The sequence below is a fragment of the Antechinus flavipes genome, chromosome 5 (genome assembly GCF_016432865.1).
Source record: "Antechinus flavipes isolate AdamAnt ecotype Samford, QLD, Australia chromosome 5, AdamAnt_v2, whole genome shotgun sequence".
Classification (NCBI taxonomy): domain Eukaryota; kingdom Metazoa; phylum Chordata; class Mammalia; order Dasyuromorphia; family Dasyuridae; genus Antechinus; species Antechinus flavipes.
The window spans coordinates 253,834,753-253,906,841 of record NC_067402.1 but is presented as its reverse complement, the minus strand read 5'-3'; the positions used below and the strand labels follow the sequence as shown (position 1 = coordinate 253,906,841).

At 33.1% G+C, this 72,089-nt stretch overlaps 1 long non-coding RNA gene across 2 annotated transcripts; it reads left to right on the top strand.

Moving 5' to 3' along the window:
- The first annotated feature begins 16,229 nt into the window (after window positions 1–16,229).
- LOC127539492 (uncharacterized) lies at window positions 16,230–71,605 on the top strand. 2 transcript variants are annotated; one of them, XR_007947927.1, is made up of 3 exons: window positions 16,230–16,391; window positions 41,384–41,555; window positions 70,999–71,605. It is a non-coding gene; the product is annotated as an uncharacterized LOC127539492 (long non-coding RNA). The 2 variants fall into 2 exon arrangements; XR_007947928.1 differs by lacking the exon at window positions 70,999–71,605 and having other exon boundaries at window positions 41,384–41,653.
- Window positions 71,606–72,089: the final 484 nt, after the last annotated feature.

Here is a 72,089-nt window from a genome sequence, read left to right as displayed (position 1 = left end):
ATAAGCATAAGAAGGATAAAGTCATGTTGGCTTTTTAAAATACCAGAGATAAAAAATACGAGGTATTTTGGTAAAAATTTACATTCAGACTTTGCCCTACCCTTTTCTTCTGCAGAAGCAACCTGTGATTTTATCATATTAGGACGTCTTCATTAGTAGAGAAGCTATTTCATCAGAAACTTGCTCAAAGTCATACTGTCAATATACAAGTTTTGGGAGACTAAACAAAGTTTTGTAACTCTTCAGCCAGCTTTCTGTCAACTATGCCAGGCTGCTTCTCAATTCAAACATAAATAACAACAAAGTGGTTTAAAAAACTGGGCTTACAGCCAGGAAAATTTGGGTTCAAATATTGCTTGACACATACTGGCTATGTGATCACTGACAAGTCATATCAACTCTTTTTTTCCAGATAAATCTCCAAGACTACAATTTCTGGAGAAGATGTTGATATGAATTCTATCAATATACATAATGCTCTTTCTTTTATGAAATCTTTGCACCATATTTTGTTTGATTCATTGCTATTCATATTTCTTGAGAATGTTGCTACACTTCTAATGGGGATAAGAAGAGATAATAGAACTGTAATTTAATGGATTTAGGAAACTCCCAATAGGATACTTCCTCTATCGATCATGGGAGACAAATTTTCTACAATTTAAAGTTTCAGAGACTTGGCTAAGATACAGAGAATTTCATTGATTTTTTCAGTAGTACACAACCAATATTTATCAGAGGCAGGACAATTTATTATTAAAAAAAACAAAAGAATATTCTAAAAAATGAATGATGAAGAAAGTGACCAGTAGGAAGCCAAATTCAAAAATGTTTATGGCACTGAAAGAGGAATGAGAATAGCAGTTAGTGGAAGTTTTCCAAGTTTGTGATCTATTGCTTTCCACATAAAATGTGAATAAGAGAGCATTAGAAAGGTGAATATTAAGAGTAATTATTTTTTTTTAGTGTTGTTTTCACCTTTTGTCCAATGAATCCAATTCTAATGACTTTTAAAAAAACTGGCAAACTGAAGAAGAACAAAACCAAATAATAACTGTTGTAAACCAACTACCTGTGATATTTTCATATGTGCCCAAAGGTCTTTCAGAAATATTTCCCACCAGTCTTCCTAGTACTGAGGGACTAAACTGGGAGACTTAATTTATAAATTAAAGATGTAAAACTGGTCCACAAAATTGCTGCATGTTCCTGAACAAGCCAGTGGGAAGAGTTAGATCTCCTGACTCAGTACATTCTCTCTGTCTCCAATGTCTCCAGGGTCTTCTGGCTTCAACAGTTAAAACTCCTCTGGAGAGTCAGTCATGGAAAGAACTTTGAAAGAGAAAGGGATTATTATTTTCATCAGGGCATGCAATGTAAATGGATTGTATTAATAGCATTCCTATTTTCAAGGGGATTGCCATCATTAGCTACCCACATTACAGTTTAAGGAATGTTAATGACTTGCTTGAAGAAACTGAGGCATTAAACGTGTTCAGACAGAAAGCAAGCCACAAAGCAGAAACTCAAAAGTAACATGTTAGTTTCTGATACTCTCTATAATCCTTGGGGATCTGATTCTACTGTAGGGTCATTCATAAAGGGCATTTTTCTTTCATCATTACTTTTATTTTTTACTAAAATTTATGAATTTTAGAAGACCTCCCTTCTAAAAAAATATAGCTATTTGAAATAAATAAGATTATTCCCAGTGACTGTCATAGGATCATAAGTAGTCCAGGATCATCCTTTAATTTTTTTCTTTCTTTGATTTTCTAACCCTAAAATGTATCTCCCAACTCTAACCCTAAATGCCTCTTGATTCGAATTTTAACTTTAATCTTCCCAATTCCAACTCTAATACTAAACAACAACAAACTTGAATATTTTCCATATAAGAAGAATAACAAATGAAAAAATATTGCATCTGAAACTTTGAATATCAAAAAATACAACTTTTAAAAATACAAACTAAATTTAGTCTTGTTTTCTCTCTTTAAAAAATGCTTCACTGCCACATTTTTCTTCCTTTTTTCTTTTCTTTTCTTTTCTTTTTTTTTTGTATTGATAACCCTAACCCACATTCACCTTTTATTTCTTTCTTCTTACCCTGTAACAACAAAAAGTTCTCTCCTTTAATACATTAGCCTAGACACACAAACATCTGCAGATTGGTTGTCTGAATACATGTTTAATTTTTTGTATCTCAAGTTTGTCTTCTCTCAAGAGGTAGGAAGCATATTTCACACTTGATTCTCTGTAGTGCTATTTATGCACTGCATTGATCAGAATTCTTAAATTTTTCCATTACTTTTCCTTCACAGTGTTGTTGTTATTGTCTAAAGTGTTTTTTTACTTCTTCTATATAACAATTTACACAACTTTTCTTCTCTCTCAGAAGTCATTCTTTCAAATTTTATAGCATAATTATATTTATGGATCATAATATGATTGTATATATGCATGCATATGTATGTATATTATGCATGTGTGTATATATATATATATATATGTATATAATTACATATATCATAATTAGACTTGGTAATAATTGGATTTTCCAGACTTCATTTCTCTTCATTGTTCCACTCTTCTCTTCTCCCAGTGCATCAAATTCCTTGAAGCTTCTTTCTCTTCTCAGTAACTAAATGTATCACAATATATTTATTCCATAAAATTTTCAGATATTCCCTTGTTGGTGGGCGCTTCCTTTGTTTCCAATTCTTTGTTTTTTGACAAAAACCAAATAATATTTTCATACATATATATATATTTTCCCTCTTTCTTTTGTCTTTTTAGGGTACATGCCTTGTAATGGTTTTGTTGTTCATCTTTCATTCTTGAAAAGGACCAATGATATCACAAGGGTGATGTCTTGACTTGCAAGTAAATTGGATTTAAGTATGGCATAGCTGTGCAAAGTCATCAGGCTCCCTTTTTTCTCCAGAGTCAGCAGAATCCAGTGACAAGTTCTAAGTCAAAATGAATGGCCATGTTCCCCTTGTAATGGTACTGCTGGTTCATATAGTTTAGTTATTTTGAAATATAGTTCAAATTGTATTCTAGAGTAGCTACAACAATTCACAGCCCCATTAGACAATGCCTTCTTGGGTTTGTTTTCCACAGATTTCCCAAGAATTATCATTTTTATTTTGTTTTGTTGTTCTTCATTTTGACAGTCTGAAGGGCATGAGATAGAACATTAAGCTTTTGATGTTTGCCTTTTGGAGTCATGATTTCTCCCCAATCTGTGGAGCAACTCATGTTCTTACCTTGTCTCTTCTCTCAAAATCTTTCAGATTCTTGATGTAATAATGGAAAAGTATATTTCTCCAATGCTTCCCTATAGTATTGGGTGACAGTGGGTTTTTGAAAGTTTCATCTGCTTCTGGCAAGTACTACCAAGTTAGAGAAATTTTGATTTTGGACTTGTTGAAACATCCATCATTCAAGAGCCACCTTAGCCAAGTTCAGGAAGGATCATCTATAGCTTGGCCATGAGGTAATAAATTTCTGAGTCTCAGCAACTTTCAAACACCATCAATCAACCATTCAATCAAGAAGCATTTATTCAACGCTTACTTATGTCAGGCACATGCTCCAGGGTTGGAGATACAAAAACAGGGAAAAAACAATCCCTGCCCTCAAGGAACAGGGTGGAGGAGACAATATATAAATAATTAGGTACATGCAAGATGAAAACATGTTAGATAGAAAATAACTTTAGTCAGAAAGGCACTAATAATGGTATGTATCAAAAAAAAAAAACTGAAGAAGGTGGCATTTGAATTATTTCTTGAAGGAAGCCAGAATTCTAAGAGATGGAGGCAGTGGTATGCTATTTAAATTCTTAGCAAACATCTTTCCAAAGCACATGACACAATTTTCAGTTTAAACTTCATTTTCCCAATATAACAATAATAATCCCGACCTCTTATTAGCAGGTCTTATTGTCTAAATTTGTAAAATTTTCCCATTTTGGAGATTAAACTTAAAATTTTATGATTAACTCTAGTGAGCAGTGTTAAGAAAGCTCCAGCATTTCCTGAGTGGAAGTAACAGATTCTAGACATAAAAAACATTCATTGCATAAATATGGAGTCAAGAATATAGTATTATGGCAAAGGAATCATAAGGAGGCCAGTATGATTAGATAGCAAAAGGTGGAAAAGGAAATAAAGTATTGCAAGACTAGAAAATGTATGAAAGGATCAAATTGCAAACAAGTTTCATATTCCAAATAAAGTATTTTATATTTGACCCTTCATGTAACAGAGAACCATACTTTGATGGATCTATGATCTTATTTACATAAACACCTATCAATCAAATAAGATAATATTTATAAACGGATTAGAACAGTACCTGGTATATAATAAGTACTTAATAAATGCTATTCCCTTCCCTTCACTCCAAAAATGCAGACCAAATTCATTTATACATTCTCATTGAATCTCTCTGACAAAGTAACTCACACATTTTCCATAGGGATGCATTCATATGGTAGAAAATTTTTGTCTAAAATTACATTTATGTAGATGCCAAAGGGAACAAAAGTTGTCTCTTGCATTTATGACATAACTAAACTGTATTCTTTTTCCCAATCAAATGTTACATTTTTTATTAGTCATTCTTCTCTCTGATGATATTTATTTTGTGTAATTCCTATTATTAATTCATTCTATCTTTTTCACATTCACCATGGACCTCTCCATCTTTTTTTCTCTTTTTGAGAGTAATCCATGACTTTTATTCTTTGGTATTCCATAACTCCTAGTCATATAACATAACATGAAGAACACTATTTAAAAATAACTTTTTGTCTAGAGCTTTTGTGCAATGAAGAATTGATTTTTAGAGTCTCAACTCTAGTTTTGGATTCTGGCTTTGTCACTTCATCTATGGAGAAATCACAAACTTTCTGAGACTCAATTTTTTCATCTATAAAATGAGGTGTTGGATTTTAAAAGTCTCTTAGGTCCCTTCCAGTTCTAAATCTATTATCCTAAATCCACATAATCCTATACTCATTAAATCACCATGTAGTCTCCCTAAAGCAATCCAGCCTATTACTTTCTGGGGCCAGTATAATGTCATTTTGCTGTCAACAACTTGTTAAAACAAGACATTTTGGAGTTGCCTCAATGACACATCATATCTTTCTGTTTTTAGCCTTTCTTCCAATTTGGTGTTGAATTTGATTTTTGCTCCAAGAAATCAAGGACTGACTATATACACTCAACTGGGTCAAAAATGAATGTATAAATTGTATAAGAATGCAATTGATTACATTTTTGGAGGTGTTAATTGTTCACAATGCTTAAAACAAGACTTGCTAATAAGAGGTTGGGATTATTATGCTATTTCTATTATTAGAATATTATTATTCTATTATATAATATTTAAAGAAGTAATATCCTATCATCTCTATTGAAAGGGATGATTTTTCAACTTTCTCACTAACTACAATGTTTTTGAACTTTTATAGAACTCTTCAACATTCCCTTGGGCAAAGTACCTTCTTCCAACTTCCTTTGCTTTTCAGCTTCTTTTTGTAAGTGGTTATCCTGATGTAAATTGTAAACTTCTAAAAGGTATTCTTTGTTTTGATTTAAATTTTTTTGCCCAGCTTGTAATTTAGTGATCGGGACATAATAGGTGTTTTACTTATTGATTGATTTTTTAAGAACTAGGAGATTGGAATTCATGCTGATGGATCACCCGCACTGATAAATCCATAAAACCTTAAAATATAAAAGTGAGAAAAGAGTATAAAGCAGAAGTACCAAACTTATATCTAGGAAGTAGCAAAACTTCTAAGGTAGGGATGAGGGTTGGGAAAGGAAAGTATTCTATTAAAATAAATTAAAAAATACATTATTATTGTACAATCAGGTCCCTGTGAACCACATCACACCAATACTGTCATGAGGTTTTCTTCTTAAAGATAGTGGGATATGGGCCAGCTAGATGACACAATGGATACAGTACTGGCCTTGAAGTCAGGAGGACCCAAGTTCAAATCTAGCCTCAGATACTTAACAGTTACTAGCTATGTGACCCTGGGCAAGTCACTTAACTCCAATTGCCTAGGAAAAAGCAAAAAACAAGCAAATGTTTTATTTTGGGTTTGCCATTTGCTTCTCCAGTAGATTAGAGCAGATAAAAGTTAAGTGATGAGTCCAACCAGCCAGTGTCTTGAGTGCAGATTTGAATTCAGGTTTTCCTGGATTTATTCACTGAGTTACCTAACTGCTTAATATTAATGTTAATTGGTGGTATCTAAGTTAATATACATCCCTTTGGGAGGGAACCATTTTCATTTGAATTTAATGTCTCTGTGAGAGAGCACCAAACTGTAATTTAGGTGCCCTGGGTTCAAATACCATCTTTCCCCACTTTCTCCTGAGCCTCAATTTCTTCATTTATCATTTAGTAGAGGGAGAGAGGGGTATGCCATTTCAATAAATTATTCTAATTTCCTTTTCAATTTTAAATTTTTGGTTCTATTCCAATATCTTCTTAATTCTAACAAATGAACAGAAAAGAACAGAAATAAACCTTAGCAACAAAGTTCTAAGAAGAGATACTTAATCATTTCCTTAACGGATGATTTTGAATGTACTTTTATCTAAAGATGTGATCTGTTCAACAACTTATTCTACCCTAGAGCGCCTTTGCTTGGTCTTAACCACCCATGAAAACAGAGAAAAAAAGGCTTTGAAGTGATTGATGATTTCAGAGGATTACATTCAAGTAGGCTTTTTCTTCTTTTTTTTTTTTTAATACATGGGGAAAATAAATATGAGTTCATACATCATTGAAGTAAAGTGTGAAAAACAAAACAGGATAAATCCCAGACTATTGAAATATTTGTATAATGTGGAGGTAAATGACAGTACTGCTAATCTGATACAAAAATCTAACATTCAGTAAACAGCAATACAACTTCACAGTGAATAATTACTTTAAGATAAGTTCAAAAAAGATGCTTACTTGTTATATTTTCTTGCTTTGCAATAATCTTAGAAATGTCAAAGCAAGAAAAAGACAAAAGGGAAAAGAGAGAGATAAAGAGAGACAGAAAGAAAGACAGAATAGGGAAGGAAGGAGGGAGAGGAAGGAAGGAAGGAAAGGAATAAGATAAGGTTGAGCAGGAAAAAAGGAAGGAAAATGAGAGGTAATACATGACAAATTTCTAGTGTTACTTTACAAATTGCTTCCACCTAAATATTCAGTAGGCATCTTTAACTAAATATACTCCAAACAAAACTCATTATCTTTCTTCTTGCCAACTTCACCATGTCTATTGAGGGCCTCACTAGACTTCCAGTTATCCAGGTGTGCAAACTCATTCTTGACTTTTTTCCTTTCCCTCCACTGCACAAAGCAAATCATATGCTAACTCTTGGTGGTTTGACATCCCCAGCAATGTCATTGGTTCTCTTCAAGAATGAAGCATAAACAACATCTGTCATATCTATCCCCTTTTTTTTCCTTCTCATATAACTGCCACCTTAACTATATAAGTCACTTCTCAGACTATTGTCTCCTAGTTGTCCTCCTTGTTTCAAGACTCTCTTCAATATATCCTCCACACAGCTCACAAAGTGATAGTCTCAAAATATATTTCTGACCTTGTCATTCCCCTTCAACAAAAGTCCAAAGGGTCAAATATAAACTTCTCTATTTAGTATTTAAACCTTTCACAACAAAGCTCCAGCCTAACTTTCCAAGGTTTATTATGCATTTTGGGTGTTGTTTCAGTCATGTCCATCTTTTTGTGATGCCATTTTCTTTGAAAAGATACTAGAATGGTTTGGTATTTTCTTCTCCAGTTCATTTTACAGATGAGAAAACTGAGACAGAAAGTGTTAAGTTATTTGCCCAGAGCAAGACAACTAGAAGTGACCAAAACCAGATTTATAATAATGAAGATAACTCTCTCTGACTCCAGGCCTGGCATTCTATCCACTATACCTCCTCGCTGCTCTTATACATTATCCTGTTTTAAGTCCTATATTCTAGTTGAATTGGAATACCTGCAGTTCCTTAGGAATGGCCTCCCAACTCCTTTCTCCATGACTTTATACAGATTATATTTCATGTCTGAAATTTGCTCCATTCTTCATTCATAATTTGAGAATCTCTTTCTTCAGAGATTCATGCAACTGCTACTTTCCACATGAGACCTCTCCTCTTCCCTTCCACCTCCATACATGGTTTATATCTCAAATATACTCACATCATAATGTTATTAGTTACAATATCCTGTTATCCTTTATGAGATGTGAACACCCACATTAGAATGCTTTTGCTTCATCTTAGTCATAGAAAAACAGAAAGAAAATTGTCTGAGCAAACAAATTACCCATGCCCTTAGGTGTTTTATGTAAGCCTAGAGAAAACCAGCAGGGGAGAGGAAAACATTTCTATTGTCCTTGCCTCCAGTCATATAGTTTTTTAAGACTATCATTTCAACAGAAAACACTGCAACTAGCAGAAAAGAGGGATACACAATCTAAATAAGCATAGGTACAGAAAAAAAATCAGCAGAAGAAAGAAACATGCTTAAGGAATGAGAACTCTGGCAGTAGAGAAGAGAGCCAGCTAAGAAGAATAGAACCTAGAAACCATATAACCTTCCTACACAGCAGAGAAACTACAGTAGGGAAGCCTTTGAGGTATTTCAAAAAAGGGATTAAAAGCCCTATACAAGTACCTAGATTTATGACTTGGCTATATGGGTGCCTTTCATTTTACTTGAAGTTGGAGCCAACATCCCTAATGGCTGCTATCTGTATTTATAGAAAAGTACACCCCAGGTTTATGGAAGAAATGTTTTGTAGCTACTGGTTTTACTATGTTAGCACAGTAAAAACCTTTGCTAAGATCTCATTGTGTTTACTGGCTAATTTTTAATGGAAAGCTCTCAGATGAGAGTTCATGAGCTACATATTATGTTAGGAGAGCAAATGCAGAGGATTAATCCTAGAATGTGATAGTTAACTAAACCATGAAGACCTTCTCTATGAGTTGGACTGAAAGCTGAAGAGAGTAAATCAGAAAAAGATGCCATATACATCTATCTGTCTATCTATACACACACACACACACACACACACACACACACACACACGTAGATATATATGTGTGTATATATATCTATATCTCTATCTCTATCTATCTATAGCTAGACATATATAAATATACACAAACACATATTTATCTCTCTAACTATAGTCATAGTTTTTTTTTTCCTCTCTTTATCTATAGCATTTATTTGTACTGTGTATGAACAAACTGTTCCTTGATTCTTAGAATGAAAACTCCTTAAATGCAGAGCTGTTTCTTTTTAGCTTTGTGTCTTTTGCATCTAGAACAATATCTGGCACAGACAGGTGCTTAATAAGGAAATAAGAATAAAGCCCAATTATAATAATAAAGCTGTGCCAAGCATTGTGCTTAGTGATTTTTACAAATATTTTCTTATTTATCCTCCTGTGAGTAGGTCCAATTATTTTCCTCATTTTACAGTTGAGAAAATTAAGAAAAACAGAAGTTAAGTGACTTGGCCAGTATCACACAGCTAGTAAGAATCTGAGATTAGATTTTAACTCAGGTGTTCTTGACTCTAGGTTCAGTGTACCATTGTCTATCTCATAAACAGTTGTCGATTGATTAATATATACAGACATAGATCCATTTTAATTCTGATATTTATGTCCAAGTTTACACTTTTGGGTCCCCTTTAACTCTTCCTCAAACTCATCCATCCACCAAGTCCTCCTTACCTATCTTTTTGATATCAGTATATAGCTTCTTTCTAACTTATTCTCCACACAGTTGCCAAAAAGATGTCCTTAAAGCAAAGATCTGTTCTTCCTCTTCCTATCAGTAACTCTCTAGAAACCCTAGAATAATTATTAGTTCTTCTGTTTGGCATTGAAAATTCTTCCTAATCTATTCAAACCTATTTTCAAGATGGCTTGCAAATTGTAACTATTCATGAACCCTACATTCAGGGAAAATCAGCCTCCTTGCTTTTCACCGTATATGACTTTTATTTATTATCTCTGGATATTTGTACAGTCTATACTTCCATGTAGCATACATTTTTTCTCACACTCTATTCAAAATTCTTCTCAATTGCTCTCTTCTAAATGAAGAATTTTCTGATTCTCTCCACCCCGATATTACTTTATTTTGTAATTAATTATCTATATTTTAATTACCTACCTCCCAAAGAATCTAAGCTCCCAGATAGCTATTTGTATTCTGATATCTAAAAAGGTTCCTGGCATGAGGTAGTTGCTTAATAAAATACTCAATGAACTGAATTGGCTTAAATCGAATTGAACTAGATTATAAGCTCCCTAAGGGAAGGGACTATTACTCATAACTATATTATATTCCTGGCACAGCACTCAGTTCAATGCTGTTCATGTCAAGAGTACTCAAAAAATGCCATTGTTGATTAATTTACTGGCAGCCAATCTCTGAATGCAAATATTGTTTATACAGTTGGTTTACAGAGGTAACACAAATATCACAGTGAATATTCTCACATAACAATGCTTTTGAGATGTGTGAACATGTTAAATTTGGCATGGGTTGAAAACATTCCTTTGATTTTTCTCCAAAGAAAATACCTCCAATGGCCTGTTCTAGATCTGTGTATAATTAATGAGTAACTGCTAAGGTGGCAGGTTTGCCATACTAACTTTGAATCTAGAGTTCATATTTGGAAAGCAAGCAGATAAACTTCTAATTTTTTATTCTAGCTTCCTTTGGTTTGGAAAAAATGAAAAAATAGCAAACATGGAAATAAATTGACTACTAATAAAGATTTATTTTTTTAACAGTCAAGGTCTAAATTAAAATATTAACTTCCAAACAAAATTAATTTTCCTTGATGTTTAAATGAATTTTAAAATTTTATCTCTTTTGTGATAAGTTTTTATTTATTTTTCCTTCTATGCATAAAGGTTTATAAAATCCTATTCATGTAATAGAATTTATTTTGATCAGTGATACTGAATTTCACTTGGCTTATTTGAATTATAAACCCTTATCAAGAGTTAGTAAGGAATAGTGGAAAGAACACTAGAATGGGAACCAGAATATGTTGATTCAAATCTCATCCTCGATGCTCCTTAGCTGTTTGATATTGGGTCTGCATCTGTAAAGAAGCAGGACCAGATGACTGAAGTGCTAGTACTAAAGCCAGAAAGGGACTTAAGACATTCAATACCTGTTTAATCCTTGGAAATCCCTTTAACTTCTATCTCTCTCAATTTCCTCAATGGCCAAATGAGGATAATAATAGCCCCTACCTCCCAGGGTTGTGGTGAGGATAAAAGGAGATGATATTTGTAGTGTTTAGCAATGTGTGACACTTAGCATTAATAAATGCTTGCTCCCTCCTAACTTTCCTTTCCCCTTATAACTCTATACTCTAATCATACTGATCTCTGTACTTCTAGTGACAAGATTGGATATGACTCTGGTGGAATAAAAGAGAAACTTGTCTGAGTTAAGAGGTTGCAATTTTCATTACTGCTTTGTCACTAACTAGCTGACTGTTCTTTGGCAAATTCTTAAGTCCAAATAATCTAGTTGTCCAGTTTGTTAATCAGCGAAATTTAGAGTTAAGACAAGATCAGGGGTTCTTCATCTTTCTTGTGTCACAGAACCCTAGGGATGACTAGGGTGATGACAACATCAAGAATACTCCTCTTCTTCAGTTCAGATCTGGCCTTGGACACTTAAGTTGTTGAAGAGTACTAGACATTTTGAAACCTTCATGTGAAAACCTTCAATTTAACTATGTGATCCTGGACAAATAACTTAATCTTGCTTGCATCATTCATATAAGAAATTGGAGAAGAAAATGGAAAACTACTTCAGTATCTTTGCCAAACAAAACCCAAATGGAGTCACAAAGAGTCAGACATGAATGAACAATAATAAAATAACCCTCTTTGGCACTCTTCAGGCAAAGTCTATGGATTTTTTTCCAGAATCGTATTTTACATTCATAAAATAAAATTCACAGGACTACAAAGAAAACCAAGCAACAAGTGTGTATAATTTAACATATGTATGTATGTATGTATGTATGTATATATACATATATATATATATATAATGGATAAAAGAGCAAGTTTAATTTAAATATATATATGTGTGTATATATATATATATGTATGTATGTATATATATATATATGTATATATATATATATATATATATATATATATATATATATATATATATACCCTCTTGTAATTAAAAGCAAATTAGAATTTCTTAGAAAGTTAGAGAATACCTTAAAGATCATTTAGACCATGAGTTCTTATCCTGGGGCCAATGAATTTAAGATGTATATTGATACTTACAGACACATATATCCACGTGTGGACATAGACAATAAGGTACAGGTGCACATGTATACATATATGCATTGCAATATAGATACAGGGAGATGTATACATACATATATATATATATATATATATATATATGTATATGTATGCATGTTGATATAATTGTATATGGATATATTTTAAAATTCATTGACCTCAGCATAAGAATCTGTTGAATACATGATCTTTAAAGTATCTTCTTGTTTTCTCAGAAATCTTGATGTACTCATTATCATAACAAGAGGATGTATTTTTTAAATTAAATTTGCTCATTTTATCATAATTTTTCTCACTCAAGTCACAGATGTCAGAGCAACTTCAAAGGCTAAGTACTAGTAACAAGGGGGAGCTTGACTATGTAGCGTATTTTGATTACTCATTCTATTTGTGAATTCTACACATCCTTGATATCTTTTCTCCTTTTGCCTATAATTTTAAGCATTCCACTCTTCCACAACACACCCTGAACTATCTATCTATTGCCTATCTGTGCCAGCATAAATTACTTAGCTCAGTGTGTTCTAGATCCTCCCTTGACTGTCATAAACCCCCATGTTATTTGGGTAATCTGCTGTCACCTGAATTCAACTTGCTCATTCCTGCCTTTGAATGATTGCACATCTCCCTACACATAATCATAACCCAGGCTTATTACTACTGTTGACTTGTGTATTTATGTGGGGAATCCATAAGAAAATCAAAGATACTCTTGCAAACTGATTTATATATGTGTCTTTGGGATATAAAAGGACATTTGAAAAAATAAATTGTATATAATTCTTAAATCCTATAAATATATGAATTTGAACACTCTTAGAGGAAGTGATGTTCTTTCTCTCAAACACTGGGATGGTATCTTTAGGGAGTTTTTTTCCCTTTTTTTTTTGCTGAATCAATTGGGATTAAGTGACTTGCCCAGAGTCACACATCTAGGAAGTATTAAGTGTCCGAGATAAGATTTGAACTGAGGTCCTCCTGACTTTAAGACTGTTGCTCTATCCATTATACCACCTAACTGCTCCAGGAATTTTTTAAAAGGCTCACTATGATGGAAGAATGTTATTATGAGGTGTTCTAGCATGCTTCCTTGCAATGGGGCCAAAAAATCCTCAGTAGTTCCTTGTGAAAAGAACTGTTCTCAGAAAAAGCAATGAATCATGATAACTGCTATTAAAAGAATTCTGAATTTTTATAAGCAGTCATCTAGACATTTTTTGATTGACCACCTCTATCAGTAAAAAGAAAAAAAACCATAAATATATATTCATAATATAGGTATATTAGCCCATCTATGAGTTTTATAAAATATATAATATTGTGCTAATAATTATATGCAGTTTATTGTTATCCTACTTGTGTGAGGCTTTTCATGACCCCATTTGGTATTTTCTTGACAAAGATACTAGAGTAGTTTGCCATTTTCTTCTTCAAATAATTTCTTCCCCTCCCCCCCCCCCCTTACAGATAAGGAATAGTGACAAACCTGGTTTAGTGACTTGTACAATGTCACACATCTGGTAAGTTTCTGAGTCTACATTTGAGTCTTCCTATTCCAAGACCCAGCGTTCTGTCAATTAATTGCACCACCTAGCTTCTCCAATTACATGCAACATAAAATTATTTTAAAAATAAATATTGTAAGAGAAACCAAAATTATATGGGGACAGGATAAGGTACATACTATCGCAGTCATCCTCTCTTCTCCAGGAATTGTCCTAAAATGCTTTCAGTGACTGCAGAGAATAAATATTGCTCTTAATACTTTAATTCTACTGAAGAAAATCTTCTATTTTGTCCACATGTGGAATAATGTGGAACACAAGTATGAACTAAATCCCCAGTCCTCACAGTAATTAACCATTCTAGAACCATAAGCAACATAGCCATGTCTTTGTCTTAGGAACAAGAAGATGTTCCTTGCTGAGCTTAATTTCTTTGTTGAACAGATGCTTCCACTGCTAAGTTGAGTTGATTTATAATATATCTCATTAATACGTTATAAGATTGCACATCTCCTCTAAACTAATGTATTTGCTGGATGTCTTTTCTGATTTTTTTTTTTTGTTGTTGTTGTTGTTATTGTTTGTTTCCAAACTGGATTTCTTCACAGGTAGGCTTACTAATCAAGAAAAACTGATGTATACATAATTGTCAAATTCAAAAGCTTACCTGACATAACTATAAAATCTACCCTTTCACTTCTTTCTTCTATTATGTTTCTGAGTACAGACCTAGAATATTCTCTGAAAATGATCCTATGTGACCTTATGATTAGAAATCAAATTCTCAACTTCTGTCTATAACCTGATAAATTAAAATGATCTCCATGTCATGGAACAGCTCTGCTATTCACAAACCTATAGCATATTACAGATTGTCACATTTAAAACTAATCATCCACTGCCAGAGAAATCATTTCAGTTAATGTTTCCCATAGAATTCCATTAAAAAAAAAAACTGGAAAAGTCCCAGTATAATACTGAAAAAGGTAGAGTCTAGACTCAATTAGGTCAGAAAAGTAAAACAAATGGTAGTCCTATAGTAGAATTCATTAGATTTAGCACATCAGGAAAAAGTAACATAATTTATCCATGGAGGGAAAAGGCAACCAAGAAAACTCAATGTCATAATAACATAGAATAATGGAAAGAGTATCCAGGAGGAAAGAGTTTTAACAGAGTCAAGAAGGTAAGTATGGAAAGATGATTAGAGAATGATTTAAGTTGATTAATGAGCCAAATATTAAGATTGCTTAGGAAAAGGTTAAAGAGTGAATGAGAAGAGAAGAAATTGAAGCAACAAAGAAATTGCAGAGATATGGGATGTTAGCTAGAATTTTAAGAGGAGAGGGAAAAAAAAGATTATATAGGGAGCAATTGAACAATAGACAGGGAATAAATGATAGTGGGATAATTGTTGTTGTTTGTCCTTCATAATCAAAGAGGAACATGACTTCAGGGAGGTGATCCCTTGACATGCAATTGATGTGGATTTAAGTGAGGAAGGATTGGGTAAGGTCACTTGCCTCACTTTCCTCTTCCCTGCCATCCAGGACAACTGGAGATAGACCTGGATGAAACGGGAAATCTTGGCCTTTTTAAGGTGAGGTCTTTAACCACCTCTCAGTTTGACTGAGGCTATAGTCATTCATTGATTGAAGTTAGTTAGCAATTGAGGCAAAGAATCTCCTCTTAAATCTAAGTGTTAAAAACAAACAACAAACAAAAACTAAAACTAAAACTAAATAAACAAATAAACTAATCTAGAAGGGGAAGACCCCCTCAGGGTTTATAGTCAAAGCAGAAATGACTTCTATTTATATTCAATCTGAGTCAATCAGGACTCCAAAAATGACCAAATGGATCTTGGACTGAGACCTATTATGGCGAATCAATGAAAATAAGATTAAACCAAAAAAATAAGTTTTGGTTTAAGATGCCTTAAGAACTCCAGCCAGTAAACCCCAAGATATCTTGAGAAGGTTCAGAGATACAAAAGCAAAGAAAAATGCTTTTAAGAGTGAGTGGGACTGATTGGATAAAGTATTTCTCAGTATTGTCACATGATCCCTGTTCCCAGAACTTTGGACCTTGGGGGAGGTCATTTACTCTCTGGAGGAATGAATTTTGAACCTGAGATACAGGAAGTTGCAGGAAGGGACCTGTGAGGGGCAGCCAGCATTGGTGATTATTGGTCAAGGATAGTTACATAGTTTTAGTCTATCCAATGAGAAGGCTGAAATCTTTTGCCTTTTAAACCCTGGACAAGCCAGAAGCTGGTCAGGTTCCAGGAGTACATGGTGGGGGTTGGAATGTCTCCCAGGTGTGTGTCTGGGCCTCTCCCTGCAGGGATTAAAAAAATGTTTTCTCTGTGTCAGGACAGACCTGATGATGTCTCTGATTAGTTAATTGTATTGGGAAGGGGGTCTTGCACCTGACCTGTCCCACACAAGAGCATTTGTAGGTAAGTATATGATGCCCTATGTGGATAGAGGGATGAAAAGGAAGGGAGGGAGGGAAGGAGAGAGGGAGGGAGGGAAGGAAAGAAAAAAGGAAGGAAGGAAGGAGGGAGGGAGGAAAGAAAGAAGGGAGTGAGGGAAGGAGGAAGTTGTCCAACTGACCAAATTCAGTTTGTGGGCCAAGTTTTATTCAGAGGTTATTATTTGTCCTATGTTCTCGAAGAGAACCATGACATTAGGAAGGTGATGCTATGACATTTAAGTCAATTGGGTTTAAGTGAAGGAGGGACAGAATGGGCTGAAATCGATGAAACATATAGAGGGTAAGAAAAGGGGATTGTAGTATATTAAAAGACATTGACAAGCATTGTTGAGAGGAGTTCTGATATGGAAAAGAAAATAAAGTTCAAGATAAATAATGACTTATTTTTTCAGGAAAATATGAGGTAAAGTTCTCAGCCTAGATCAAAGAATGAGGGGATTTTGTGGAAAACTTGAGGATGAAAAAGGAAGTTTGGAATGCTCTCTGTGGGGAATGGGGTAAAGAATTAATTAGGGATAAATAAAGGATTATCATTCTGTGTTGAGGGATCAGTTGAGATTAGATAATATGCATTTGTAGTGGGTACGTTCCAATTGGCTCAATTGAATAAATTCTTCTAACTTTATTCAGGAATGGAGGAGGCTGATGATAGGAGTGATCCAAGATTGGGGGTTTGGCAAAGTGTGAGAACCACAGAGATGTGGGGGAGGAAGGATTGAATGGAGTAGGCAAGAGATTTAAGAGCAGAGAACAGTGTATCTTTGAAATGGTTAATTGTAGGGTCAAGATTAAAAATAAAGGAAGATATTGAGGTTAAAGCTTGTGTAATGAACCAAGAGCATATACGATAATAATATTCAGAATCCCAAGGAGGATGAACAGATTTAAGAGAGTAAGGCTAAGAGACACATGGGATGACATAAGGTTATAATTTGATAAAGGAATTTCAGAGATTTTAACCATTATATTAGAATATTTATGGTGATAACAATATCACAAGTTTGATTATCCTTGTATGTAGTTGGGATGGAATGGTTCATGAGAACTGAGAAAAATTGAGGGACTGAAAGGTTAGGGTGTTTAAAGGAGACACCAGCATGAATCTTGATGTTCCATAGTATAAAAGCAAAGAATAAATTCAAGTTTCAGAAAGGTGTTTTGTTAAAATTTGGTTTTTTTCTTGTTTTGGAATGGGGAAGGCATGATATCTTGGACCACAAAAACATCAACACATAGAACAAGGTGGAAGCTTGGTTAGTATGAGGCTATCATTAAAGAATGCTTTTGAATTAGAAAGTAATATGAGATCTATACACCTTGGCAACTGCTTCTTCTCTTCGTAGTGTGGTCTCCTTAACCTATTTCATGATGGTTTCCTTTAAAGCTTTGAGCTACTACTAGTAGTATAAATTGTTGTTCCTAGCTCCTGCCTAACATGAATCTGCAAAACAACGGGACTAAGTTCTTTGAAGGATATTTAGACTAAATTTCTTTTCTCTATCAGTGTTCTCCACTCCATTTTCATTTTTGACCCTCTTGCTATAATCACTTTATTGGGGTATTAGCCCCATCACTCATAGAAGAAACCTAACCTCCAGCTGAACTCTTCACTTATAAGAAACCAAAGGACGATTCCATGTATTATTCTCTTTATTAAAAGGTGAATTTCCATAACAGATTACTTCCTAATCCTTCAGATGCCAGTAACATTTCCTCTGAAGTATACAGGATGTTGAGGGAGGAGAAGTATCTCTGGTGTGAAGGCTTATGGAGCTCTTTTCAGGAGTGTTCATCCACCTTTGATGTCCACTTGCCACTCAGCTCTTACCTGTGGTTCCAAGAAGCTGGAGCATATACAGGAGTTACACCCTGTTAAAATATCTTGGCAAACAGGCTAAACTAGGTTAAAAGTAATCGACAGGTCTCAAACTTGTCAGTGAATTAGGGGATGTCTACTTTGAGCATGTGAAGACTTTCCCCAGTAGAATGGGTGGATGAGAATAACTTATTCTAGCAACCATGAAAATGACTAAAGCAGGCACTATTAAGGTCTTATAGCTTGGTCAGATATTGAATCTGCCAAGGTCATCTACTGCATTCCATGACTATTGCCAATCATTCTGATTTCTATCTTGCCACTGGACTTCAATAATTGGGAAGACACAGGCTAATGACTGTGTCCAACTTTGCCTCACTCAAATCCAATTCACAAGCAAGTCAAAACATCACAGTGATTTCATTGGTCCTTTTTGAAAATGAAGGACAAAAAACATTTCCTTTAACTTTAACTCCTATCTACTTCATATTTATCTCATATGTTTATATATGTTGTCTTCTTCATGCAGAATGTTAGCTCCTTGAGGACAGGAGCCTTTTCTGTTTTTTTTTTTTTGTTGTTTTTTTTTTTTTTTTTTTTTTTTTGTGAATTCCTTGCTCTTAAAACAGTACCTATTACATACACATGTTTAACAAATGCTTTTTGATTGAATGAGTGAAGGTCCACATTTAGATTCAGTCAGAAAAAAAAAATTGAGGCAGTTAATTAAGATAATAGTGGGGATATTTCCTCTGTCTGTTTAAATTCAGAATTTTAAAAAGATGAAAGAAAAATATTATGCTGCATTTTTATGTCACTGAGTTGCTCTTTATTTTTAAAATTACAGAATCATTGTTCTGTAAATAGTAAAGCAATGAAAAAGATGACCTGCCCTTCAGAAGTTAGTGCCAAATGATACATCCTAGTAATCTGTCAATAAGGTTGAAAAAGAAACAGATGTTTCCTCTCATATGTTTCCTTACAATTAACATTAGTTATTATTTTTCAGTGTGCAATAGACTATATTTTGCAGTGTGCTTATCATTATATATTTTTTGTGAATTTAACACATAAAATAACAACATAAAATAACACATAAGACACCATATTATATATGATGAATTTTAAATATTAACATATCACAGAGGTACAATGTAATATTTTTATGTGGTATTTGCCTTCTTTCTAACCAAGCTGATTTTTTTACTCCTCTCATAAGCTATTCTATTTCGTATTTCCATGACTTCACATATTCACTCTTTTCTTACCTTAATCTCTTAGTATTCCTCTTTTCTCAAAGCTCACCTCAAATGTTCCCTCCTCAACGCGACTTTTACTAGTCTTTCTAATTTCTGGTATCCCCTCTACTAAATTGGTTAAGTCATTTCAGTCATGTCCAACTCTTTGTGGTCCATTTGGCAGGGTTTTCTTGGCAGAGATACTATGGTGGTTTGGCATTTCCTTCTCCATTTTACAGATGAGGAAAGTGAGGCAAACAGAGTTAAGTGGCTTGTCCAGAGTCACACAGCTAGTAAGTCTCTGAGGTCATATTTGAACTCATGAAGATGAATCTTCATGACTCCAGGTCTGGTACTCTATTCACCATAACATGTATCTCTCCCCTTCTCTAAATTACTTTGTAACTATTGTGTATATTCTCAGGCTCATCTAGTCATATGTCCTAAAGCTGATAAAAGAATCGGGGTCCAGCTAGTCCAACTCCTACATTTTTCCAATGAAAAAACTAAGGTCCTGAGAGATTAAGTGATTTTTTACAATGTTGCAATGAGAGGGAAAAACTTTGCTTTGTCAATGATGTCAGTGTCTATTGGATGTAAGCAAATTGAAAGCAAGACTTGTTAATTTGTGTCTTTGTACAGCATAATGCCTGCTACATTATAGATACTCAATAAATCTTTGTGGATTGATTGATTGATGATAGGTCCACTCCAGGAATGTGTATATCTTCTCTCACATATTGGAACATATTTCAAGGAACAACAGCCATACACTTTCCTTGTTATCACTTATAGATCATGTTCCTGACATCATTACTTGGTAATCTCTCTTGATGTTCTATCCAGTCATATATTTACCACTCCATTTATATCACTGTGACTAATAAAGCATTTTACCTCCTTTCTTTATGAGTTTAATACCAACCTCCTATTCTCTCTTCATCCCAACCCTTGACATTGTATTTGAAAACTTCAATATATGTAGTGATTTTCCCTTAAATTCTAGACTCCTGGTTGATTAATTTTTTATTTTCTCAAGACCTACAACCTTTGTTATACCTCAACTACAGAGAAATGGCCATACCTCTGACCTCAGCATCACCCACAATTAACTACTACTTTTACAATCCAGGAATCTTAAATTATCTTCTTTTAATCTAGCCTTTGTATTAGAACTCATTGCTTAATATAGTAGTAAACAGAAAATAGCTCTCTTGTGCTCCAGTAAATTGCACAAAAGTTTCATGTCCACAATAAAATGTCAGTTCTTCAGGGGTTGGTAGGGACTGTCTTGTTTAATTTGGTATTCCCAGTAATACAGAGGCAACATGAAAAGGTTAATAGAAAGCAGGCCTTGGAGCTGGGAAGGCCTAAGTTCAATGGACACATTCTGTCTAAGTGTGACCCAGGTCAAGATAGTTAATCTCTTAGTATGTAAAGCAACTATTTAAAATTACAAATTGCAGGAAAGATGTTGGCCTGAATTGGCAAAGTTTCTTCCCTTTGGAATTTCCATATACCAATGAAATCACTGGTTTTATTTCCAGAGCCTTACACATTTCAGTCATTTTGCAGTCATGTCCAAATCTTTGTGATCCCATTTGGAGTTTGCCATTTCCCTTTTCAGCTCATTTTACTTATGTAGAAAGTGAGGCATAATTAGTAAGTTTTCCTGTGTCTGTAGGGTAGACACAATTAATGAGTCTGAGGCCATATTTGAGCTCAGAAAGATAAGTTTTCCTGGTTCCAGGCCTGGCACTGTATATGTTCCACAACCTAGTGACAATATAGTAGGTGCTTAATAGTTAATGAATTAAAGTGTTACTTTGATGATTCATTATATGACCTTGAGTACTAAACCAAGCCTATAAATAGCAAACTGGCAGGTTTCCTCTTGAGCTAGAAATACTTTAAAAAGACCCTAAGCTGAAAATGCATGCCTGATGTCTGTTGACCAGTATATCTACATTCAGATGGCTTCATCAGCAAATTGACAACCAAATAATAATATTTCTTTTGCCATAGCAAATCAAGAAATCATCTATGAAGTGAAAGGAATTGAGTCTATATGAGTAGAGGGTTCCTTGCAATATTAAAGGTTTTATTTTTATTCTCAAAACATGAGAACTTTTCTATTAAGAATCCTACAGAATTTTACATATTGCCTTAAATTTAAATAGGTAGATTTTCAAAAACTGTCAAGTCAACAATTGTTTATTAAACACTTACTATGTGCATTGTTTCTTAGCAAATGTTTGATGAGGGAATGAACAAATAATGAGTAAATGGATACTTTGATGGATAATTCCCCATCACTAGCCCTATAGTTTTAAGCATCTCTGTCCTATTTCAGCTTACCAAGTGTTCTTTCTGATGGCTTAGGCAAGATCAAATCAAACATAGTAAAAATCCAATTACTACATTTACTATTTATTCATGTTGAAAACAAAGTATTCAGGTGTGCTCTTGATATCTTATCTATGGCACATAAAATTCAGACCTTCTACTCACTACCTGGATAAACAGCCAGGAAGGAATATAAACTCAATTGCTTATAAATATCCCATAGAAATCCTTGTGACTCTCACTTAAAATGTTTTCTTAATGAGGTTTTGGACAAAAGTGTGAGTTCACAGAAAACACACATGAATGACAACTACAGAGGTACTCTCCCATTGAGCTGCATGAAATGCCAATAACAGCTCTAAGGAAAAGGAGAAAAATATTAAAACAACTTTTCATAATTTACATCAAAGCCATGATATTCATTACACTAATACAAATTCCTAATTTTCATCTGCAACCTCTTGGGAAAATTATCAGACATAAATGGAACACTGACAAAAATTACACTTAAATTTTTATTTAATTAAAAAAATATAGATTCTCTCCATCATACTTTTATGAAGTCATGAGAACCAGGATGGAAATTAGCATTTTAAAGCTAACTTACTATACTAAAATAATGATTGTAAGATGAAAAAAAAAGTTGATTTAAAAATAAGAATACACCAGGTTATCATTATTTGCTGACATTTCAAACTACTCCATTGGAAAGGAAATCCCAAAGTTTCAGAATTGAAAGGGATCTGCAAAAACATTTTGTGAAACACTCTGAGATTTGCCTGTTTTCTTTATATTACAGTCATGTTATGCAGGCCATGATTCTTTTATTCATCAGGACATAAAATTGGAATAATAAGTCTTTATGACACAAATATTTAGATAATCATCACACAAATTAAGGACAGTAAGACAGTATAATATGTAATAGCACTCTGACTCCTATAGGAGTCAGAAAGACTAGTGTTTAAATCTTATCTTAGACACATTCTGATTGTATCACCAGGCAAATCACAATCCCTAGCTGCATAAAACTGGAAAAAGAAATGGCAAACTACTCCAATATCCTTGCCAAGAAAACAATTGGACCATGGAGTCATGAAGAGGTAAACATGACTGAATGAATAAACAACACAACATACAAATTAATATTGTAAAATTAAAATAAACATAAAATTTAATTTGATAGCCTTAATCTAGTCTATTCACCCATTCAACTGAGACTCAGAAAAGTTATGGAACTGACTTACCATCACTGAGCAGATTTCAGAGCTTGAGGAATTATATACTAAATCTGAAGAACCTGGTGCTCTTGTCTCCCCCTGTCCCTCATGTAGGCACAAGTCATTGATCTCCATCACTGAGGAAAGATTCCCACACCTATGGGCTTTGGAAGCAGGTTTATATGATAAATTCCTCATTAATTTTAAAGTAATTGTTGCCATCATCCTTTTATGAAGTCATGAGAACCAGGATGAAAATTAGCATTTTAAAGCTAGCTTACTGTCCTAAAATAATGGTTGTAAGATGAAAAAAAAAGTTCATTTAAAAATTAGAATTATACAAGGCTATTATTATTTGCTGACATTTTAAAATACTTCATTGTTTAAAATTATTTGTATAATTGAATATTAGTGATTTGGTGAATCTATGCACTCAAAATTGAATACAACTCCAAAAGCAACTGGAAAATTGATCCAATTATCTTTATAACTTTGGCCAATATTTAGAAAAATGGTTCCAATAATTGTACTAATGGCAGGGATATTCATCCTGAAATATCAGAATATATAAACCACATACTATAGTATATGGTTATACAGGAAACTTTTTGCAATATGCAAATCATTTCCTTTTCCAGAAACCATAGTCTTTTTTGGGGAATAGGGGCAATTAAATTACCTTGATAACAAGCAAGTTATAGAGTTGCCTAGAATACTGATAAGCTAAGTGATTTGGATATGATCACACAGTCTTTATGAGTCCAGTCTATTATCATTACTAAAAGTAAATATGTAATATGGAAAATAATTTGAGAGAAATATATTTTTTATCATTGTCATCCTTAAAATATTTTTGAGCAAGTGCAAAGAGATCAAGTGATATTCATTAATTCATCTGTTCATTCACCAATCATTTTTTCAGAGCCTCCTATGGGTGGTAGGCAGTGTTAGCTGGAAAAGAGATCAAAGTAAAGAACACAAAGTCCTATTTTCAAGTTTGCCTACAATCTAGTAAGAGTATAAGATTTATTGCTAAAGCACCTAAGATGTGAGCATATTAATCTGTTAAGAGGACAAAGTGTCATGAAATTCACTCAGGAAACTGTCACTTTCAGAGAACAGTGGCTAGCTTTCTTTAAATTTAAAAGTTATATTTAACAAGAACTTATTAATCACCTTCTTATATGCAGAAGATACCTTGCTAGCTGCTAAAAATATGAATGTGAGAGTAAAACAAGACTTGTCTGAAAAAGTTTACTATAGAGTTTAGGAGAAAGAAGATCTATCTATTATATATCTATCTAACTATCCTTGATAGATAGATATAGGTGTATAGATAGATAGATAGATAGATAGATATAAATAATGTATATGAGTATCATAGATGGCACTGTGGATAGAACATTGTGCTTGGAGTCAAGAAGACCTGAATTCAAACATGTCCTCAGATATTAATTGTATCTGGCCAAGTCACTTAATTTGTTTGTCTCAGTTCTTCATTTGTAAAATGAAATGGAGAAGGAAAAGGAAAACCACTTCAGTATCTTTGTCAAGAAAACTCTGAATGGATTGCAAAAGTCAGACATGACTGAAATGATTTGAATCACAACAATATTTTAAAGCAAAAAAAATGAGACTAATGATATTTTTTCCAAAGTATGATGAAACTGGATGCACACTTTCCATACATGGAATGAATATATATATAGAATATGTATGTTTGTGTTTCTTTATAAATATATACATTCAAAAAAAGGAGAGACAGAGACAGGAGACAGATTTATACTTTCAAGAAAGAAAGAGTTCATTTAACTGTGATCTTTAGTGTTTAATTCCAAAACCTAGGCTTTTAGGTGACATTCTAAACTTTGAATGCAAAATTTTAAAACTATGATAACTTTTTTTAAAGTTGCTTATGATAGAAAGTTTTTATTCTGGAGGAAGCTTTTACAGAAGTCTCTCAACTATCTGATTCTCAGAGAGTTCAATGATGTCATTAATTCTGCACTCAAGAAAAGTGTGGGATTGATTTAATCAAAGGATAATTATAGTACTTGTCATAGCAATATAATTTTATTCTTTCATTAAAAGGATGTGATCACATAGTGAAAATTTGAAACCCTATTTCATGGTGCCCTGTAAACTTTTTTCTTTTCTCTCTCCTGTATTGTTCTCTCTTTGTCAACTCATCTCTGTCTCATTTCCCTCTTTTCTTTCCCTTTCATTCCTCTTTAACTTCCCTCCCTTTTTTCTTTCATTTCCTTTCTTTCTTATTTTTTTTACTTCTGCAAATATTTTTTTTTTAATTCTTGTGGACATATCCATCAATTTTGGCCTTTTTTTTGTTTCAGGGAAAGTTTCTTTCTTCCAGGAATCTAGACTTGTATGCTATATTTTGCAAATTCTTCTTCCTGATTAATTTTTTTTTAAAGTAATTCCTTTTAGGTCATTAAATTAGAGAGATCTGGGAATCTCTGTTGGAGTCACTGGCAGCTCTGTGTTGCCTAGTTTCTCAGTCTTATCAGTTTTGAGACAGCTGTTTACCTGAGGTTGATATCTCTTTTTTTCAGAAGATGACTCTCAGGAAATAGAACCAAACCATGGCAACCAGAATGCACAAACAGACACAGAATTCTCTTATAGGAACACTCAAAAAGCTCTGAATGGGGATTTGTTGACAATATTAACAGCATATGGCTTAGGGTAGAATTCAGACATGTTACTACTTAGCCAGTTTGTGAAGGATTAGGGAAAATAGAGACGCACCTGACTGAGAGACAACATTCAGGAGGTCTGAGGAGTCTGAATTAGACTGCCTCCAAATGAAAACTGAAGGTATGCTTTTAAGTCAACTTTCTCTCATCATCATATGATCTTCATTGTTTCTTGTTTGTTCAGTTCATCACTTCTCTATTTCCTCATAAAAGTGATCATTAAAATTCAAACATAGAGCACAGATTTAGAGCTGCAAGGGATTTGCAAAATCATCTTGTCTAACTCCATTTTACAGATCAGGAAACTGATTTGCCTAAGTGACTTGCTTAAGATCACACAGGTCATAAATATGAGTGGATCTGAATCCAAATCCTTTGTCTCTAACATCATACCCCTCCCATTAATCATTTTCATTTGACCAGTATTTGTGGAACACACACAAATTATGTGTCAAGCATATATATTTTAGTATAAAAACCATAAAAGCCATCATCCTTAAGGAATTTAGACACTAGTTAATACCAGTAAGAACAATAAATAAAATTCTAAGGGATCACAATTTCATTTGAACCAGAGACTATTTTTTACCTTTCTTTGCATTTCTTAATACTTAGCACAAGTCCAATCACATAATAGGTACATAATTTTTTTTTTAAGTTGATTGCTCACCTATCATTTCACTGACATAGAAAACCTTACATACTCAATCAAAATAGCATCTCTTCTGCAACAGATAACTTTGGTGAGTGTGACCACTGGACCAAACAGACAATATCCTTGAACTCAAGACCTCTAAGGTCAACACAACATTTTATTTATATGATATCACTTCTCAAGTCATTACTGTAATATTAATTTTATCTCATTAACTAATCAAGCATAATAATATCTTTTCCTGGATATTTTTTCTCTCCCTTTATTATTTCCATTTCTGATCATCTTTGAAAATGTGGATTCTCTCTTTATGCCCACATCTTATTTTCCAATCTTGTGTATCTTCTGATAGGATTTATTACTCTTAAATGCAGATGGAACACATGTGTTAGTGAATGATGGTACTGACATTGCTCTGTTCTTCTATCTTTATTCAGCTCGTTGAGGACTACAACACTTCCAAGTGAGGCAAAAGAAAATAAAAGTATATTTTGAGAAATATTTCACCTATTTTCAAATCCTGAATGCTGCTTCCTGTCATATAATAAGATATCAGTGTGTTATATTGAATCCAGCATTATACCTAGAATCAGGAAGATTGGTTTAAATCTTTTCTTAGGCACTTAGTAGCTATGTGATTCTGAGTAAGTCATTTAATGTCTGACAACCTCATTTTACTCATCTATATGTGTTATTATGAAGAGAAAATGAGATGATTTGTTTAAAATGCTTTGGAAATCTATATATTTTGTTTGTTTGTTTGTTTCAGGGAAAGTTTCTTCCTTCCAAGAATCTAGACTTGTATACTATATTTTGCAAATTCTTCTTCCTGATTATTTTTTTTTAAAGTAATTCCTTTTGGATCATTAAATTAGAGAGTTCTGGGAATCTCTGTTGGAGTCACTGGCAACTCTGTGTTGCCTAGTTTCTCAGTCTTATCAGTTTTGAGACAGATGTTTACCTGTATATTATTCAAAACCTGATAACCTTAGGGGCAGCTAGGTGGTGCAGTGGATAGAGTACCAGCCCTGAAGTCCTGAAGACCTGAGTTCAAATTTGACCTCAGACACTTAGCACTTACTGTGTGACCCTGGGCAAGGTCAGTTAGCCCTAAATCCCTCAGCAAAGAAAAAAAATTGGTAACCTTGATTATTTCATCAGTAAAATGAGAGTTGACAAAATGGTCTGTAAGGCCCTTTCTAGTTCTCAAATGATATTAGGGAATGTTTTGCTTTATTTTAATTTTTAATATCATTTTTTCATTACCTTCATGTCTATATACTTATTTCCCTCCTTAGCTATCAAACTATCCTTTTTAAATAAAGGATGTAAAAAGAAAAAGGAAAAAGGAGAAATGTAGGTCAGTAAAAGCTAGGCAAACCACCAACTGAGTGGGATAGTATTATATACAACACTTTACAATCATAGTCTGCTTCCTCTACAAAGTATTGAAGTACCTTTTCTTTTTTGTCCTTCAGTGACAAGCATGGATACTTTAATAACCTAGCATTTAATTTGGTAATTAAAAATTAGGAATCATAAACTCTTTGTTATTTAAAAAAATTTTCAACTTCTTTACCTATTTATTTTAAAAATATGTATATATTTGTTTAAATGATATCTCCATCATAGGACTGTTAGTTCCTTGAGGGCAGTAGCCTTTCTTTCTATCTATAGTGCTTAGCATAGTTCCTGGCACATAGTAAGTGTATAATCAATGTTTGTTGAATGAGTGACTGAGTGCTTTGCTTTTACTTCCTTTTGATTTCAGCTCTTTCATTCTTATATTATTGTAATCATTGTTCTTATGACCATTTTCTCCTCACTTTCTCCTCACTGATAACAATCAGTGCACAGGTCTGTATGAGGGTAGGTCAGAGTTGGTGAGAGTGGGATGGAGTAACATATATAGATGTAGCAAATTGGGAATAGGAAATGCATGAAGACTAGTACCTCCTCTCATATTTCCTTCTTCCTAGAGTTATATTCTCTCTTTAACAACCCATGATAAAATTGGCATTATCCAATGAAGCCAGAAGCATCCAAAGATCTCAAAGCAATTCAAGAAATATGAAGAACCTGAAACTCTTCTCTCCCCCTTTCATGTTGGCACAAATAACTGATCTCCACCACTGAAGAAAGATTTCCATACTTTATGGGGTTGGGACTAGGCTTTTATTATAAATTCCTTGTGAATTTTAAAGGAATTGTTGCCATCTTACTTTGATGGAGTCATGAGAATCAGGATAAAAATTGACATTTAAAGCTAGCTTACTATCCTAAAATAAATAGTTGTAATATGAAAAAATTGATTAAAAAAATACCAGCCTCTTAAAACCTAATACGATTATTGGTGGTTAGGTATCTTGGTTAAGGAAATAATATCAGAGATGAGTTTGGCACTTCTTATGGCAAAATCCATTTCCCTAGTTTAAGTAGTGTAGTTTAATAATGTAAAAATACTCTGCATGAGGAAAAATAAAAGAGTTTAAAATTTGGAGAATTCAAAATTAGTATACTCTTTGGGCTTTTCCACTACTTTTGACTTTTCTCTTATTGAATCACCCAGCATATTTTTGCAATGTGTATTTATTTGTTTTGGTTATTCTCCACCCCTTATATACCAAGGTGAATATATAGAGGTAAAATTTAAATAACATTTCTTTTCAAGAATAACTTCTAGTTGCACTGGTATAGTTACTCGTCATCACAAATTTGATGTGGAAGGAGGGAAAGATTTTATACATTATATTGCAGATTATGATCAGAGAAGCTAGATAAACAGAAAACAGATAACCTTGAACATGTACCATGCTGTCATCTAGGTCCTGATGTAATCAAATGACAAAATTTTGAAGGACCACTGTTCTAACAAGTTGATAAATGTGTGTGAAGACATGGGAAAGAAAATAATGCATATAACTAGCATTAGCATATAATTTTAAGTGGCTTGATGATACAGAATCTTAAGTTTAGCAAATAAATACATTTAAATGAACTTCTTCATTATCTTGAATGGTGACTGGGATTTATATTGGACATTTTGTGTTATGTGGTCCATCAGAGAAAAATTAAAGTCACCTTCTCTTAATTTTTTCTATAGTCATAATTTGACTTGCTTAGAGAGCCAAAGGAATATGTTACTATTATATTACCATTTCTCCTACAAGAAGTGATCAACAATCACATTTGATTATCTTCTAGTGCTCTAATATTCTTTGAATAATGGATATAATTGGACTTTTTCTCCCACCCCCCCTCTTCAAGTACACAAAAGAAATTAACCTTTGATTATTTCAAAGATAAGATAGCAAAGATCTCTCTGTTAGAGTGCCTTTAATACAGTTAGAAAATGCTCAGTCTTTTCTATATTAAATATCTCATTTTTTTATTTTTTCTGTAGCAAGAAACTTAAATACCATTTGAATATTTTTATAAAAGTCTTTAAAACTAATTGATATTCCTATCTGACCTATTTAAGAAAGCAATCTGACCAAGAGCTTAAGATTTCACTTTGAGGACTAAGATTTGTGTCTTCAACAATAAATACACCCTAGGTTCTTATAAATGAGGAAAAAGAAAAGGCAGGTGAAAAATCCTTGTGTAATTAACAAGTACCAACAAATCCCCACTGTTTTAGAATTATTAACAAGATAGACTGTTAAAAGCCAAAAACAACAGATTTTCTTGCCAGAGCATTCTATAAATCACTGCATATTGGAATTGAGTTGTAGTCTCTTTAGAAAAGAGCCACTTGTCATTTAGAGTGAAAGGAAAAATCAAATGTTGGCATCCCTGCCATTCAGCATAGTAGCAGCGCTCTCTCTGTCTCTGTCTCTCTCTCAGTCTATCTGTCTGTCTCTCTCTCTCTCTCTGTCTCTTTGTCTCTGTCTCTCTGTCTCTTTGTCTGTCTCTGTCTCTCTGTCTCTGTCTTTCTGTCTCTGTCTCTGTCTCTGTCTCTCTCTGTCTCTCTCTCTCTCTTTCTTTCTGTCTCTGTCTTTCTCTCTCTCTCTTTCTCTCTCTCTCTCTCTTTTCTCTCTCTCTCTCACACACACACACACACACACACACACACACATATACACACACGCACATGCACATGTACATACTTGATGGGATAAAATTCCAGCAAAATAAAAGGCATCACTAAAGCAACGGGGGGAGGGGGAATACCCTCAGTTCCTAAAACCTGACTTTATTTAAGCATCAGTTATGGGTTATCCAAAAAGTCTGCGGTAATAAAGATAGCATAGAGTTTTTAATGATATTCCCATTTATACTAATGATATCACCATGATATCTTAGAATTATTTCAATCTTTCTTTCATTTCAATCACCACTCTACTTCCATATAGATTTATAAGAGCACAAGGTCTAAAACAGAGAGAGTAACACAGTATACATTTAATAAATGTTTATTGATTGATGATGTTTGAGGTCCTTTATAACTCTTCCAGATTTCAAATTTGAGGAGCAGGGGGAAATACCTTGCTGATTTTTGGTGATTATCCTGGTTTTCTTGAGTCTGATCTGTTCCAAATAAGGTCACATTTATAACAGGATGTATCAGGAAGAAGTCTGGTACAAAAGTTGTTAACAGTGGATTTGTCATTGGAGACATGCCTTTAAATCACTGCTCTGGCACTTCCTGAAGCTGTGACTATGGACAAAGCATTTAATCTGTGTGAACCTTACTTTCCTCACATATGAAAAAGGAATGATGGTATTCTCTCTTCCCGCCTCAGAGAGCTATTGCAGGGATTGTACTGTATAAACCGCAATATCATTAGAATGGGTAATTACTCCACCAGCATGAATTAAAATTATTATATATTTTCTTAAGGGTCTTTCTTCTTTAATTTCTCTGCTAAAATCAATCATTTGAATAATCAACAAGAATTTATTAAATGTTCCAGGATCTCTGTTCCAGGTCCCACATTAAACCCTGGGAATATGAAGGCAAAGGTAACAAGCAACAACAACAAAAAACCTTTTTCCAGAAACAGCTTAAATTGTATTGAGAGACATAAGATATATAAAATATTTATCAAATATATATTCTTTTCTCCCCCCCTGTGGCAATTGGGGTTAAGTGACTTGCCCAGGGTCACATAGCTAGTGAGTGTTAAATGTCAGGTCAATTCAAACTCACATCCTCCTGACTTCAGGGCTGGTGCTCTCACCACTATACTATCTAGCTGCCCCTCAATTATGTATTCTATAGCAGGTACAGTATTAAATGAAAATATAAGCAAACACCATAGTTCATCTCCTCAAATATGTTTTATTTTAATGTTGGAAGAAAAATAAAAGATGCTTTGTGTGAAGATGTGGAGTCAGCTGGGGGAAGTAGCAGGGAACCCAAATTCCCTTCAAGAAAAGAGAAAACATTACCTATCACACCAGGAGGAACCAGAGAGTCCAAGATTGTGACTGAGGATGGAGAATGAAGATAGTGGCCATTGTGCAGCCATGATAGTGTGAAGTTTTCTGAAGTGAGTGTTATACAAAATAAATGCAGAGGAATTTGGAGGGAGGACTAGCCATTGGAAGGTAGGTAGAAGGGATAAAGAAAAACTTCATGTAGCAGGTAACAAACTAAGCTTTGATAGAAAGTTGGAGTTGCTAGAAGTCAAAGCAATGAAAGGATGAAGAAGTTTAATCCAGTAACAAAGGGACTTACAGAGTAAAGTCACGGAGACCAGGGATGGAGTATCATGTATGAGGGAATACAAGACTACCAGTTTGGCCTGACTAGCATCTGTGAAGGCTTAAATAGTATTTTGAAGCTGGATTGTGAAGCATGTACTTTTTAATAAAAATATTTTATTAATAACTTTAATCTATGTTAACATGTAAATTTACATTCCTACTGCAATATAATTTTTAAAATGAGAAGACAAAGAACAGAAAAAGGTGTTTATAAATATGTGTGTAAATAAATATTTTTTATATAGCTATATTTTGTGTGTACATGCATATATATATATTTATGCATATATAATTTTCTGTACCAGTGAAACATTGAGAGCAGTGTTCTCTGTCTCTGTCTTTCTGTATCTATCTGTCTCTATCTCTCTATTTCTATCTCTGTGTCTGTCTTTGTCTCTCTGTTTTTGTTTCTTTGTCTCTATTTTCTCTTTCTCTATCTCTCACACACATACACATACACACACACAAGCACAATTAACTGAGAAAAGAAATTGATTGGGGAGTGTCATCTATATTGGAGATCAATCTTCTTTGTAAAACCACAAAATTCTTTTTTTTAAGTATTTTAAATTTTATTTACATTACTGTAGTTCTATTGTATATTGTTTTCTTCATGCTGGTATATTCACTTTGTAACACTTTATGTGAGTGTTTCATGATTGTGAAAGATAAATGAGAGAACTTTGTATTTGATCCCCAAGGCAGTCATTAGGGTTTCTTAAGTAGGGAATAATAAGGTCAGATCTTAGGCAGACATGTGCATGCTACATCATAAAAGAGAGAGAGTTGAGACAGGGAGACAAAATCAAAGATATTATAATAGTCCAGCTAAGAGATGGTTAAGGACTTGAACTAGAGTGGTGGCTGTGTGAATGGAGAAAAGGTCATTAACCCAAGAGGTATTATAAAAATAGAGACAACAGCATTGGATAACTGATCTGTGATGTAGCCCAAATGATAGTAAGGACTCAAGGATAGCACCAGAGATGCAAATTGGGGTGACTAAACCAACTTAGTGATGTGCTTTACTGAAATTAATCTGTTTGGTTATCATACATAAGACACAAAAAGAACCACTAGGCTGTATTAGGAACTTTAATAGTTAAAGAATTTTGATAAAACTTTATAGAACTTGTCTTTTCATAAAACATAGCCTTTGAGAACTCACACTCACTTCCATATTATGAGGTACAGAATTTTATGCCTGTTGTGTTCCTTTAAAAATATTTAATATTTTTTCCCAATTATAATTGCCAATGTAAAAACAATTTTTAACATTTGTTTTTAAAACTTTAAATTCCAAATTCTCTCATCTCTCTCCCTTTCTTCCTCTCCCTGACCCCTCATTAAGGCAAATAATTATATTATTGTGCTCCTTACATTGTTCCAATTGAAGAATGCACCAAAGAAGATGAGCTTGCCCCTTGAAACTACAGAATTATTGTTTTGTTTCCCATAAATTACAGAGGCAAAATAGAAAAAAAAGACAAATTAGTCAGTCATGGGAAAGATGAAGATAAGGATCATATCAGATAACATACTGGGAAGGATCAGTAATTTCATCATTATGAAGTTCTCTGTATTAAGTAAACCTCAGAGTTTCTTCACCTGTAAAATAAGAAGATTGAAATTTATGACTTTTAATATTACCCTCAGATCTAAATATATTCATGACCTAAGTAGAAAAATCTTAAATTACTAATGCATATAGAGATGAAGGGATATACCCAGGATCTCATAGCTACTGGGCACCAAAGGAACATTTCGAAACTAGGTCTTTTTGACTAGAAGTCCACTAATTTTAGTTACTATGTCATTCATAGGAAGTAGGTGAAACAGTGGATAGAGTGTTATGCATGGAATCAGGAAGAACTGAATTCAAATGTGGCCTCAGATACTTACTAGATGAACTTAAGTAAGTCACTTAATCTGTGTTTTGTTCAGATTCCTCATCTATAAATTGGGGATAATAACAATCCTAGAATTATTGTGAGTTTAAAATATTATGATAGTTTGGGGCTTAATTAAATGCATTAGAAGAGGGGAAAAGAAGAGAATAGAATAGAATTTATTAAACATGTCAGCCAGTATGCTAAGCACTTTACAAATATTGTAAATAGCTATAATACTTGACATATAACAATGAAAATAAGCCTGAAACTTTACGTGGCACAAGATATTGTGATTCTGTGTGAATAAACTGCTTTTTTTCTTTTCAAATTTCTACCTTTCCTAGTCCTTAGGAGAGATTTCTATACACAGAGATGAGATAATATATATTTACTGTTTAAATGGTAATTCCAAAGATTAGAAAAAGAAAAATACGAAAGTACTATTAACAACAATAACCATCAACAAAAAAAAGAGTTGAGAAATCCTGTTCTATTCTATAGAAGATTTTGTGCTCATGTTCAAAGCTACTTGTCTTTGTATTATTATATACAAAATCTATACACATATAGATTGTGCTCAAATCTGGGTACTGCCTTTTAAGGATGATACCTTAGGGATGTGAAGAGAAGGGTTATTGAAATGATGTGGGGATTTGATTATAACATAAAAAAAATGATGGTGGAGACAATAGGCTTTAGCAACTGATTAGATATAGTTGAAGAACTATGAATGTTGAAAAAGAGAAGATGAGGAATAGTAAATGTTGCATTCAAATATTTGAAGACTTATCATGAAAAAAAATAATTGTTCTACTTTGGCAAGAGAAGACAGAACCACAAGCATTAGGTAGAAAAAGTTAATGATGGGAAAATTTTGGTTTTTTATAATTGAAACTTTCTAAGAGACTGGAGAATGCTATGTCAACAATGTGGAATTCTTCAATTAGACAATTATTATCAAAGGATGTAAATTGTAGATCATTTAAGTGACTGCCAAATCAACTGTAAGTTCTAATCATATGTGTGCATATTTTTAAATGAATATCAAGGTAGAAATATTTGTATTAAATTATATGTCAAATATCATTTATGTGCATAGCATACCAGTGAAAAAATAAATAGCCTCAGAGTCAGACAAACCATTTTTGATTTCTAAATCGGGTATTGTCCTACAAAAGTCAGTTAAAGTCCTTGAGTTTCAGTTTCTTCATCTGTAAAACAGAGATATTAATAGTCTCTACCCCTTAGAGGTATTATAAGAATAAAATGACATACATACCTTAAAGCACTACACAGGTGTCAGTTATTATTATAAATTGCTAACATTAAATAAGACCAAGAAATATAAAATTAATAGTAAGTTTATAGGCTTTTGAAAATATTTTTACAAAGAAATACAGACAAAGAGGATGAAATTCATATTAAGAAACTATTCTTATAACTAGGCATGGTACAAAGAAAAAAGATAATAAAGTTTCAACTAAGTTTTCAATAGTTCACTCATCTTACAATATAATGATATGCATGATTAAAACAAAATAAAAAACATAAAACAAAACAAAATTAAAAAAAAAAAACAGAAACACTTCTTATCCATGTTAAAAAAGATAGGCTCAAAAATTCTCTTCTTGCTTGTTTTCTCCTCCTCCAGGCAAATCAACTTTGGAATGGGGTAGGAAAGGTTCTTTTTTACTTTTTCCCTGTTGTGTAATCATCTCTTCATTACAAGGAATGGCCAGTGCAGCTGGGTTCAGGGCAGTTGGTGATTGACCGCTGCTTCCTAAACAAATCAGAACAAAGAATAGTGAAAATACACAGTAGTCAGAATATTAGAGATAACTGAAAAGAAGAAACAATTGCAAAGGGAATTGTATTTGGCAGGAAGTATTTCTTCCCTCAAATTTGATATAAAAATATAATTTTCCATTTCCCCTTAGCATATCATATGTTCCACCCAAAGTGACGTCCAAGCTCATGATTCAGGATGTTGTTTGGGAGTACCCACACATTACTTTGCTATTGACTAAGGTTTTTTGATTTATTATTTTATCATTCTTCTCTCTAAAAACGACATAGGAAATAGAAGAATAGACAAACATTGTCACCGCTACTAAAAAGATGAGTAACTAGGATTTTAGGTATGAGCTCATTAAATAATTACAGTACAGACTGAAAGAAAAAAGTTTACTAGTTAAAAGTGCAGTATAACTTTATTTGGTAGGAAAAGAAAAATTACTGGAGAATAATAGCAAACTAAATTCTTGAAATTCAATTCAATACATAAATTACTAAGTATTTGCTAGGTACACAGCAAGACATCAGGAATTCAGAGAAAAAAAAATCAACCAATTTCTGTCCTTTAAAAAGCTTACAATTCTATTGAGAGGAAATTATTTGTGATTTTTGTATTATGTGATAATATTTATGATTGAAAGAGACCTTTGAAGTTATCTAGAGTAGCTCTCATTTTTGAGGAAACTGAGGCCCAGGGAGGTCAAATAATTCATCAGATGGAGCTTGAAGGCATGTCACTTGGCTTCCTTGAATTAGGCTCTTCTATTCTATGTTTAAATACAAATAAACAAAGCATATGCAAAGTAATTTATTGTTATGATGGGCAATCTATTAAGAACTGAATGGGAGTTTCAAGAGAATATGATAAGATAAAGATACCAGATAAATCAGGCTAATATAGAAGAGTCTGAAAAAATTGGTAGTGATGGTCAGGAAGGGGAATTCATGCTTCATTTGTCTGCAACTAAGATGCTTAGGGAAAATTCTCTCATCTAAAATGAATTCACATCTCAAAGCTTGATTCAACATATTTTAAGGGGATTATACATTCACCTCTTCAGAGTGTAAAATACTGTATAAATGTATATGTAACAGGACCATGTTATAAACACTCAGAATTTGAATAGCTTTGACCCAAAAACCTTCCCCAATAAAATGTAGAATTAAATGGTTTTAATATATGCCCATCAGGGATCCACTAAGAAGCTGCTTTAAGTAGGAAAGATTACATGAAAGCAAAAAAAAAAAAAATAAGGATAATTAATGTAAAAATTATTTCTCATTAGGCAAATTTTCAGATCATTAGACATCTTTCATTACATTTCATTTCCAGGATCAGTCAAACTTTTTAATGGAAGCTTTTGTTAAAGATCTCTGAAACCTTAAGATGATTATTAAAATGATGAGACTCCTAAAAAAAAAAAAAGTTCTGGCCTCCTAGGAAGATAAAGGAAAACATTTGATAAATCTTTCTGATTGTACTTGCTTCTGGGATAGGTAATGAAAAAAGAAAGCACCTTTTTTTGGCTCTCACATACATATATAGATACATCTTGCTGAAAAGAAAGTGCATGGGAGGTAAAGTTTGCTGCCAGGACAGTGAGGTACCATGATAACTATCTTGGGTAAGAATTATAAGAAGGGCTGACACAAAATTGGCTCTGATGAATAATAAATCTTGGCAGATAAAAGAATGTTCTAGACGCAGAGTCCTCTTAACTTAAAATATTGATGTAATGTTGGTAGTTCAGAATAGCAGTTATCCCACCTTTCTTTGCTCTTTGAAAAAAAATCATTGAACCACCCTGTTTTCTATGATTCAAATGACAACACAAGAATTTGGAAACTACAAATACCCATCTAACCTGCACACACACACACACACACACACACACACACACACACACAGTCATCCATTCAAACACACACAGAAATATGCAACAGAAATAAAACATTTTTCTTCTGTGATCTTTCTCTGTCCATATTTCTTATAGTATTTGCTTTAGACTTTCTCCTATGACTTTTATTTTACTCTATATTGTACTTATTTCAGTCCATGACATCATAAGTTTCTTGAGAACAGTGGTCATTTCAGTTATCTATCTTGTATTCCAGTGTTTATATATTTATAAAAGATCCTTCTTTAAGGGTCTTCCAGTGTTGTAAATCTTTTCACTGATACAGAGTGACTATCTGACTTAGTAGAAAAATTATATGGATTTGTCCAAGGCATGTTTAGCACTCTTTACACTTTGCACTTAATGAAATTAATGAATTACGATTGAATTTGAATGAATTATTTGACAAATTCTAAACAATGTTGAGGTCAGGGATTGTTGTTTTTCATCTTTGTATCAACAATGTCAGCATAACATATGACATATGTTAAGTGATTAATAATCTTTGTTAATCAAATGATTGATTGCAACACCCCCCCCAACATATTTATGATTTTTTCTTCTCATTTTCTCGCTCAGACAAATGTTGTTGTTTAGTTGATAAAAATTTAGTTGATGAAAATCTGGTGTGAACAGTTCATCTCCATTCTCATACAAATATACTCATATGCATATACATAAAACATATACATATACATATATATATATATATAAAAATATACTTACATATACAAATGGGCCAGCTATGTGGTTTAGTGGATAGAGCTCCTTATTTGAAATCAAGAAAACATCTTTCTGAATTCAAATCTAGTCCCAGACACTTTATTTTTTTAAATCTTCAAATAATATCTTTTATTTTCAAAATATATGCAAAGATAGTTTTCAATATTTACCCTTGCAAAATCTTGTGTTCCAAAATTTTTTCCCTCCCTTTCTCTCACCCTCTCTCCTAGGCAGCAAGTAATCCAATATATGTTAAACATGTGCAGTTCTTCTATATGTATTTCTACAATTAACATGCTGCACAAGAAAAATCAGATCATAAAAGGAAAAAGATAAAAAAAAAAAAGAAGTAAACAACAATAATAAAGAGAAAATACTATGTTGTGATTCACCTTTAGTCCCCACAATCCTCTCTCTGGATACAGATGGCTCTCTTCCTTTCAAGTCTATTGGAACTGGCCTGAATCACCTCATTGTTGAAGAGGCATGTACATCAGAACCAATCATTACATAATCTTCTTGTTGCCATGTATAATGATCTCTTGGTTCCACTCACTTCATTTAGCATCAGTTCATATGAGTCTCCGAAGACCTCTCTGAAATCATCCTGCTCATCATTTCTTATGAAACAATTACATTCCATTATATTCATATGCCATAATTTATTCAGCCATTCTCCAACTGATGGGCATCCACTCAATTTTTAGTTTTTTGCCACTACAAAAGGGGCTGCTACAAACATTTTTGCACATGTGGGTCCTTTTCCCTTTTTTATGATCTTTTTGGGATATTGGTCACATAGAGACTGCTGCATCAAAAGGTATGCACATTTTGATAGCCCTTTCAGCATAGTTCCAAATTGCTCTCCAGAATTGTTGGATCAGTTTACAACCCCACCAACAATGCATTAGTGTTCCAGTTTTCCTACATCCCCTCCAGCATTTATCATTGTCTTTTCCTTCATCTTAGCCAATCTGAGGGGTGTGTAGTGGTATCTCAGAATTGTCTTAATTTGCATTTCTCTAATCAATAGTGATTTTGAACATTTTTTTACATAACTAGAAATGATTTTAATTTCTATGTCTGAAAATTTTTTGTTCATATCCTTTGACCATTTATCAATTGGAAATGACTTGTATTCTTGTGAATGTGAGTCAATTCTCTATATATTTTAGAAATGAAGACTTTATTTGAATCCTTGGATATAAAAAGATTTTCACAGTTTTCTGCTTCCCTTCTAATCTTGGCTGCATTGATTTTGTTTGTACAAAATCTTTTTTTAATTTAATATAATCAAAATTACCCATTTTGCATTCCAAAATGAACTCTAATTCTTCTTTGGTCATAAATTCCTTCATTTTCCATAAACCTGAGAAGCAAATTATCCTTTGTTCTCCTATTTTACTTATAATATCACTCTTTGTATCTAAATCATGAACCCATTTACTCCTTATCTTGTTATAAGATATTAGGTGTTAGCCAATGCCTAGTTTCTGCTATACTATTTTCCAATTTTTCCAGCAATTATTGTTAAATAGGCCTGAGACACTTTAGCTGTGTGACCCTGAGCAAGTTATTTAAATCTATTTGCCTCAGTTTTCTTATCTGTAAAATGAGTTGGAGAAGGAAATGGCAAACCACAAACTATCTTTCCCAAGAAATCCCAAAATAGAGTCACAGAAAGCTGGACATGACTACACAAGCAAATACCTATTATGTGTCAGGTACCTTATTTAATTTTCACAACCACCTTGGAAAATAAGTGCTACTATTCTTCCCACTTTTCACAGAAGAAACTAATGCAAATTAAGAGTTTAAATGGTTTGCACATAAAAGTTAGTGTGTGAGGCTATAATTGAACTCAGTTTTGATTTCAGGCCAGTACTCTATCCATTATATCACTCTGAGGTCAGGTATCTTTACAATTCATTGCCTTTCATAAGTCAATAATACTTATTTTAAATGAATAAGCAAACTCTTATTCAATATATCATCTTACTGAAAGTAAAAGAACAACTTCTTGCTTGAAACAAAAGATGAGAGAAAGAAGGAAATAAAGAATAAAAGAAACAAAGAATGAAAAAGAAATAAAGAAAAAGAAGAAAAAAGGAAAGGAAGAAGGAAAGAAAGAATATTCAGGGAAATAAATACAAAATCTAAAAAATTACATTGAGGTGACAAAAAAAGAGAAATAATAGGTGAAATACTGCAGTCTATCCCTACAGAATTCACTGCATAGCTCTTTAAAAAAGAATTATTTTAAAAATCCACCAAGTTAGTAAAGATCTAAAAATGGGAAACAAAAAACAAAATAAACAAACCAAAATGCGTCATCAACTGCATTCTAAAGCATTTGTATTTACTTTGGCAATCAGCTTAGTTAAAGTAATACAAATCTTTAAGAATGCCTTTTAAACTCCAAGCTAAAAAGGAATTTAGGAATCTATCCAACTGGTGCATTTTTTATAAGAGGAAATACAGTCCAGAGAGGTCAAGTTACTCTCAAAATCACAAAGGCCAACTAATGCCATTTGGAAGAATGGGGCAGGTCTCCCGATTCTCTGTGCATTGATACTTTTAAAATATATATATATATGTATATTTATTTTGAACTTAAGTAAAAAAAAAAAAACCACTTCCATATACAGCATAACCTAAAAAAAGCCATGGCTTTCCATTTCACTGTTTACTTTTTTTGAAAAACATGTGATAAATCCTATACATTATTTTCAAAGCTACCCTGCTTTTCTGTGTTTCCTTCTAGGTTTTCTTTTGCAGTGCCTTGACATTTAACAGTCATGTGACATAATTCATTTGCCTCAGTTTCCTCATCTGATAATAGGTATAGTAATAGACAGAACATCAGATTTTGGATTCCAAAGGTAAGCTGCTGTTATTGTTGTTACTGTTGCTGCTACAGCTGTTGTTTTTATGTTCCATCCACAGATACCTGTGCTGTCTGACCAAGCTCTAAGCTCTCTACAATGCCTGCTTCAGCCACCTTCAAGTCCAAAAAAGAAAAAAAAGCCACCAATATTCTTTCCATTACACCAGGGTCCTTTACTTGAGATCTGTGGACTTTTGAAAAAAATTTGATAACTACATTTTTATACAATTGGTATGCTTCGTCTTATATGTTTTATTTTTTTACTCTAATTCATTTTTTCTGAGAAGTCCAGTAATAAATTATTAAATCTATTAATTTATTAATAATAACTTAAAGTTATTTAATAACAATTTTCTTAATATTTAGGCACTGTGTTAAGTCTTGGAGATACAAAAAAGGCAAAAAACAAACTGTTCTTGCTCTCAAAAAGTTCACAGTCTTATGGGGGAAAAACATCAAAACATCTTTGCACAAACAAAATCCATGTGGCAGATGGAAGGTAATCAATATGAAGGAAGGAATCTTGGATAAAGTGGATTTTAGCTGAGACTTGAAGGAAATCAAAAGAGTTGTGAGCTGGAAATGAGGAGAGAAAGATTGCAGGGTTGAGGGACAGGAGTCAAAAGGACCAGGGTAAGGAGTTGGGATATTTGGTATAAAGGATCACTGTATTCTTGAAATTAGAAAAAAAGATTTTTAAAAAGTAAGAAAAGTAGGAAAGGAGAAGGAAATAAAGGGCTTTAAAAGACAGATGATTTCATATTTGACCCTTCAACTATCAGTGAACCTCACGACTTATTGAAAAGAATGCCTCAGTCAAATCTGTACTTAGGAAGATTGATTTGATATTTGGGCAGTGGCAGATGATCTGGAGTAGGAAGAAACTTAAAGCACAAAACAAGTGGAAGATTACATGATGGACATGGACAAGGAGAACGAGAATACTGAGAGATATTGCAAATACAGTCTCAGTAGAATACAGAAGATAAAGTGCTAAATCTGAAGTCATGAAAACTTGAGTTCAAATCTAGTTTCAGACACTTAGTAGACACTTAACATCTGTTTCAGTTATCTCGGCTTCCTCCCTTGGTCATTACAAGGATCAAATAAGGTAATATTTGTAAAACATTTAAAAAAATCTCAGAGTATATATGTGTGTTTATATCTTTAATGTACATAAGTTTACATATATACACACACTTTTATATGTATGTATATATATATATAGTGTATACATAGACATATAAATGTCTATACACAATGCACATACACATATATATGAATATATGTATTAGTTATCATTAGGGCTTATATTATTAATAATAGACTGGATATAGGGATATGAAAGAATGAGATATAGATGATAAAACTTGAGTTGAGAGTCTGGGTGATTGAGAAGATTGTGGCAACCTGGACAGAACTTAGGAAATGACGTAGTTGGGGAAGGGGATAAGAGTTAGGTTTGTATATATTGAATTTAAGATGTTTATAGACATTGTGCTCAAAATGTCCAATTTGTTCCATCATCTTTCATGTCCAATTCTTCCTACATCATTTGGGGTTTTCTTGTCAAAGAAAAGTGGTTTGGCATTTCCTTCTCCAGTTCATTTTACATTTAAGGAGCTGAAGCAAACAGGGTTAAATTACTTGCCCAGGGTCACACAGCTTATAAGTACCTGAGACCAGATTTGAACTCAGGAAGATAAATCTTTCTTACTCTAGACAAGCAAGCACTCTATTCACTGTGTCATCTAGGCACTTAAAATGTCTAAAAGGCAATTGGAAATGTGAGATTGCAAATCTTAAGAGAAGTTAGTCCTCATTCAATATAATAATCATGTGAATATAAACGAAAAATCAATATATGGGACCTGATAAGTGCACAAAGCAAAGCAGTATGGACAGAGGAGAAAAGTGAGCTCAATATAGATCATTAATAGTATACTTAATGAAGAGTTAGGAAAAAACATGAGAAGGAGAATTCTCTAAATAATGGGGGAAGCCAGACAGGAAAAAAAAAACCCAGTGAGATGATCAAAGACTCCAGAGAGCTATTTGATCCTAGACAAATCAGTTAACTTTGCTGGACTCAGTTTTCTCTTCTGCAAAATGAGCTGAAGAATGAAATAGCAAACCACTGCAGTATTTTTTTTTACAAGAAAACACCAAATGGAGTCACAAAGACTTAGACACAATTGAAACATGACTAAATAAATTCAGTGAGAAGAAAGGATAAAGAAAAAAATAGGGTGATTAAAAAGATCAAATGTTCCAGAGAGAAAGAGAAACAAGGATCATTAAGAAAATGTATTTAAGAGATTATTAATATATTTGGAGGCAGTGCTTTCAGTTAAATTAAAAAGCCAGAAGCTAGGCTATGGAAAGGAATGAAAAAAAAAAATGGAGGTATTGATTAAAGACAGTTTTCTTGAGGAATTTAACCAGAAAAGGGAGGAGAGATATAAGATAATAGATAATAAAGATGGGAAGATCAAGTGATAATTTTTATTAAAGCTTTTTTAATTTTCAAAATACATGCATGGATAATTTTTCAACATTAACCCTTTTAAAACATTCTGTTTCAATTTTCTGCCCCTTGTGCCCCACTCTCCCCCCTAGATAGCAATATATGTTAAACATGTAAAAATATATGTTAAATCCAATATAGGCATACATATTTACACAATTATCTTGCTGCACAAGAAAAACCAAATCAAAAAGAAAAAATGAGAAAGAAAATAAAATGCAAGCAAACAACAAAAAGAGTGAAAATGCAACACTGATACATTGTTGGTGGAATTGGGAACACATCCAGCCATTCTGGAGAGCAATTTGGAACTATGCTCAGAAAGTTATCAAACTGTGCATACCCTTTGATCCAGCAGTGTTTCTACTGGGCTTATACCCCAAAGAGATACTAAAGAAGGGAAAGGGACCTGTATGTGCCAAAATGTTTATGGCAGCCCTGTTTGTAGTGGCTAGAAGCTGGAAAATGAATGGATGTCCATCAATTGGAGAATGGTTGAGTAAATTGTAGCATATGAATGTTATGGAATATTATTGTTCTGTAAGAAATAACAAGCAGGTTGAATACAGAGAGGATTGGTGAGATTTACATGAACTGATGCTAAGTGAAATGAGCAGAACCAGGAGATCATTATATGCCTAATCAATGATACTGTTTGAGGATGTATTCTGATGGAAGTGGATCTCTTCGATAAAGAGAGCTAATTCAGTTTCAGTTGATCAAGGATGGACAGAAGCAGCTACACCCAAAGAAAGAACACTGGGAAATGAATATAAACTGCTTGCATTTTTGTTTTTCTTCCCGGGTTATTTATATCTTCTGAATCCAATTCTCCCTGTGCAAGAAGAGAACTGTTCGGTTCTGCACACATATATTGTATCTAGGATATACTGTAACCTATTTAACATGTAAAGGACTGCTTGCCATCTGAGGGAGGGAGTGGAGGAAGGGAGGGGAAAAATCGAAACAGAAATGAATGCAAGGGATAATGCTGTAAAAATTACCCTGGCATGGGTTCTGTCAATAAAAAGCTATTTAATAAAAAAATAAATAAATAAAATAAAAAGAAAATGCAATGTTGTGATCCACACTCAGTTCTCACAGTCCTCTCTCTGAGATGGCCATGAACTGAGGCTTGTTAAGAGACAGATGTAGCTGGTTCTGTTCATCACTGGTCATTTGGAGCTGATTTGGATCCTCTCATTGCTGAAGATAGCCACTTCTATCAGAATTGATTCTCATATAGTATTATTGTTGAAGTATATAATGATCTCCTGGTTCTGCTCATTTCACTTAGCTTCAGTTCACAGAAGTCTCTCCAGGACGCTCTGAAATGATCCTTTTGGCATTTCTTCCAGAACAATAATATTCCATAGCATTCATATACCATAACTTATTTAGCCATTCTCCAACTGATGGGCATCCACTCAGTTTCTTGTTTCTTGCCACTACAAAAAAGAGCTACCTTTTTTTTTTTTTTTTGCACTTGTGGGTGCCTTTCTCTTTTCTTTGCTATACAAACACTGATGGATCAAAAGTTTTGCATATTTTGATAGCCCGTTGGATATAGTTCTAAATTGCTCTCCGAAAGGGTTGGATCATGTCACAACTCCACCAACAATGTATTAGTGTCCCAGTTTTTCCATATTTCCTCCAACATTAGTCATTATCTTTTCCTGTCATCTCAGCCAATCTGAGAGCTGGATAATGGTACCTCAGTGTTGTCTTAATTTGTATTTCTTTTATCAATAGTGATTTAGAGCTTCTTTTCATATGACTAGAAATGGTTTTAATTTCTTCATCTGAAAAGTGTCTGTTCATATCCTTTGACCATTTATCAATTGGAAAATGGCTTGAATTCTTATAAAATTGAGTCAATTCTCTATATATTTTATAAATAAGGCCTTTTATCAGAAACTTTGAATGTAAAAATGTTTTCCCAATTTATTGCTTTCCTTCTGATCTTCTCTGGATTAATTTTGTTTGTACAAAACCTTTTAAACTGAATATAATCAAAATTATTTTTTGTTCAATAATGAAATCTAGTCCTTCTTTGGCCACAAATTCCTTCTTTCTCCACAGGAGAGTTAAACTATCCTTTGTTCTTCTAATTTGCTTATAATATCATTCTTTACATCTAAATAATGAAGGTGACAGGTGTAGATCAATGCCTAGTTTTTGCCATACTAGTTTCCAATTTTCCCAGCAATTTTTGTCAACAGTGAGTTTTTATCCCAAAAGCTGGGTTCTTTAAGCTTGTCAAACATTAGATTACTAGTTATTGACAGTATTGTCCTGTGATCCTAACCTATTCCTCTGATCAATTACTCTATTTCTTAGCCAGTACCAAGTTGCTTTTGATGACCACCACTTTGTAATATTATTTTAGATCTGACACAGATAGGCCACCTTCATTTGCAGTTTTTTCATTAATTCCCTTGAAATTATTGACTTTTTATTTTCATTATTTTTCTATCTGTAAAATAGTTTCTTAGAAGTTTTATTGGTATGGCACTGAATAAGTAGATTAATTTAGGAAGTATTGTCATTTTTTGTTATATTAGCTCAGCCTACTCATGAGAATTTGATATTTTTCCAATTGATTAGATCTGACTTTATTTGTATGAAAGTGTTTTGTAGTTGTGTTCACATAGTTCCTGGCTTTGCCTTAGCAGGTAGACTTCCAAATATTTTATATTATCAACAGTTATTTTGAATGGGATTTCGTTTTGTATCTCTTGCTGTTGGACTTTGTTGATAATATATAAAAATGCTGGTGATTTCTGTGGATTTATTTTGTATCTTGCAATTTTGCTAATGGTGTGAATTATTTCTTGTAGTTGATTTTCTAGGATTCTCTAAGTATGCCATCATATCATCTGCAAAGAATGATAATTTGGTTTCCTCATTACCTACTCTAATTCTTCTAATCTCAAAGCTAACATGATTGCCAAAGTTAACATTTCTAATACAATATTGAATAGCAGTAGTGATAGTGGGCAACCTTGTTTCACCCTGATCTTATTGGGAATGGTCTAGTTTGTCTCCATTCCATATAATGCCTACTGATGGTTTTAAATAAATGCTACTGATTATTTTAAGAGAAACTCCATTTATTCTCTCGTGTTAGGAATGGGTGTTGGATTTTATCAAATACTTTTTTAAATTTTATCAAATACTTTTTCTGCATCTATTGAGATAATCATATGATTTTTGTTAGTTTGGTTCCTGATGTAGTCAATTACACTAATAGTTTTTCTAATATTGAACCAACCCTGCATTCCTAGTACAAATCCTACTTGGTCATAGTGTATTATGCTGGGGATGACTTTCTATAATCTCTTTGCTAATATTTTATTTAACATTTTTGCATCAATATTCGTTAGTGTCTATAATTTTCTTTCTCTGTTATTACACTACCTGGTTTAAGTATCAGCACCATATTTATGTCATAAAAGGAATTTGGTAGGAGTTTTTCTCTTTCCCTATATTTTCAAATAGTTTGCATAGTATTGGAATTAATTGTTATTTAAATGTTTGGTAGAATTCACATGTAAATCCATCTGGGACTGGAGATTTTTTCTTAGGGAGTTGATTAATAGTTTGTTCAAGTGATAATTTTTGAGAGTAGCAAAGACATGGGTGTGATTGTAGGCTTTCAGAAAATAGCCAGTAGGCGGGGAAAGATTGAAGATTAGTTTGAGATTAGGGATGACAAAGTAGATAATCTATTGGAGAATAGGATTTGCTTTGGCAGAGAGATGTTCTATGTCTTCATCCTGAACAATGATGAGCGAGAAAAACCCATGGTGATTAAATTCTGAGGTATGTGAGATGAGGAGGAAGGGAGACAAAGTAACTCTCAGTAAATGACCTCTATTTTTTCGGTGAAATATGAAACAAGTTTTTCAGTTGAAAGAGTAGAAAGAAGGAACCCATGAGAAATTAAGGAGGGATAAGGAGATTCAGAAAAGTTGTTGTAGAGAGAGAGTGAGGAAGTTAACTGATAAGGGAGATTCAAAATGATTGTCTTGCTGAAGTGAAGGCCTAATTGAGATTTTGTAGCATAAATTTATAGTGTATCCAGTCATCAAGATTTCAGTCATTTGTCCCATCTTCAATTAGCAACATTTGGAATATAATAATGTCAATGACATAAGATGATAAGATTAATACTGAGACTTGACAGAGCAAGATTGACAATAGCATAAGTGAGGAAAAGTCTAGAGAAAAGAGAATGGCATAGAACTGACCTTGATCACTAAGGAGATAAGATGGGAAAGGGAGGAGAATATAGCCAATGAAGGAGTTAAGAAGTGGTCCATGGGTTTCACAAAAATTTTACCAAAGTTCCTTGAGACACCTCCCCCCTAAAAAAAGATTAAGAATTTTTCCATTTCCCTACAAATCCTTCTACACAAAATATTTTTGTTTATACCTAATTCTTTGAAGAATTGTATGAAGTACTTATCATTGCTATAAAATAATATTTTTATTCCTAATTAAGAGTTATATATGTAATTTTTTTTACCCTAATTGAATACTAAAGTTGTTTGTTTGTTTGTTTTTTGTTTTGTTTTTTTATACTATAGAAGGAATCCCATTAAGAAATTAGGATCATATTTTACAAATGAGCAAGTTAAGGCCCAGCCAGGTTTAATTACCTGACTGATCACTCCAGGTCAAGGATAAAATATTGCAAGAATCTGGGGGGAAATTAATACCAAGATTAGTCAGAATCACATAAGACTTGGCAGCAACTTCTTTGAAGGAGAAAAGACCTTAGAATATGATATTTCAGAATGCAAAAGATAAAGTTTAAAGGGTCCAAACAATTAATGTATATCCCTGAGCTAGGATTCATACCTAGTGGCTTTACCTTGCTCAATTACTCAAAGTATTCTATGTTATTTCTACCTTATAGTGGTATAGATTGGCACATGGAAAAAATTGTCCCTTCTCTTTATTTCCTTCCTTCATGTACCAGTGCAGTTGTATTGCACATGCCAATCCAATGTACCATGTTCCATGGAACTAGAATCAAGAAATAAGTAGATTACTTATATTTAATGTGGAAAGCTAAAATGAAATTCTAATTTTCTTAGATGAGATCTGTTCATTGAAAATATATACTGGTACATCTTGAATGGAAAATCTATTTTGTTTCCCTTGGATGAATATAATTCTAATCAGAATTAATATCAAGTATTTCCTCATTTTATATTGAAGAAAAAATTTGTCTTTATTTCAAATGAAAGCCTTTGTGGTCTTGAATGTCTACAAAATATATAAAAAAGGCTTAAATTAAAAGAGTGAAGCTGAAGGCTTAAGCCTCTCCCGAAAGGGTTATTAGATGTTACAATGGATAGAATGCTGGATTTGTAGGCAAGAGGATATGAGTTCAGATTCTTATTCAGATATTTACTAGCTCTGTGATCATGGGCAAGTCACTTAATCTGTTTGCCTCAGGTTTATCCATTGAACATAGGCATAATGGTACTTTCATCTGAGGGCTATTATGAGGATTGAATGAAATATAGAAATGCTAACTATTACATAGATTATATATTTATTTATAGACTTATAGCTATAGATTTAAAACTAGTAAGGACTTCAGAGAACATATTCTAACCCCCTCATTTTATGAGTGAGGAAGCTGAAGACAAAACCAGTTTAGTAACTTCTCAAAGTCATATAGTGTCCTGTCCTCATAATAAGTGACTAACACAGGTTAGTGAGAACAGAGTCAGAATTTGAAACCAGTTCCTTTGACTCAAGCATGGTGATCTTTCCATAGTGTCAGCCTGTCTTCCTTGCATAGATCTAATTAAAAGATAAATACAGATATGTTTAAGCTTAAGAATTATTAGTGAACATTGGCAAAATGTATCATAATTGAAAGGAGAAAAAAGAAATTAAAAAGAAAAATGTGTATTTATATGTTAAATATGTATTCATATGTTAAAAAAGAAAAGTAATAAAAAAATAACTGAAATATAAATATAAACCAGTAAGAATTTTTCTATATTTAGAATGTGTTGGTACAATGTTAGGCTCACCATAACTACCACTTTTCCTGTGGGTGGGCTGGTATAGATATACTTCTCTTAAACCACATTAAAGCTTCATCTAAATCATGTGATTGTTAGAACAGTTTATATCCACAGGGTATTTATAGAATTTGTAGAGTCTGAAAGTTTAAATGTTTTCTCAGTTGCCTTTTGAAGATGAAAACAAACACTTCTTAGTTTCCTCATTACTTTTGTTGTTAGTCCTAACCTATGATTGATTGCATCAGTAAGGAATTCCCCTTGTGAAAATACCCTCCCAAAGTACAGAACAGAAACACATGTAATTTGTAAAAATAGAGGGCTTTCTGGAACACTGAAGAGTAAAGTGACTTTTCCAGAGTCACATTGCTAATAAGTATCAGAAACCAGACTTGAACCCTGATCTTTGTGATTCTTGCTTCTGTAAAAAAGAGTGTTATCTGACAATAAAAATTCTTTGAGGATTAGAACTGGGTTTAGGAAAAAGAAAGCTTCTCCAGCATTGGTCTAAGGGAAAGGACTAATTTTTTGGATCTTCTATTAATTCTGTCTAATGACCAATTTCCCTTCTGGTTTTTATTTGCTTTTCCAGACTTCCATACTGAATGGACATATTTCCTATTACAAATAATTAAAATAGTTTTCTGCTACAAATGTTTTTGAGGAGCAAAAGCCAATTTATCCCTCCTTCCCTCCAGGACTTTGTGAATTTTGTTTCATCATCATCATCATCATCATTATAATTATCATCTGCAGATAGTATAATGGAAATAACACTTGGATAATTTCAGTTCAAAAATTCCTCTGGAAGAAGATCACTTAGTGGATAGAACACTAGGACTTGAGTCAAGAAAACCTAAGCACAATTTACTAGCTATGTCATCCTGAGCAAAGAAATCACAACTTCTGTTTGCTTCAGTTTCCTCAATTATGAAATGGTATTAAAAATAGTACCTATCAGGTTGGTGTGAGAACCAAATAAGATAAAATTTGTAAGAAAAAATGTTTATTATATAAATCCTTATTTTCTACTTTTTCTCCCTTAGTTACTTCTTTTTGCTAATAACAGACTCCCTTGGTCTCAGATTCTTCAGCAAGTTCATCATAAGTAAAATGATGGGGTTGCAGCAAGTCTCCTTTAAGATCTTTTCTTTGTCAATCACCTTTAAATCTATAATTATCATTGTCATTATCTATATATTTCTATTTATATTATGATTTATTACTTTAAAAGCATATTCCTCACATTTGAAGTCACATTTCTGAAACTGTCAAATATGTATTCTTCTCCATCACAGACACACACTTTTAATTCTCCAAATGAGTGTTCATTACAAGGAATTCTATATTTGTATTTTACATGGCATTGACTTGGCTTTGTTTCTCAGTCAGTTTAAGCATATGTATATATATTCAATAGGAAACCAGTAGGTGCTTGCCCATTTTAAAAGCTTGACTGCATCTATGTGTCATATTTTGCTGATTATATCTTAAGATAGTATGGCGTGAATTCAAAAATGAGAAACAACATTACATGTCTGTGTAAATATTGGGTGAGATAAGAGATGTATTTTGGATTGTATTGATGAAATCTGATTTGTTCAATGCCAATTTTTGTCACTGGGAAATTTTTGGTGGGAATAACTTAACATACTTTTCCAGTGTCATGTAGTAAGAATTGGTTTCAAATAAACTTTGAAATGTAGAATGAAGTCATAGTTAACCATATTATCAATTTTTTTTGATTGCATGGGGTTCTTTTTGTTAAGGACAATAGCTTTTAGTGCCTTCTTTCTAATAATTACCATCTCTCCTACTATGTATACAAATTGACTAGAAAATCTTAATTTTTTTTTAAATAATAGCTTTTTATTTTCAAAATATAAGCAAAGATAGTTTTCAACATTCACTCTTACAAAACCTTGTTCCAAATTTCTCTCCCTCCCCTAGACAGCAAGTAATCCAATATATGTTAAATATGTGTAATAATTCTATACATATTTCCACATTTGTCATGCTATCCAAGAAAAATCAGATCAAAAAGCAAAAAAAAAAAAAAAAAAAAGAGAAAGAAAACAAAAAACAAGCAAACAACCAAAAAAATGAAAATACCATGTTGTGATGCACATTCAGTTCCCATTGGATGTGGATGGCTCTCTCCATCACAAATCTATTGGAACTGGCCTGAAAAACATTCATTGTTGAATAGAACCAAGACCATCAGAATTGATCATCACATAATTTTGCTTTGCTCTGTTCTCTTGATTCTACTTTCTTCATTAACGTCAATTCATGTAAGTCTCTCCAGACCTTTCTGAAATCATCCTGCTGATCATTTCTTGTAGAACAATAATATTCTATAGAATTCACATACTACAACTTATTCAGCCATTCTCCAACTGATGAGCATCCACTCAGTTTCTAGTTCCTTGCCATTACAAAAAGGGCTGCTATAAACAAAAAATCTTAGTGAAATTTTAAGCTTTGGCAGTTTAAGTTTTAATAGCTTAATAGTGTACTAAGGCTTTGGAAACATCCTATATACCTTGTTTTTGCCTAGCTAATACAATCTAACTCTCATTCATATGTGAATTATTTTAGAAAAGACAATGTTCTTTCCTTTCTTGTATTATCAGCACTCAATACTTGGCCCGGCAAATAGCAAACCCTTGATAATTACTTGTTACTTAATAGACTGACAATGAAATACAAGGCAATTTAGATTAAATTAGGAAAATTAAAAGTACTTTAAAAATAAACATTATATAACCTCAATATGTCTAATGTTTTTGATGTTTCCTATGATCATGGAAGAAGATGATTTGGTACAAAACAGAGAGAGAGAGCTAGGTCTGGAGTTAGAACTATTTTAGTTATGTCCAATTCTTTGGGAGCACATTTGTGTTTTCTTAGGGCAAAGAAATCAGAGTGATTTACTATTTCTTTTTTTCTTACATTTTACAATTTTTTTTTATATTTCACAATTTTCTTTTCATTTTACAAAGGAGAAAACTGAGGTAAATATGGTAAAGAGACTTGTCTAGGGTTTCACAATTAGTATGTGTTTGAGGGAAGAATTGAACTTAAATCTTTCTAATTTAAACCCATTACTTTATTCACTGTGCCAAACAAGTGTTCTAGGTCAGGAGGAACTGAGTTCAATTTTAGCTTTAGATATACTAACTGTGGGAACTTGAGCAAATCATTTATTCTTTATTTTCCTTAATTTTTTTCTCTGGAGAACAGAGATAATAAGATCCACTTGTTGTGAGAATCAAAGTGTTTGTAAAGCACTTTGTGCAAGGCTGGGTGCATACTAAGTGCTATATCAATTATCATCATCATTATCATTAATCCCATGACTGATTTTATATATATATATATATATATATATATACACATACATATATATATGTATATATATATATATATATACACATACATATATATATACACATCTGTTTGTGCATGTGTATGTGTACATATATTTGTGTATATATATCTATATACTCACATGTGTATGTATATTTCTACATTCATACATATATGCATAAACACAATGAAGGCAAAGAAAGATATATATGATTATTTTCATCTTGATTATTGAATGCTGGGTCTTTTTTTTTATGTCCATCTATTCTAAAATCATACTGCTTGATTTAAAATGTGTCTTTGTCAATACCATTTCTTGTTACTCAAAATTAAATGAGTAGGTAATCCCAGAAGTTACTGTCCACTTTTTGATCACTGTAGTTATACTTATTTCAATGTGCTATTCATCTTTCATCCCATCATCTTCATTACCTGGAATATATATCCATTCATTCAGTAAATTAATACTTATTAAGTGCCTATGGTGTGATAGGTACTATACTAAGTGCTGGGATATGAAGGAATATCAAAAACATTCTCTGCTAGAAAGAAACATTGAATCTTGCAAAACCTGTGCACATATTAGATACTCAATGAATGCATATTGATTATCACTGGAGAATCATATGTCAAAGAAATAAAGACTAAATATAATAAAGGGAAAAAAAGAGAATGGTCCTCAATTTCATATTCATACTCAGTCATTTCTTTCTACTCATATGATGCCATATTAATTCAGGCTTTCATCATCACTCCTCTAGATTATGGCAACATCCTTCTAATTTATCTCTCTTCCTCACCCCCAATGCCTTCTACAACATTCCATATATTATTATAGAAATAATTTTCCTTAAGAATAGATATAACCAAAATTTCTGCTTTAAATCTCAGATAATCCTTGGATCATTCTAAACTTCTATTTGATTTCTTTTGATAATGGTATTTTTATATTTTCCATAAATTAAGTAAAAATCTTCTATTATATTTTTAACTCACTAAAGCAAAGACTGATAGCTAATCTTTCCTCTTTAAAAGTATCTTCCCTAAAAATTTCACCCACTAGTCTCTCTGTAATAGTTTGGAATTTCAGTAGTCAATTTACCAGGATAATATGGCAGATAACCATCTCCCTCATTTAGGAGACACATAATGCAATGCCTTAAGAACTGACCTCAGTGTCTAGAAAACCTGGATTGAAGTCCTGCCAATGATACATGCTGATTTAGTGACCAGAAGTCGCTAGCTAAAACAACGCTGGGACAAAGCAGGCATGTGATAAATTTCCATTGATTGAATAATCCATTAATAAAGCTTAACTGACCCAAATAAACCTCTAAAACTATAAATCACAAAGTGTCTCTCTATGTTGGTAGGGGGAGTTTCAACACTAGAATTTACTATATTAAACAACAGATTACCCTATTGTTTCTTTCACTGTCTCTATGATTTTCCAGATGAAAACACCTTTCTCAGGACAACACATTCTCATATATATTCTTGAATTGAATGTCCTATTATTAAATAGTAATTCCTTGAGTCCACAGACTTTTGTAACTGGATCTTTAGAGTTTAGTACAGTACTTGGCACCTAGGAAACACTTAAATATTTTTTCTTTGCTCCCTCTTCTCATTGTCTCCTTTTATCCCTCTTTTCTTTCCTCCCTTCTTCTGTCTATCCCTCCCACCCTCCTACTTCCCTCTTTACCAAGCTTCCACCAATTGGAATTTGGAATTGAAATACTGCACATTGGTACAATTGTACAAAGTGGTACAATTCAACCTAGGAATCTAACCAGTATAACTTTGCAGAAAAAATATGAGATGCAGAAAGAATAGGAAGAAAACTTAAGCTCAAGTCTGGGTCTGCTCTCACAAGATATAGAAAAGAAAAAAAGAGTATGAAATGACAAGAATTATGAAAGTGAACTTAGAAGATAACTCTAAGACTTTCTATCTCAGTGACTGATAGAATCATGACATCAGGGACAAGGAAAATAGGAGGCTAACATGAAGATTTTCATTTATCTTTAGGGCACAGAATAAAGATGAATTCTATACTAGAGATGTTGAATTTTACCTGATAGTATGTTTAAGAGGAAGTGGAAATTCATATCACTAGATTGTGTGAAAGAACAAGATCATTGATATTTTGATATGAGTTATGCTATTTAATTTACAATACTTACTGTGCTTTTCACATGTTTGATAAGAATATGAATTTTTGGTTAACCATAATTTACTTCCAGAATACCACAGGTATTAGAGAAAATTACTTAATTACAAGCATGTGTTCTTTTTATAAATTTTATTTTTTTAAATACACATTGTTTTATGAATTATGTTGGGAGAGAAAAATCAGAGCAAAAGGGAAAAACATGGGAAAGATTTAAAAAACAGAAAAAAGGAGTGAACATAGCATGTGTTGATTTACATTTAGTCTTTTTAGTATTTTTTCTGGTTGCAGATGGCATTTTCTGTCCAAAGTCTATTGGGATTCCTTTGGTTCACTACTACTGAGAAGAATCAGGTTTTTTATAGCTGATCATTGCACATTCTTGCTGTTATTGTGTACAATGTATTCCTGGTTCTGCTTTGTTCATTAACATCAGTTCGTGTAAATCTTTCCGAGGCTTTTTAAAATCAGCTTGTTCATCATTTTTTTAAATAGAACAATTACATTCTGTTACCTACATACACCATAATTTGTTCAGCCATTCCCCAAATGATGAGCATCCACTCCCTTTCCAACTCTTTGCTACCACAAAAAGAGCTGCTACAAACATTTTTGCATATGTGGGCCCTTTTTTCCTCCTTCATGCTTTTCTTGGGATACACACCCAGTAATGGCATTACTTGGTCAAAGGGTATGCACAGTTTTATAGCCCTTTGGGCATAATTCCAGATTGCTCTCCAGAATGATTGGATCAGTTCACAACTCCACCAACAATGTATTAATGTCCCAGTTTTCCCACACACACTCCAACATTTATCATTATCCTTTCCTACCATCTTAGCCAATCTGAGAGGAGTGAGGTGGTACTTCAGAGTTATTTTAATACGCATGTCTTATCCCTGCAGATATGAGAACTGAAGTATAGATGAGTCAAAAATACTTAATGGAACTAGCAATGAACAAAGCAAAGAATTTAATGTTCTTGGTTTCTTGCCTCTTTGTCATGATTATAAGTTTCTCTTCCATTTTAATATCGAATGTTTGATGAATTGAAGTGCATATATACTCTGGGTTAGGAGATAAACTAGGTCGGAACTAGAGTTGTCATGAATCTAAAGGGTGGAATCCTTTCTTTCTTCTTTTTTCATTTTTAAACAATATGTTCAAAACCTAACTTTTAACCACAGACATGCCTAAAAACCACACAAAGAAGCATGCTGATATTTTCATATTTTCACAAAAAAAATGAATCTCCCAGAAAACTTCAGCATATCAGTACAATAGTTGAAGTTTCTGTGCCTTCATCAGTGTAGTTTATGCTTCCCTTGACATAGATCACAATTTCTGTACTATTTACAGGGCAGATTTAAAGAATTACTCTGGCTAAGGAATGTCACTTGGTCCTTAATGTGACAAACCTCTGTGAATTTCTACTGGTCCTGAAACTTTGGAATTGGATTGCACACTTTTTCAGCATGAGAATACCTTCTAGAGTCCATACTTAGCTGATATACTTACCTCCACATAGGCACTCAATAAAGTCCTTAATTTATATCATTAAAAGTGTGGTCTCTTTTAATTTCTTCTTTTTCTTCATTTAATTTCTTAATTTAAATGAAGGTCTCTAAAAATACTCTGCAGCAAATAATTTTTAAACATCAGAATTTTCGCACAACATATCCTAAGAGACTTTGGGGTGTGGTATATCTTTGTAATTAGCAAGCTACTAACAATGCTACTATCTATTCTGCACTTTAAATAAAAGAACAATTCCATTAAGACAGTTTCAGGAGTTCAGTGTTTTCTATATTCTTAGTGTACATTTTAAAACAATCTCAATTTTAATATGAATGTAAGAAAATTTCCATTCCTACTTAAAATAATGTAATCAGAAATTTAGATCGAAAGGGACTTAAGAGGGACTTAATACTTAGATCACTGAATACAATCTTTGCATTTTTTCAGATGAGAAAATTTTATAGGACTCTTCTTAGAAATCATTAAAAGACAATCACTTAGTCCATTAATAAGCATTTAATAATAGTATATAATAAATCTAGAGCTAGGAAAGATCTTTAAAGTTCATGTATTCCAATTCCCTTGTTGACTTCAAATCAAACAACATTTATTAAAAACATACTATGTGATAGGAATTGTGTTAACAATGTGAAATGGAAGGGAATAAATAATTTACATAGCACCTACTATGTGCCAGGCACTGTACTAAGCAGTTTGTTTTAAAATAAATGCACTGTCATTTGTTCTTCACTAAAATCTTATGAAGTAGGTATTACTATTACCATCATTTTATAATTGAGGTAAACAGAATTGCTCAGGGTCACACAACAAGAAAACATCTGAAGCCAAATTTGACTCCAGGCCCAGTGCTCTATCTATTGCATCACTATCTGTCTCAATGAGAAGAAAAAGAACAAAATAATATTTGTCCTCAAGGAGTTTATGGGGGTAGGAGACAATATGTGCACATAAGTACCCCCCCCCACACACACACACACACATATGTGTATATATATGTAAACAAGGTAATATCAGTGGGAAGTCACTATTCTCTAGAGGAATCAGGGAAGGCTTCATGTAGTAGGTGGCACTTAAAGGGAAATAGGACTTCTAAAAGGAAAAGGAAAAAGGAGAATGTAGTATTTGTAATTAATAGCATTCTAATCTGATTCCCAATTTTAATCACAATAGTCTACTTAGTTAGCATTTTAAGAAAACTAAATTGGTATTTGTATTAGGAGGATTTCATCCCTGTAGGTACTTCTTCCCTTTATGTAGATAAATTTGGATTAAGCAAAGAGAGAGGCCCCTCTCTGCTTATTTCAAATTTACCCTATATTTAGTTTGTTTGTATATAATTGTTTGCTTGTTGTATCCACTGTTACAACTGTTAGCTTAAGAGTAGGGACTGATTTTCCTCTTTATTTTTATTTCTATTACCACAATGCCTGGTATATGATTTGTTACTTAATAAATGTTTATTGATTGTTTATGTGAAATTTCATTTCCTATTTCCAAGCCTTTGTCCATGAGATATTCCTTATTCAACTCCAACTTGAAGAAATCAAGTTCCTTTCAAAGATGAGTTCTTGTCATTTTCTACTCAAGGTCCTTCTTGATCTTTCCTTCTCTAATCCATCTGTTACACCTTCCTATAATTTTCAAATTCTTTACTTTCATGAACTTGTTTATATCATATAATCCCAGCAGAATGTAAACTCTGGTAAAAAGAGATATTTTTATTCTGTCTTTGCAACCCCAGGGCCCAACATACTACTTGGCACATAAAAAGCACTTCAGAAATCATTGTTTATTTGAATTAGTAGTTCAAGAATACCAATAACTATTCAGTTTATCAGTCTTAATGTTGTCTCTCATTTTCATCACCAGAACAATCTTATTATTTTATAACAATATATTAGCCTATGCTGCCTCTTATGTTACTTCTTAGATCCAAATCATTGTTAGATAAGTAGGAGCATGTGTGTTATAATAACTGACATTTATTCAGGATGTCCCAAAACCTTATTTTTAATCTTTAATTGCTTAAAACCGCACTAATACTTTTAGGACACCGAGCATAAAAATTTTAGGGTAGAAAAGTAACACATATATTATCTTATTTCAACTTCAGATAAATTTGATGATGTAAAACTAGAAGGAACCATAGAAAATACTTAGTCTATATTTTTCACCATACTGATAAGGAAACTTATCAGAGGCCTAGAGAAGTTAAGTAGCTTGCCATTTCAATGTATATTGTGAAGTGGCAGAAATGGATTCAAATTTGGAAAGTCTTACTGTTCAAGCAAAAATCTTCTTAAGTTAATCCTAAATTGAGTGCTCTTGCCACAACATCACACAATGTACAAATGAGAGGCAAATTGCCCAATGACAGTCTTCAAGATTGCATTTCTTCTTTGTAGTTTAACACTTTATTGAAAATTAAAAATTCATAGAAAGAACTATAATTAAATAAAACTTATGCAAAGGATTTCAACCTCATGTCTGGTCTTCTAAATCATCTTCCTGTTTTAATATATAAAACTTGCTTGATAAACTAGAAAAACCAAACCTCACACTCTCTGAATGTGTTCTATAGAAGTAGTTCTAGTTTTTTGATCCTCATCATAATAAAAATGATAATAAAAGCATATGTATAAAGTCTAGACCTTTAATATTTGCAAAGAGCTTTACATAAATCACCTCTTTATATGATCTTCACAACAATTCTTTGAAGTAGGAGCTATTATTACTCCTATTTTTTAGGGAGGAAACTGAAGTTCACAGAGTTTAAGTTACTTGCCCAGTGTCACATAGCTGGTGAATATCTGAGGCAGGATTTGAACTTGGATCTTCCCAACTCCAAATCCAATAGTCTGTCAACTTTGGGACCAAAACACTATTGTGAGTCATCACTGCTAGAAATCTCTATGTCATTCTCCATAGTTGGACATTGTAGTGGGCCAAAACTCTGAAAAGGTATTCTTTAATCACATCATTCTGCTTGTGCTTGCACATGCCCAATGTGGGGTACTGAGGTAATTGTACTGAAGGATTTAAGGGCTGAGGGAGGGCTCTCAGAGCTCTCTCAGCTGCAGCGCTCTCAGAGAGAGAAAACTTTAGGCTTCAGACTCCAGAGTCCAGACTCCATCTGTGACTAACCATGTGATGGCCCTCCTGCCTCCTTCACTTCTCCACCTAAAGATTAAGGACTCTGGATCAGCCAGAGAGCTAGCCTGGACATTACAGGACATAACATCATAATTTAACTTTTCTCCAAGTGTCAATAGTTTGGGTGAATAGATTTACTTATTTTTTTTCTTTTCCACTAGGTTTTCCCATCTTTCCCATCTTACCTGGACCTAGATTCCTTTCATCCATTGGAAAAAAAAAAAAAAAAAAAACCTCTGAATTTCAATCCAGGAGACCTATGTCAAAGCCAATCTTTGATAGTACCAATGAAGTCTTAGAACAAATCAGTTCACCTCTTTAGACCTTAGTTTTTATATCTGAGAAGAAGAAAATTATCTCTACAATCCCTTCCAATTTTGCATTTATGACACTGTGTCAGAATGGTACTCCAGGCTCTTTCTTCTTCTCATTTTTTTGGTAGATTAACTTTTACATTTTGTTTGAAAGATACTACTTGAAATGCCATTTTAAAGTGGCTCCACAGATAAATTATGTACATTTGAATCCATGTGATACTCTTTCTCAAATAAAAATTTGATCTACATTTAGTATATTTCAACTTTGACATATAAGGTCACCAATTCATTGTCATTTCCTATGGAAATGTATCCTATAAAACTTTCTCTGTCTTTATCATAATAAGGTTCAGTAATGTTTTACTAAATGATGTGGAATAATACATAAGTAAACACATTATGGGAACTCTAATGATTTAGAGCATTTGCCCATAGAGAGAAATATGATTATAGTAATTAATCCAACTATAATGTACATATGCTGATTGTCATTAGTAGAGATAGTTTCCGTCCTGGGGGTTTACCATCTTAATGAAATCATAGGTCCAATCTGAAACATGTCACTACTATAAAAAATATTATTGTTGCTATTCCTTCCATCAAAAAGGTAGGGTTATGGATCCAAGACTGTTTCTGACATAAATTGAAAACATGACCCTGAGTGTGTCAATTAACTTCCTAAGATTATAAGTTGCAGAATAATTGTCATTTTCATTTGTGTCCAACTCTTTTAGAACCTCATTTGAGGTTTTCTTGGCAAAGATACTCAAGTAATTGACATTTCCTTCTGTAGTTCATTTTACTGAGGAAGAAACTGAGGCAAGCAAGGTTAAGGGACTTATCCAGGGTCACAAAGGTGGCAAGTATCTAAGTCCAGATTTGAACTCAGAAGGATGAGTCTTCCTTACTCCAGGCACTTCACCACTTTGTATATTTGTATGAGTTTCTTCTTTTAGCATTCCCTACACTAATGAAATCAAAGAAACAGCAAATCCAATAAAATTTTTTATATCCTGCCTCTGATTTGTGGTAGGTATGTTTCCATAGTTAAGTCACTTAAATTCTTTATAAGTAAGGAAATTCACTAAGAATATAAGTAGTGTAATATTTGTTACCAGTCTGTATCAATGGAAATAGTTTTCATAGTGGTAGTTCCCAAAGCTATAAAATTAAAGGTACAGATTAATCAATAAGTTCTTCCTCCTCTCCTTCTTTCTGCTGCTGCTGTTTTTATTTCCTTTGGTTCTGCTGCTTCCTATTCCTCTTTTCTCTTTCTCTCTCTACCTCTTTTGTCCCCCTTCTATTCCTTCTAAATCTTCCTTCTTCCTCATTTTTATGTGTGGTATTGAAACAACTTCATCTTATTTTAGTCTGATACCTTAACTAATTACAACACATCTCAAATAATCAAAAGGTCTTAGACCAAATAAGAAAAGTCTTTGAAAGCCATTTAATGAAGTGAAATAGTATCTGATATAATTCTGCAGAGAATATTGGTGTTTTTGATACACACAAGTTAGCTAACTAATGGGAAGTTATTTTATATTTAACAAGGGAGAGATTGAGTAACTTCCCTAGTTACCAAATTGTCCCAGAGATTTGTAGAGACCCTGACAATGTAATCTGACACAATTCATTATTGTCAATACATAAATTAATTGAATTCCCAAAAAGTTGAGATTGATGGACATCCATCTTAGTTAATCACTGATCATAAAAAGTCTTCTTGCCTAAGACAGTGGCTCAGAAATAGACATTTTAGATGAAGGCACCTTTGCATACTATACCTCAAGAACTAATAGCACTAGATGTGACCTGAAGTCTTTACAAATTCAGATTTAGGAAAGTAGGACTATTGCTCTTATAAGGATTATGATCAGATAATATTAACTAGCACTAGTATAGGGTTTGATGGGTGAACAAGTTACAGGAGACCAAGTGCTATATAACCATTTACCAAACTAACATAATATCCTAACTAAAACCAAGGAAGCAGCCATGCCTATAGCACATAGAAATTCTGAGACATATTTGTCCCAAAATCCATTTCTTTGATAAGTTGGACATTTAGTACTTGGTGACAGCTTAGGTTTCTGCACATACCAAGGAGTAATTCCCTAATTCCACTGGATCAACATCCAATGGTGTCCTTCATCAGCTAAGAATAATTTCTTCATTAAACTTTAAGTAGTTTTTAGTGTGGGGTTATTCACTAAGCAGAAATTAAAAGAAGAATTAGTACAGTTGGCAAAGAATCTGGAGCACACTATCACCAAAGTAAATAGAAAGTCCAGGCAAAAGAATATTCAAGTATGGAATATAATGTAATTTTTAAAAAGGCAAATCATATCTTCTAGCTTCCAGAAATCCTTTTGTCCCTTTAAGGAAATGTTAATGAAGTTTGATTCAATTCAATATACATTTATTAAATACCTACTATTTGTCATTCACTCTATCAAGATAAGCATTGTGTGAAGCTAAGTATCAAAAAGTACAAATAATGAAACTCATGTAGTGTTTGTCTTATTTGAATTTTCATTGCATACTTTCTCCAACATTAGACAAATTACTATTTCATATATAATTATAATTTCAAATATTGGATGTTCAAATAATGCGGTCATTTTGTAGAATTTGTTATTTGTCTTGATGAGGTCCTAGCTGTAGCCTTTTTTGCTGAATTGCTTGTAAAGTCCATTCTTTCCTTGACTCTATGCACTATTCCTCCTGCTAGTCAGAGGACATCATTTTGGACATTGATGGGAAACATAACAATTTCTGGCTTCTTTGAAGCTAAAAGTTACAGAAAATGTGGAGGAGACTTGAAACTACTCCTTCCTACCTCATGCCCAAAGCAATTCCTATTCCAAAGATGTGCTGGAAAGCTAAACATTCAAGATTCTAGAAAAAAAAAGTTTATTTTTCAAGCTAACTAAACACTGTTATGAAGATTCTAAAGCCATAATTGAAAGATTTCACTTGATCCAGTGGCTTTTAAAGACTGAACATTTAATCTAAGATAATTTGATTGGTTTATTGATTGAGTTAGGCCACCTAACTAAAGTAGGAAAATAAAATATGATAATGTGAATCTGGTGTTCTTTTAGGATTATATATGTACTATTGTCTCCCTCATTAGAAGGTGATCCTTCCTGAACAATAAAAGAAACCTAGGTGGTGTAGTGGATAAAATACTGATCTTAGAGTCAGAAAGATCTGAGTTCAAATCCAGTCCTTGACATTTACTAGCTAGATGACCCTGGGGAAATTACTTAACCACTACTTTCATAAGTTTTTCATTTGTAAAATGAGGGCACACTGGGAAAAGAAATAGCAAAGAATTTCAGTATATTTACCCCCTAGAAAAATGGATGAAAATCCAGAGTCACATAATCAGACACAATTGAACAATGACAAAAAGGTAACATTAAAAAAAAAAAATTTGAGTGATGATAGTTTCATTTGTTGTATTTTCATTCCCACTGCTGACAGAATGTATTTAATAAATTTATATTTATCATCATAATTCAACATCATAATTATTATCATGTCATCAATATCAATTTATTATGTGTTGGGATTTCTCATATTGTTTAGGAAGGAATAGATTTGGTTTTGAGTTTCAATATTTCTCTAACTTATTTGTCCCAGTGGTAACATACAAGTTTTAATTCAGTCACATCATCCACTCTAAGGAACATATTATGTCCAGATATCTGGACACAATATATCTAAAACATATCTAAAGTGTCCAGAATGAAGAGGATGAAGAGACTTTATATGTATCACATTTCAAATAATTATATCTATCATTATTTTGTAAATTATATAATTGGTGGGGAAAAGAATGATTGTTATGTATGTAAATTACACATAACAATCATTCTTTTCCCCACCAATTATTTAATTATTATTTATTGTTATTATTTTATTTAATTATTTAATGTTATACATTCAACTCATTTTGTTTGAAGTTTAATGGAAATATAGCAGACAGGTATTTTTCTGTCTATTTTGATTAAAATCATTTTATTCCTCTTTGCCATGAACTGTGATTCGGAATAGATTTGACCTGACCCATTTTCCCCTACACAGCACACTGATTATGTAAATTAATCATCCCAAATCACTTCTTCTTTCCAAAATGATCCATAGTCTTGAGCTGCTACTACTCACTGAACTGTGTAATGGTAACAGTAATAACTATTTTTAATAGTATATTCCATTCAAACTCAATATACTCACTGATGCTTTCTGGTTTATTTATCTATGAGTTTGTCCATAGTCACTTAACACTTGTAGGTATAATTGTCATATTTACTTTAAAGTGCATATTAATATGAGAAGAGAGCAGCACTCAGATTGCTTAGAAAGGGGAAAAGATTTCAGCCTTTAACTTCTTCCTATTCTTACTAATCTACATTATGCTTATTAAGAATTAAAATCGATCTTTTATTTGAGGGTGAATTATTAGAAAAGTTATTGAGCTGTTAGATTTAGATAAACTTAATTGCATTTTCTTTCTTAAATTGCTTTATTGTAAACTGGATTTACTCTAATTTAAAATCTTTAACAGTGGATAGTAAGAAAGACAAAATTTTAAGCTGTGAGACCTGGACAAGTCATTTAATCCTGTTTACCTCAGTTTCCTCATCTGTAAAATGATCTGGAGAAAGAAATAGCAAATCATCTTTGCTGAGCAAACCCCAAATGAGGTCATGAAAAGTCAGATGTGACTGAAAAATTATTAAAAATGCATTTTGGCATAATAGAGATGTGAAGGTATTTGGAATTATTATTACTGATATTTTAGAAGAATTATCCTGATCAGCAAAATTCCTTCTAGATTTTCTTTTCCAATTGGACTTCTAATTACCTTCAATCCTTTAATCACTAAGCTCTTAATTCAGGGATAGGTACCATATCTATGATTTTGTTGATAGGGAATTCACAACTGAGAAAGGTCCCCTTGCCAAGGAACATGTTGTCACTTTGTCTGCAACTTGTAATCTTGGAAAGTTGTGTAGTGCCCCAAAAGGTTATTTTTATTTTTAAAATTATTTTAAATTTATTTAAAAATTGTTTGTCTAAGATCATAGACCCAATATACATCTAAGGTAGAATTTGAACCAATGAAGCTTATATTCTACTTCAGTATGTCCTTAAGACCCTATAAAGAGGTCTTGCCATAAAGGGAAGACTTTAAGTAGTAATGCAGTGGAGACAAAATTTAAAAAAAAAAAAAGAATGCTTTAATGGAAATGCCCAGGATAAGGAACATAGTTAGGGAGCTAAGTTTGAGAAGGGACCACTTTCTAGCTCCTATACTTGGAAATAGAAGAGAAAAGAGAACAAAAACTTACTAAGTACAAGTGACTTGTCCAAGGCCAGTTTGAACTCAGGTCTTCCTAATCCACAGAACCACATAGCTTCCAATTTACTAATTGTGCACCAACAGGCAAGTGGCATAACATCTAAAAATCTTGGGTTCTTCATCTGTAAAATGGCAATTATAAAACTAGTTCTATCAGCCAACAATTAGGGCAATGCAATAACATATGCTTAATAAACAAATTGCTTTTTTGATTGATGATATCAATGTATCACCCAGAACTTTGTAGAAAATACTCTAAAAATCTTCAAGTATTTTGTAATAGTATCTCTTCCTAGTTGGAGCTACCATAGTACTGGGCAAATAAATGACCTGAGTTCAAATCTTAACTCTGTAACTTATCGTTGGTGAGCAAGTTCTGTCTTTGGGCATAAATCTGCCATTTCTGGACTTCTATTACTCATCCATAAAATATAGGCAGTGGACTCTAATTCTATGCTCATGGGAGCTCATTTACTCCAAGAAGACCTTCTCTTCTCTGCTATTTATTATCATCCACTTTCATTTTATTTTACTAAAATTTATGGATGTTTACTAAAAAATCTTGCATGACTGATTCAATTCTCAAGAAAGAATTGGTTACTTCTTCACTTTAAAAATTAAATTGTAAATGACAGAATTTTACAAGTAGATTTGCTTATAATTTCAGAACATGCTACTTAACTGAATAATAATATGATATAATTAGAGAAAATAGATTTAAGTTTTTAATCTCAGCCTTTCCAATTGCTAATTTTGTTTAACACCTTTGGGCCCCTGTTTCCTCATCTGTAGAATAAGGGGTCAGACAAAATGGTTTAGGAAGTCACTTCTAACCTCTAAATCTAGAATCCAACAAATAGCTCATCACTCTATTACTTTCACTATTATCCTAGATTATAACCATTATGTTATGAAACTAAATAAATTCACAGCAGTAAAAGTACTGACATATTTAACAGGGTAAAAATGTTCCAACTCTACAAACTCCAACAACAGTAAAAGTACTGACATATTTAACAGGATAAAAATATTCCATCTCTCCAAATTCCAACCTTTCCATGACAGGGAAGCCAATGCGTCAAAGCAGCTAGTACAGTGGTTTTGAATGGCACCTATGTAATTGGTGAATCAAGGGGAAAAGAGCTCGGGGGATGAAATGCATAATCAATTCCTGCAGTGACGCAGAAATTCTCTATCCCTATGGGCTCAATACTTCTCTTTGCTCCTCTCCTGCAAGGACTGCTTGTTCTTAGTGCTGTTCATGACATCCCTTAGGCTATGTGGCTAAATTCCTCTCCACAGATGGGTTTTTCTTTCTTTCTGAGAAATTTATATTCATTGTTAAATGTGGCCTTTTTGATGAGCTGCCACATGTTTGAAGCTATGTGAGCAAGACTTTGGGGAGTTGTTAATGAGGTCTGACCTTCTCTAGCATTGGTTCCCCCCCACAGAGGAAACAGGTTCCTTCTGTGCATCTGGCCAGTGGATTTCAAGTTTGAGGGTACTTTGGAAAATCCCTGGAGAGTTCATAGGAAGCTCCAGTGGAAAGCCTTAGTCTCTCTCACCAGCAGGGTTCCTCTAATCCTTACAATCCATTCCCCAGGAGGATTCCAAAAACTTTTCTTTTGGCAGAAAGACTATTGTAAATGGAAAAGATGATTTGAAGTGCAAAGGCTAGTCTTATATTCTTCCTTGTGATAATTAGGAGTGAGGCACCAAGAACTCTGTTTGTATTGTACTTTAAGCCAGGAAGAACCATAATTAAATCCCACATTAGACACAACTTGGACCTGGACAAGTCACTCAAGGTCTTAGGAATTGTTAATGGAGATATATGATAACTTCTACCTTATGAGATTGTTGCAAATGCAATTTTATTTGCAAATGTAATCTTCCCCTTTTGTTCTGATTCTTTTACAACATGGCTAACATAGAAATATATTAATATAATTGTACAAGTATAGTCTATATAAGATTGCTTCCTGCCTTGGAACGGGGAGAGAGCAAAGAGAAAAGGGGGAAAGGAAAGAGGGAAGAAGGAAAAAAATGAAAATCAAATCTTACAAAAATAAATGTTGAAAAGTATCTTTACATTTATGTGAAGACCGAATTAGCTCCCTTTTGACCTCAGTAAAGATACTTTGTTGAAACTATTTCTAGCCATATGAAAAGATGCTCCAAGTCATTATTAATCAGAGAAATGCAAATTAAGACAACTCTGAGATAGCACTACACACCTGTCAGGCTGGCTAGAATATCAGGGAAAGATAATGCAGAATGTTGGAGGGGATGTGGGAAAACAGGGACACTAACATATTGTTGGTGGAATTGTGAACACATCCAACCATTCTGGAGAGCAATTTGGAACTATGCTCAAAAAGTTATCAAACTGTGCATACCCTTTGATCCAGCAGTGTTTCTACTGGGCTTATACCCCAAAGAAATATTAAAGAAGGGAAAGGGATCTGTATGTGCAAGAATGTTTGTGGCAGCCCTGATTATAGTGGCCAGAAACTGGAAACTGAGTGGATGCCCATCAATTGAAGAATGGCTGAATAAATTGTGGTATATGAATATTATGAAATATTATTGTTTGGTAAGAAATGACCAGCAGGATGATTTCAGAAAGGCCTGGAGAGACTTACATGAACTGATGCTGAGTGAAACAAGCAGCGCCAGGAGATCATTATATACTTCAACAACAATACTATATGATGATCAATTCTGATGAACCTGGCCATCCTCAGCAATGAGATGAACCAAATCAGTTCCAATGGGTCAGTAATGAACTGAGTCAGCTATGCCTAGTGAAAGAACTCTGGGAGATGACTAAGAACCATTACATTGAATTCCCAATCCCTATATTTTTGTCCACCTGCATTTTTGATTTCCTTCACAAGCTAATTGTACAATATTTTAGAGTCCAATTCTTTTTGTTTTGTTTTGTTTTGTTTTTTAATTTTTATTTAATAATTACTTTATATTGACAGAATCCATGCCAGGGTAATTTTTTTTTTACAACATTATCCCTTGCACTTGTTTCTGTTCCGATTTTTTTCCCCTCCCTCCCTCCACCCCCTCCCTTAGATGGCAAGCAGTCCTTTATATGTTGGATATGTTGCAGTATATCCTAGATACAATATATGTTTGCAGAACCGAACAGTTCTCTTGTTGCATAGGGAGAATTGGATTCAGAAGGTATAAATAACCCGGGAAGAAAAACAAAAATGCAGATAGTTCACATTCGTTTCCTGGTGTTCTTTCTTTGGGTGTAGCTGCTTTTGTCCGTCATTTATCAATTGAAACTCAGTTAAGTCTCTTTGTCAAAGAAATCCACTTCCATCAAAATATGTCCTCATACAATATCGTTGTCGAAGTGTATAATGATCTCCTGGTTCTGCTCATTTCACTTAGCATCAGTTCATGTAAGTCTCGCCAGTCCTCTCTGTATTCATCCTGCTGGTCATTTCTTACAGAACAATAATATTCCATAACATTCATATACCCAGCCATTCTCCAATTGATGGGCATCCATTCATTTTCTAGTTTCTAGCCACTACAAATAGGGCTGCTACAAACATTTTGGCACATACAGGTCCCTTTCCCTTCTTTAGTATTTCTTTGGGATATAAGCCCAATAGAAACACTGCTGGATCAAAGGGTATGCACAATTTGATAATTTTTTGGGCATAATTCCAGATTGCTCTCCAGAATGGTTGGATTCGTTCACAACTCCACCAACAATGCATCAGTGTCCCAGTTTTCCCACATCCCCTCCAAAATTCATCATTATTTTTTCCTGTCATCTTAGCCAATCTGACAGGTGTGTAGTGGTATCTCAGAGTTGTCCTAATTTGCATTTCTCTGATCAATAATGATTTGGAACACTCTTTCATATGAGTGGTAATAGTTTCAATTTCATCCTCTGAAAATTGTCTGTTCATATCCTTTGACCATTTATCAATTGGAGAATGGCTTGATTTCTTATAAATTTGAGTCAGTTCTCTATATATTTTGGAAATGAGGCCTTTATCAGAACCTTTAACTGTGAAGATGTTTTCCCAGTTTGTTGCTTCCCTTCTAATCTTGTTTGCATTAGTTTTGTTTGCACAAAGGCTTTTTAATTTGATGTAATCAAAATTTTCTATTTTGTGATCAGTAATGGTCTCTAGTTCATCTTTGGTCACAAATTTCTTTCTCCTCCACAAGTCTGAGAGATAAACTATTCTATGTTCCTCTAATTTATTTATAATCTCGTTCTTTATGCCTAGGTCATGGACCCATTTTGATCTCATCTTGGTATATGGTGTTAAGTGTGGGTCCATGCCTAATTTCTGCCATACTAATTTCCAATTATCCCAGCAGTTTTTATCAAATAATGAATTCTTTTCCCAGAAGTTAGGGGCTTTGGGTTTGTCAAACACTAGATTGCTATAGTTGACTATTCTGTCTTGTGAACCTAACCTTTTCCACTGATCCACTAATCTATTTCTTAGCCAATACCAAATGGTTTTGGTGACTGGTGCTTTATAATATAATTTTAGATCAGGTACAGCTAGGCCACCTTCATTTGATTTTTTTTCATTAATTCCCTTGAGATTCTTGACTTTTTATTGTTCCATATGAATTTTGTTGTTATTTTTTCTAGATCATTAAAATATTTTCTTGGAAGTCTGATTGGTATAACACTAAATAAATAGATTAGTTTAGGGAGTATTGTCATCTTTATTACGTTCGCTCGGCCGATCCAAGAGCACTTAATATTTTTCCAATATTTAAGTCTGACTTTATTTGTGTGGAGACTTTTTTATAATTTTGCTCATATAATTCCTGACTTTCCTTTGGTAGATAGATTCCCAAATATTTTATGGTATCAACAGTTATTCTGAATGGAATTTCTCTTTGTATCCAATTCTTTTTGTACAGCAAAATAATGGTTTGGTCAGGTATACTTATTGTGTATCTAATTTATATTTTAATATATTTAACATCTACTGATCATCAGGCCTCTGGGGGAAGAGGTGGGGAGAAGGAGGGGGAAAATTGCAACAAGAGGTTTGGCAATTGTCAATGCTGTAAAGTTACCCATACATATAACCTGTAAATAAAAGGCTATTAAAATTAAATAATAATAATAATAATATATAATTGTTATAACTATTCTTTCAGGGATATTGCCATGGAGAACTGATAGCTTGGAGGGATATCTGCCCCAAACCTACAAAATGTTCTGGCTTTGACCTTGGAAGGAACTTCCTTCTGGGAAGATTATGCAGAGAAAGAGAAAGAATTGATGAACTCACCTGCTGTGCTGGGTAGAGACTGGGGACAATTTATCGATTTTCCTACATCAGAGATCAACAACAGCACAGGTGATCAGAATAGAAGCAAAATTAACAGACTGACTTGATATGAGAAGAACCCAACAGGACATTGTTTTAGATTGAAAAGGACTGAAGAATAGAGAAGATTGAATTATCAGTCATTGGTATTGGACTTAGACTCAGGAAGACCAGAGTTCAGATACTGTCTTAGACACTTATTAGCTATAGGATCCTGGGTAAGATACTTAAATATTCTCTCTGTTTCTTAACCAGTAAAATGAGAGAGTTGGACTTGATGATTCTTTTAACTCTAATTCTATAAGCCTATTATACCATGTCACGAATTTCCTTTTGTTTCTCTTTGGACTATACTAATCTCTTCTATCACTTCCTTCTCAGTTTCTCCTCTGAGCAATGAGGAATGATGAGAGGAAGATTCAAAATACCTTGAATAAAATGTACTATCACTCTTCTATATACTCTATGCTTAATACTTGCTTATGTTCCTATGCTATTGTTAAATTAATATTTGAGGTCACAGCTAATGATTTTTAGCCCAACTCAATATGTATATAGTTTAAGACTGAAACAGGAAATCTAGAGGAAGAAAATAGAAATATTTTCCACATTCCAGGCTAAGATGGGAGTATGTAATTTAAAAAGAATTTCCACAATTTTATTAATCTTCAGGATCTAATCATATCCTATAGTTCATTTTAAACTTGGAGAGACAACAAGGAAAAAAGCCAGCAGCAGTGAAAATGGATAGAGCATACAGCTGATGTTAATATAGTTTTGTCATTATCATCATCATTATCATCATCATCATCATCATCACCAGCCCCATCACTATTGGTCTTATTATCTAGCACAAAAAAAAGACTTCTAAGAAAAGAGAGGGTCTTCAAGATGGAATGTACAAATCTATAGGCTACA